This window comes from Zingiber officinale, chromosome 2A (assembly GCF_018446385.1).
Source record: "Zingiber officinale cultivar Zhangliang chromosome 2A, Zo_v1.1, whole genome shotgun sequence".
Classification (NCBI taxonomy): Eukaryota; Viridiplantae; Streptophyta; class Magnoliopsida; order Zingiberales; family Zingiberaceae; genus Zingiber; species Zingiber officinale.
Genome location: NC_055988.1, coordinates 26,963,160 through 27,035,248, shown reverse-complemented (window position 1 = coordinate 27,035,248; position 72,089 = coordinate 26,963,160). Strand labels below are relative to the sequence as shown.

Sequence of the window (72,089 nt, the reverse complement as noted above, 5' to 3'; positions counted from 1 at the left end):
CAGCCGAGAGAAGAAGAGGCACGACCGTGTGGAATCACACGGTTGTGTAGCATTGGTCGAGAGGAGAAGGTGCTGACCGTGTGATTCCACATGGTCATGTCACCTCGGTCGAGCCGAAAAAGGGCACGACCGTGTGATTTCACACGGCTATGTCACCTTTGGCCGAGAGGAGGAAGGGCATGGTCGTGTTCTTCCACATGGTCGTGTCACCTTGGCCGAGGGGAGACAGTGCCAGGCCATGCGAACTCGCACAGCCGTGCCACGGGCCGTGCGGAGGACCCCCTTTTTCCACCGAAAAAGCTTGTTCTCCTCTTTTTCACTTTCACTTGCCTTTCAAAATTCTACCAAGCCGTCAAATTTATTCTACACCCGTAGTGCCAGTACCTTAGGTAAAGCGGAGAGAAGAAACAAAACCAAAGTTCTACATGGTCCCCAAAATAACAAATTCTCTGATCTCTTTCCATTGTTCCACCACACACACACCCCCAAGCACTGCTCCTGCTACCTCCTCCTACTCGAGCTTTTCTTTACCTTTATCTGTAGTATAAGGAAATGAAATCTATAAGCGGATGCTTAGTATGCATCATCTACTCACAAAATAATACATTAAAAGAAGACATACTTTTTAAACTGCTTGAAGAGAAATGCAACATTGTAAACATGCTTTTACCAGTAGTTCATACTAAAATCGTACTGCGGAAATATGCACATGACATGTATTTTCAAACTAGGTTATCATGCAAACCATCAACATGAAAACCATGCAAATAACGAACTAAAACAGTCATCTTGGAATATTATTGAGTTTATCAGTACTGTACTACATAACTCAATTCTCAACTTAAGAAGCTTCCACTAAGATGAACCATGAAGTTTAAAACTTTATATTACATAATAGTGAAAATAATAATCACTTGCTTGGGCTCGGCATTGTACCATTTTGCGTGCGTCTTTAATAAGATCTGAGGTAGCTAATCCCGAACCCATTAAGGTAGTACTAGGTCGTCTAGGAGCCTAGGGGTGATCTAGGAGCCCACCCAAGGACCTTGTGTCCAGTACTAATTGATTTAAAATCATAATTATTCTTTCATGTATATAATTATGGTAGGTATTATTGAAAGTATGACATAAATATATTAAATTTAACGTGAGACTCTTATTTATTTTCATGATAAGTCGACCCAACGGAAGATTTATCAATTAAATAAATAGGAATAACGAAACCACACTTATGTTACATTCTTATGTTAAAATTAATAATTGACCTAACCAAAAATTATTATTTTAATTATTGAATGGAATTTATTATAGTATGAATTTATCTCCTGACTAATGGTGGGGTGAATTCAACTATAATTATGCTAAAGTTTTTACGGAGAAAATGTATATGCATTTATTACAGTCGGCCCAATAGAAGGTTGTAATATTTTTCTATTTCTCGATAGAAAACTTATATTTAATTTTCTATCATACCTTAGCACTAACACACAATTTAATCGTAGTTTTAAATAAATTATGCTCAATGGTGATTTGAATTTAATTTTATGATTAAGTCAAAAATCTAATGAAGAAAATTTATGTGCATTCATTACAGCCAGCCCAATGGAAGGTTATAATATTTGCTATTTTCTCGATGGATAACGTATGTCATTATCCTCCATCATAATTTTTGGCACTAATGTAATGCTTAATTATAATCTGAATTTATTTTCTATCCAACTGTGATATAAATTCAATTCTAGAATTACATTAAAGTGTAACAGAGAAATTTTATGTGCATTTATTGTAATCAGCCCAACGGAAGCTTATGATATTTTGCTAATTTCTCAAAAGAAAAAAAAACTTATGCAATTACTTTTCATACTTTAATGCTAATGCATAAAGGAGAAAAGCTTAAATATATTTTTTGTAGTCAGCCCAACGGAAGGTTGCATGAATATATCCTTTCTCAGTGGAAATACTAATGTGTTTGTTTTCCCATTAATGTATACTTCTTCAATCGCTTATGTATTATGATTATGATTATATTTTACATTATTGTTAATGAGCATGATTTGACTCTGTGAATGCAGCTTCAATTAAGAGCCAAATCGTGTCTATTGAAACTTTGACGGGGTAGCGATTTTAAGAAATGGAATGAATAGATTCGCCTCGTCCTGGGCATTATGGACCTTGATTATTCCTTACATGTTGATAAACCTTTCAAACACTAGCACTCAAGATGAAAAATCTGCTTATGAAAAGTGGGAAAGGTCCAACCGTTTGTCACTTATGATAATGAAAGATTCCATATCATCGGATATTCGAGAAGGCGTGCCTGATTCTAAAAATGTTAAGGACATCCTTGATTCCATTGAGGAGCAGTTTTAGAGTTCCTCTAAAGCACTTGTTACCACACTGATCATCAAAATGGTAACTTCTAAGTACAACGACCTTGGTGGTGTTTGTGGGCATATCCTAAGAATGAATGATATGGCTTCTCAGCTTAAGGGCATGCATGGACATGGAGATCTCTGAGGGCTTTCTCGTTCATTTCATTATGACATCTCTTCCTTCTCAGTTTGGTCCTTTCAAGATCAACTATAATACTCAGAAGGAGAAATGGAAAATGAGCAAACTGATCAGTGTGTGTGATCAGGAAGAAGAAAGACTTAAGGCTGAGACACCTGATAGTGCCCACTTTACCACTCAACGACAGGGCAAGAAACGGAAATTGTATGGAAAGGACAAAAGACGTGAAGAAAAATAATGACGGAAATAAGGAAAAGTCTTCAGCCTCCAAGACTCGCAAATGTAACTTTTGTCGCCAGCCTACTCATTTTCGGAAGGATTGTCCAAAATTCAAGGAGTGGTTAGCTAATAAGGATAAAATGTCTAGTTATGTTTGTTATGAATCATTTCTTACAAATGTTCCTACTAATACATGGTGGATTGATAGTGGTGCTTCTATACATATTACTTGTTCATTGCAGGGATTCCGTTTCACGAGGAAGCTAAATAAAGGAGAATGCAACATTTTGGTTGGAAATGAAAATAAAGTTTTAGTTGAAGGCGTAGGAACTCTCCCTTTGGTTTTGGAGAGTGGTTTCAAACTGGATTTATTTGATACTGTTTATGTTCCCACTATTACAAAAAACTTTATTTTAGTTTCTCGACTTATCGCTCATGGTTATTTTGTCTTGTTCGAGAATAAAGCTTTTACCATTTCGTCAAATAACAAAATTGTTGGTTCTAGTATTTTAGAGAGAGATCTCTTTAAATTATGTTTAAATGCTTCTTCTGCGAGTATATTGAAATCCATGCATGAAAATTATATAGCCCAAATCAGCAACAAAATAAAATTAATGGATGAGAATTCTTCAATACTATGGCATGAACGTTTGGGCCATATATCTCGGGACAGAATGCAACGTCTCATTAAAGATGGAATACTTCATTCATTATATTTCACTAATTTTGATACATGTATTAAGTGTATTCAAGGAAATTTTACACAAAAGAATAAACATGGCGCCACCAGAAGTAATATACTATTTGAACTGATTCATACTAATATTAGTGGTCCTTATACTCTTGGTATTCATGGGCATCTCTATTTAATCACCTTATTGACGACCATTCTCGTTATGGATATATTTATCTCTTTCGTGAAAAATTTGAAGCACTCCAAGTTTTTAAGAATTATAAATCTGAAGTTGAAAATCAACTTGATCGAAAGATTAAAGTGGTTCGATCTGATAGAGGAGGAGAATATTATAGAAGATTCACCGACTCAGGTCATAATCTTGGACCTTTTGCCTTATTTATGAAAGAATGTGGCATTATTACTCAGGTTTCTATGTCGGGCACGCCTCAGCAAAATGGCGTCGCTGAGAGACGTAATTGTACCCTTATGGATATGGTACGATATATGATGTGCCAAACTTCTTTACCTGAGTATCTTTGGGTTGAGGCTCTTAAGACAGCTATGCATATACTAAATCGTGTTCCTACTAAAGATACACCTAAAACACCTTATGAAATATGGGCATAAAGGAAACCAAATATTGGGTATATGCGTGTATGTGGATGTCAAGCAGAGGCTAAAATTTACAACCCAAATGTACGAAAGCTTGATCCTAAGACAATAAGTTGTTATTTCATCGGTTACCCAGAACGTTCAAAGTGTTATCGATTTTATTATCCATCACATACCACAAGATAATCGAAACTAGACATGTAATATTTTTGGAAGATGTTGATAATTGTGGTGATAACACGTCTCGCAAAATATTCTTGAAGAGGAACATGAAATTTTAAATGTTCCCATTATTTCAAGAGATTTGATTATCCCTGATTCTATGGGAAATCATCAAATAATGAGATGATGCCTAATGTTTCAGACCACATTGATGAACCTTCTCCTATTATTGTTCATGACCCACCTTTACGAAGGTCAGAACGAGTGAGAAAGCCAACTACTCTTGATGACTTTATCTATTTCGATGGCTATGATAATTCTATTGGGAATGATCTCACATCATTTAATGATGTAATGACAGACGACCAAACACCTCAGTGGCTTGAAGCCACGAACGAGGAGTTGACATCAATGAAATTAAATAATGTGTGGGACCTTGTAGACTTACCTCAAGGATTCAAACCGATAAGTTGTAAGTGGGTTTTTAAAACCAAACTGAATCCTTAAGGAAATGTCGAACGGTACAAGGCCCGTTTGGTTGCTAAAGGGTTTACGCAAAAAGAAGGTATTGATTATAATGAAACCTTCTCACTCGTGTCTAAAAGGATTCGTTCCGTATAATTATGGCCCTTGTAGCTCATTTTGACTTAGAGCTACATCAAATGGTGTAGGATTGAAAGCGCTAGAGGGGAGGGGGAGAGTGAATAGCGCTCATGGCTTTCACGTTTGTTTTGGAAAACTTTCGAGTAATACGCAACAGAAATAAAATAACAATGCAAACACACGAACACCAAGAGTTTTACTTAGTTCGGAGCATGTGGCGACTCCTACTCCAAGGCTCACACTCGTTGAGTATTTACTTTGGGCAATCAATATCAGTTCAGAAAATTACAATTTTGAATTACAATATTAAAGCAATAAAGAAAATGATACCGACAACTTAGACAGTAAAATTGAAGCTTCTGGTCGTCGGGGTTGAGTTATAGCTTTGTCGGATCGATCTTTGAGTAGTACACATAAGAAGGATTGCCAGATTGTGTTATGTTATGGCTGCTGCTTGAGACAAGCTTATATAGCTCGTTGAGGGTGCCTCCAATGTCCATGGGAGGCGCCTCAACTCCGCCAGATCCGCAATGTGGATAAGCTCTGCTTCACCTACAATCTATCCACCTGAGGGCGCCTCCAACCTCCATGGAGGGTACCCTCCATCCAGCATCCAGGGTGCCTCCAAGCTCCATGGAGGGCGGCCTCGCGCCTACTGCGCGGAGGTCTTTGACTAGTGCACCCGAGGTGCCTCCAATCTCCATGGAGGGTGCCTCGAGTACTGTTCATCCCAGGCAAAAGTGTCCAATTCGCTTCCTGCAAAATATGTTAGTCCAAGAAACTAACCATACCATGCAAAACCAAGTTAACACAATAAAGACATGAATAAAGTATTTGATAGTTTTCAGACTATCTAGTTTTGACTTCGGATTTCACCTCTAGAAACCCTAGGTTAAACCGGCGCCTACTGTTCCCTCACCAGGGAATGCGTCCTCACCTACTCCACTCAGGAGAGTTTACATGTTGCTAGACTGGTACTCCAGACCGACTAGACTTTTGCTCAGCGCCCGAGGCTCCAGGACTTTTTGCTAGACGCCTACTCCACAACCCGTCCAGTCTTCCACTTGGTTCGTGACACTAGGACTTTCCACCTAGAGTCCCCGACTCTAGGACTTTTGCCCGAAGCGCTCGACCTTTTCACCTACCTAACTGTAGCTAGGATTTTTGCCTAAGTACACTTAGGACTTTCCTGCAAACTCATTCAAACATGTTAGATCACAAATAACCTTAACTTTGAACCCTTTGTCATTATCAAAACTCAGGTTCGAACGTCGGATTCTTCCCGAGCCAACAAATGGATGTCAAAACTACATTCCTTAATGGTGACTTGCATGAAGATATTTATATGACACAACCAGAAGAATTTATGGTTGAGGGCAAGGAACAAATGGTATGCAAACTTAAGAAATCCATTTATGGTCTTAAGAAGTCATCTCGACAGTGGTATTTGAAGTTTCTAGAGGTGATCATCAAATTTGGTTTCAAGGAGAATGTTATCGACCAATGCATTTTTATGCGAATCTGTGGGAGCAAATTTATAATTCCCGTACTGTATGTGGATGATATTTTATTTGCCTGTAATGATTTAGTCATGTTACGAGAGACAAAAAATTTTCTATCAAGTAAATTTGATATGAAAGATCTCGATGAAGCCTCTTATGTTATAGGAATTGAAATTCATTGGGATAGATCTCGTGGTATGTTGGGTCTATCTCAAAGAGCCTATATTGAAAAGATTCTAAAAAGATTCAACATGCATAATTGTTCTTCCACAGTTGCATCGGTCTATAAAGGCGACAGGTTCAGTTTATCACAGTGTTCTAGGACCCCATTAGTGTTTAATGAGATGGAGCAATTTCATTATGCATCTACTATAGGAAGTTTAATGTATGCTCAAGTGTGTACGCATCTAGATGTCGCATAATTGTTAGCATACTTGGTCGATACCAAATTAATCCAGGAATGTATCATTGGAAGAATGCTAAGAAAGTTATGCGATACTTACAGGATATAAAAGATTTCATGCTCATTTATAGGAGATCAGATTTTCTCGAGGCCAATGGATATTCTGATTCTGACTACGCATGATGCCTCAATACTAGAAAAACTACATCTGGATATGTTTTTATGTTATCTGGACCTCCTGTTTCATGGAAAAGTACAAAGCAGACTATTACAACTTCTTCTACAATGGAAGCGAAATTTGTAGCCTGTTATGAAGCGTCGTGCCATGCTATATGGATTAAAAGTTTTATCATGGGGCTTCAAGTGGTGAATTATATGTCCAGACCACTAAAAATATTTTGCGACAACCAAGCTGTAGTATTCTTTTTTAAGAACAACAAGTTAAGTAGTGCTTCCAAGCATATTGACATTTAGTACCTTGTTGTAAAGGAAAGGATCCAAAACAAGTTAATATCCATTGAGCACATTAGTACTAGTGCTATGGTGGCGGTCCCATTGACAAAAGCCTTGCCTCCTAAGATGTTTCGCGAGCATGTGCATAACTTGGGACTTTTTGTAACCTTTAATTTTGAGAGTACATTTATTTGATTTGGATATTGATTTGTGATCATATTTGTAATGTTTTGGATCCTATTTATGATCATGTGATTTATTGCCTTTATTTGCACATTAACATTAAGCATTATAAATAAATCACTGATGGACCACTTATGTTTATTGAACCATAACATCGACACTCTAAAATTATGAGTTAGGAATGAATCTGTTACATATGATTTTAGATCTTGGCCTATATCCGATCAAACATTTAGATGATGTGGATTATTAAGGATATAATGTTGTCGGTATATTAAACCTATTTTGAAGCTAATTATGTCCTTTGGCCAAGTGGGAGAATGTTGGATTCAACGGGGTCCAATCCATGATATTGGCCTACAAATTATAATTATTGGGTTATTCCTTAATAATTTATTTAATTAGCCCAATTACTAAAGCCTTGATGAACGGACTAATGATTGTGTTTCTTATTGGGTCGATCCCACCTCTTGCTCTACCTGTTAAGAATTAGTATTAGAGTTTGTTGTTATTATAAATAGACACTTATGTCTAGCCTATTTGAATGTATTTTTTACATACTCTTACACACGACGGCTTACGGCAGCCCTAAGAAGTACACATGTGAATCCATCTCCCCTCGTAGAGCGTAAGAGGTGAAGATCGAGTTTTCAATTATGTCGGCACTCAACGTAGGTAATTCTTATTCTTTGAATTCGTTCATATACTTGATAAGATCCGCTCAACGGTAGAAATCTTGATTATGAGATCAAGCTTATGTCATGTTCTACCATCTTAAAATATATCTTACATTTATAGGATGGAGTTTATGCTATAAACCCTCCATTATAAACTACACCCTACTACAAGGGTGGGCCTTATAACTTTTTCAATAAACCCATCCCAAAATCTTAGAACTATTTTATACCTTTTAAAAAAAGCTACAAAGAGGATTTGTGCTCTCCCTCTTGACACACTCATCAGGACAGCAGGTCAGCAAGTCCTTACTACCCTATTTAATATTTTTTAAATTTTTTGTTTATTTATATTTTTGTTAAATATTTTTTTATTTTTATTGAATTATTATTTTCACATAAATAAATGTATAAAATTTAAAATACTAATATAATTATAAATATTAAATTAAAATATTAATTAATATTATATATAGTAAATGAAATTATAAATAAAGATAAGTGAAAAATATAAATAAAAGTAAGTAAATTGATAGTAGGATAATGAAAAATTTATTGGAAATGTTTATGATAGTAGAGAGAGCTTTTTAAAAGGAATGAGATTTTTAATTTTTGACGTGACAGTGATGTAGTGGAGGTAATAAACCTTTGTAAGTGATTTATGACTACGGATGCCCTTAGTAACCTTGGCCCTTTTGCCCTTAATTCAATTATGCTGCATCTGCATCAAACCTAGATGCCCCAGAGCTCACCCTCGTTATGATGCAATGAAAGGGTATTGTCATCCAGGTATCTGCAGTTTGATCCCCAACTACAACATATTTTATAGAAAATTTTCCTCCAAATATGACACAATCACTAGATGTTGGACTTCTGGGATATCCATCATGAACACTTCTTGATTTATCCTGACAGTAATAAAAAACTCCATAAGTCAAATTAGTTATCTAAATTTGATGTTATCTAAATTTGATGTTATCTAGTTGATCATTATTTTTTCCATGCCCCGGTTGGTAGGTCAGCAACAACAATTGTCGTGGCTCAGGAATGAAATTAAAACTCAGTACAAAAATAACTGGATTGGGGATATGAACTAACGAATTGGCCTGATAACTTGTCAAGTCCACAAGTCAAGTGAGAGTCAATTGGACCGTTTATTTAAACAAATCAAATGAGCTAAATAAATTGGAAAACCAATTGAGCCGATAAATTGCCAACATCCACAAATATAATCAAGCTAAATAAAAAAAATCAAACTCTAAATGTAGTTTTAAATTTACTTGTAAATCGAATTAGTGGCAATACGGTCTACATCCAAGATTAATTGAATAAAATTTAAATATCTGGATTATAAAAGAATAAATAACAATAATAATAATTAAATTTTTATTAGATCGGATATATTTCATTTTATGCTATGATATCATTTAAATTTTATTTTATTTCATCATAAATTGAATAAAATAAATTAATAAATCAAATAATTATATTATTAATTATATTAAAAATAAAAAAAAAATAATAATATTTTTCATTCAATTATCTTTCTATTTTTTCATTCTCTACTTGTCAAAATTTTAGATTCTAATATGTATGTTAGGCAAACAACGAACACACAGTTGGTATTAATGGAAGAAAATTAAAGTTGAATATAGGCAATCAGTTGCGAAGAGTAAAGAATAGATTTACCTAGAATAGCATTACTATCTTTCCTTTGTGACCTTTATCAATGCATATGGACATCTTAAAAGAAGGTAAAATCTTCCTGACTTGATTCCCAGTAAGTTTTTCTTGTATCCTTGAATCTATCCTCCACTAATAATTAATATAATCGTGTTAAATTATTTTCTAAGATGGATGACTCGCCAATCGAACAAGTGCGACTGATAGTTCCTTCGACGGACGATCCAACGTTGCAAGTGTTAACATTCCGCATATGGATTCTTGGTGTTCCACTCTGCATCTTGCAGTCGGTGTTACTTCGAATCTCTTCTTTCAGGCAGCAGTTCATCAACATATCGTCCGTTTGTATCGATATCTTCTTGTATGTTGGATGTAGTTTGTTAGCTAGAGTTTTGCCAAATAAAGTTGTGAGAATCCCGGGCACAAGATGGAGGTTTTCGCTGAATCCGTGCTCCTTCAATATCAAAGAACATATCGCCATGTCCATATTTGTTAATTCGGTAGGCAGTCCAGGCTTTTCCAATATCAGTGTAGCCAAGATCTTTTACCACAAAGAAATTCATATTTTACCCGCTTTGCTCTTGGTTATATCAACTCAGGTACCAAATTTATTATAAGAAGTAATCATATACAAGAAAGAAGAAAAGTGACTATAAATTTAACATTCAATTTATACAGTTCTTGGGTTTCGGATTTGCCGGTTTATTTCTAAAATTTTTTGTGGATTCAACGTATATGTGGTGGCCCAGTGTACTTGCCAATATCTCGTTTTACAGGTATGTTAAAGTTGTTTTTCCTAATGAATTATTAAGCATAGGATGAAATGAAAATGATATGTAATTTTTATCTGTATTTCTCAGAGCATTACATGAGCAGGATAAGAGGCCTAAGGGAGGGTTATCACGTTATCAATTCTTTTTTATTGTCTTTGCTGTGATTTTCACTTACAGCATCATCCCTGCTTATTTCTTCCAGTCCATTGCTGCTCTCTCCTTTGTGTGTTGGATATGGAAGGACTCAATCACTGCACAACAAATTGGCTCAGGGATGAATGGACTTGGCATTGGATCAATTTCGCTTGATTGGATGACTATAACAAGTTTTTTAGGAAGCCCTTTGGTTCTCCCTTCATTTGTGATATTCAATAGTTTGATTGGATTTATCGTGATCACATACATTATTATACCCTTCTCTTATTGGAGTAATGCATATGAAGCAAGAAAGTTTCCGCTGTTTTCGACCAATATCTATGATTCTCATGGGCACAAATACAATGTCTCAAGAATTATAGATTCTAACACTCTCACGTTTAATCAAGAAGCCTATGATAAGTACTCCAAGATATACTTCACTACTTCTCTGCTTTATTGTTACGCATTTAGTCTAGCTCAATACACATCCTCTATTTCTCAGATGACTCTTTTTTATGGGAGGTACGTATTCATTTTGTCACATTCTAATCGATGTATTCACAGTCGAGTTGATCGTTGTAGTAATCTCTCTGCAGATCATTGTGGCAAAAATTTAAGAAAGCATATAAAGACGATGATGAGCTAGATGTGCATGGGAGGCTAATGAAGCAAAATTATGAATCTATTCCTCAGTGGTGGTTTTACTCCATATTGTTGTCTATGATCGGCATGGCAATTCTGGTATGTGAAGGTTTTGGAGGTCAAATTCAGCTTCGTTACTGGGAAGTTTTGTTGGCATGCGCTTTGGTTTTTCTGTTCCTTCCATTGGAATGTATACTCGAAGCAATTGCTGGTTCGGTGCGCACTAATCTATATAATTAATGAAGTTGTTGATTATTGAATATACATTTTAACTAACTAGTAACTTTATGTGTGGCCTATAGGGATTCACATTAGATTTGCTGTTGGAAGCCATCATTGGATACTTGAATCCAGGCAAACCTCTAGCCAACATGGCTTTCAAATTATATGGATCAGAGGCTCACCTAGTGGCAGCCTCTGCTATATCTAGCTTCAAAGCATCACACTATATGAAGATTCCTCCAAAAATCTTATTTCACCTTATGGTAAAATCATTCCCTTTCTTCTATTACTGGCTGGTCATTTTCTTCATCTTTAGTTATATATATATAATAATTTTTTTTTAAAAAAATGATGACTGTAGATTTTAGGCACCACGATTTCATGCTTCACTGATTTTGGCATAGCATGGTGGATGCTCCGATCAATAGACAATATTTGTCAACCAGACTTACTTCCAATGGGAAGTCCTTGGACATGTCCCAGTGAAAAAGTATTGTACCTCTCTGGGGTAACATGGGGGCTTGTTGGACCTAGCAAGACGTTTTATCCCGATGGCATGTACTCAGTAGTCTTCATCTTTGCTCTAATAGGACTCGTTGCACCAATTCCCATTTGGTTATTATCACACAAGTATCCTGAAAAGAAATGGATTGGACTCATTAACTTTCCAATTATATTCAGTGCCGCTCTTGTTCTACCTTTCGGCGGAATGTTGGGTTATTGGAGCTGGTTTATTATTGGTTTCCTCTTCAACTATTTCATCTATCATAAACATAGAGAATGGTGGACTAGATATAATTATCTATTATCTGTTGGACTTGATGCGGGCTGTGCATTTTTTGTTCTTCTGCTTAGTGTCTCTCTTCAGTTTCAGAATATATATGGAGCGAACTGGTGGGGATTAGAATTAAGTGATCATTGTTCATTGGCAAATTGTCCCACAATATCTGGTGTGATTATCGAAGGTTGTCCCATAATTCAGTGACCAGTTTTATAATAGATAAAATTATTTATTAATTATTATCTGTTGTATTTAGTGTGAGCTTTGTATTTTTTTTATTCTACTCTTGTCAATATTAGAATTAGATGTCCATCAGTAAATTGTCTTATTATAATATGGGATGCTATTAATGAAGGTTATCTCATAATCCATGACTATATTTATTATTAATTCAAATATTGTCGGTGTCTTAATTGAATAAGAGAGATAATTTTTAATTTTATTACTTTGTTTTGATTTGATAATTATCTATCCATTTTTATCTAAAATCACAATGAAATTGCACATATATGACTAGTTAAACATGATACACATATGAACTGCACCATATACTAGACAAATTGAATTAATTGCACCACTTCATTTGATGACCTTATTTTAAAAATATCTACTCAAAGAAAATTAAAATTTTAGAAAAAAAATAAATAACAATTTACCAAAACAACGTAGATGATTATACGTTTTTCCTGATCACGTATGTAATTTTAAAAATGTCCAAACATGTAGTCTCTCTTTTCTTTTTTATTCGTTTCTCTCTTCCATTTTACTTCTTTCTCTTTATTTTTAATGTTTATCCAAAAAAAATTTTAACAACTCTTTTTTGGTTTATTGTATTCCTGATTTCGAAAAATCAACAACACAATATTATTGTAGAAAATCAACAACAACATTATGTAACTGGTTTTTTGGAATCAGCAACTTGCTGATTTTTAAAGGTGTTGTTGATTTTCAGAAATTAGCAACAACATTATTGTTAACTTAAACTTTGCTAATTGTTGCGAATTGTTGTCTTTTTCTGCTACGTTATTTCTTGAGTTTTCCAAAAAAGTGCAAAAGCGACGAGCATTATTCACTCCCCTCTAACACTTATTTCAATCTTATATTATGATATCTCAAAATTTACTTAGCATACATGTTGTAGAAGCTACGAAACTATAACTGTTACAAGTACAAGTTCAACTTTAAGAGGTGATAACTTTTGAGTAAGATTGAACTATGATACACACAATTTATAAAATTGAATATCTTTGAACGAGCTTCGATATAATATATTATGTGTCCTATAGTTCAATCTGAATCAAACTTTATGGTCTCTCAAAGTTATAATTGATAGTTGTAGCAGCTACAATTTCATAGATGCTACTATTGTTGCAGTTTGCACTAACGGTCTAACTCAGCTTTGATGAATGACAAGTGAGTTAAGTTAGGTGTTTTGTGATCTAATTGTTTTACCGAGTGTGCATGAATTGACGAGTTTGAAGGGCTGTACACCAGGCTGAAATCTAGCTAGGTCCATAGGACCGTATAGTTGGTGCGAAGTTTAGATGGTCAACGGGCCGACCGGATATCTAGCAGAAAATCCAATTGGGGTTGAGGGACCGGACTGTTGGCGTAGTGGGGCCGGCAAGAGGAGGGTGAATTGCCTGCAAAAATTAAAGATACCCTCCTCAAGACTTTCAACTCAAAACAAATAGCAATAAAATAATAAAACCAAAAAGAATCAGAGAAGACTAGAAGTTGACTTGGTTACAACCAAGATGGTTGTTAATCCAAGACGATGAAAAGCGCACTAACGATCTCCTTCTCTGAAAACAGAGAAGCCTTTTACACACTAAAAGCTCAGTACTATTGGTAGAAACGAATACAGAGTTGATTGCTTGAGTTAATGAAAAGATCTAGACCAAGGTTTTATTTATAGCCTTGGTCGGGGCGCCTTGAAGGGTTTCGAGCGCTCCGGGGGAAATAAAATTTTATCCCCCAATGTTCAGATTGAGTTTTTACTCGATCTGGTCAAAATCCAACTCCGGGCTCCCCGGGATTGATCTGGGCGACCGGACATGAAGGTCAATTCAGGTTTGACTTTTGGTCCGGGCCTTCTGCTCCGTTTCAGCTTGCCTTGGTCCGGGTCTTTTCCGCTCCGGCTTCGTTTGCTTGGGTGATCTCCGCTATCTGGAATAGGGCTCACTCGAACCATCTTCCGGTCTTTTCCTCGAACAGACTTTTATCCCGGCTTCTCGTCCCTCGAACGCCGCACACGTTCTTTTCGTCCACCGAAGTACTCTTCTGCAGCTCTGTCGTTATTCGGACGCACCGATCCCATCGGCTCCCTTCCCGTGTCGTCCTTCTCGCTAACTGCGTCTTCCGCTCGACTTCCTGTACTCCTAAGTTCCTGCACACTTAGACACAGGAATCAAATAACAAGCAGGATCTAACCTAAGTTGGTTGATCACATCAAAACAACCACGGGGTTCAATAATCTTCCCCTTTTTGATGTGCATCAACCCAAGTTCAAGTTAGGGTATAAAAACAAATAGTAATTTGAAAGAAATTACTAACTAACAGTTTAAGCATAAAGATTGCAAAAAGAAACTTGCAATACCAAAAAAAATTTAATTTAATTTGTCAATTTTCCTAACTCCCCCTTAACCTGTATACCTACCTCTCCCACAACAAAAAGAATGGGGTAAAAAAGTATAAGGTAAGGGTTTTTTTTTTTTGAAAAATTTCAAGTAAAGCGTAAAACTTAAAAAAAAATCAGTTATTTGAAATTTTTTCAGTGATGATTTTGAAATATAGATATGTTTGAGAAATTTTTTAAAAAAAATTCTGAGTACAAAATCAGTTATTTTCAAAAAGATTTCTAGGAATTTCCTTAAGATTTCACAAAAATTCTAAGTTAATCCAAGATTAAAAAAAATTCTAATTTTTAGAGGACTTTTTAACTTAGGTAAAAATAGTTTTAAAGATTTTTCAAAAAATTTTAAGTTATCAAAAAATTCACAGGAGAATTTCTCTAAGTATAGATTTTTTTTTAAAAAAAAATTAACTTAAACAAAAATATTTAAAAAAAAATGTTTGAAGAACTTTTACAAGCATTATTTAATTTTGCTTTTCAAGAAAGTTAATTAAATATTTCATTTCTATATTTGGCTTCCAGGCAGTGGCGAGACACTAGGCCTTCTTGCTTATTGGAGCAACAACCACTTTCTAGTCAAATCCACATAAGAAAATTTACTGTTTAATTTTCTTCTCTGAAAGCCTTATTCCAGATAGGACTATCAATATGATTATTCCTATAATCATAGTGAGTTTAGTCACATCCTCTCCTAGTCCTGGTTATAGAAGTAACTGGTTTAGGGTGAAGATCCATTACAGGGTCACGTTATTCAGCCAAGATGCCTTGATTTTGTAGTATTTCAAGTAATTCTTTCATCCTTTCATTTAGCTGTATGTTCTCCATTGTTAACTCCTTGATTCGGTTTAAATGAATAATACAGTTAGGGCATTCACTATCACTTAGGCACCTAGCTTTTATATCATGTAACGATGATGTCTCTAATGGATGTGAAGTATCATCAAGATAAGGGTGGTTCTCAACTAGTGTATTTTTAGAAAGGATAGAGACTAGTTCAATAATAATCTATCAAATTAGAAAAAAATATATTTAGAAATGGCAAATGAAAGCAAGTTAGGTGATAATCTTCGATATTTACTGTAAAACCCTTAGCAGTGTATTGATGTGTTATCAAATAAATTTAAGTTAGTTCCTTTTTATTTTAATATGTGAATCTAATTATACATATACTTCAGAGAACACATATGTATCTAATGGCTAAGGAGTATTGGAGATGGACAAGCCTTGGCAGAATATGTAAGCATACGAGAAGGAGTTGACAGATGATGTGCGTAGATTTTATATACTTTTATGCATGTTTTGACGCACATTTACATATTTTGAGCATGCTTGATCTATGCATTTTTGTACTTCCAGTTTCACTTTTGGCATATTTACTCTTTTTTGTTCGGAGATCTGTTTTTGTGCATTTTTTGTACACAGGAGTCGAATTCGGTGAAGATTCTGCATTCTTGGACAAAATGTATGAGCTAAGCAAGCGAGAAGGCACCTGGCCGTGTACTAGACACGACCCTGCATTGGTAGGGAGCTCTGGCCGTGTGGAGTTCAGAGGTCGTGTGGCAGCAACAGCAAAGGAAGAAGGCCTGGCCGTGTGAACCTCACATAGCCGTGCCAAGTTTTGAAGCAAATCAGAGTTCAATCCTTACATGGCCGTGTGGATCTACATGGCCGTGTAAGGTTTCCAGAGACCAAGAAGGCCCTGGTCGTGTGCATCACATGGCCATGCAGGGTTCCCAGCGCTTAAAAGCGTTCTGGCCATATGCACCATACAGTCGTGCCAGGTTTCCAGAAGCTGGGGTGGTCCAGGCCGTGTGGATCTACACGGTCGTGCTTGGAGGTTTTGATGGGAGTTGTCCACGGCCGTGTACCACACACGGCCGTGTATAGATGGCAAAGAGGGGAAAGGCAGAGGTCGTGTGAACCTCACACGGCCATGCCTCGGGGCCGTGTAGCGCCCAAAAGTCTCCCTCTATTTAAAGCCTTCTTGGAGATTTGAAAGGGGATCTTCTCCCCTTTGGGAGAAAGCAAGATTTGGTGGATTCCTCCCATTCTTGGGAGGATTTTTGGGCAATCTAAAGGGAGATCTTGGCGAATTCGACTTCGGAAGCGAGGATTGGATCCGAAGATGGAGCTATATTGTATATAAGTTTTCTTTCTTTCCTCTTCTTGAATTGGGATTGAAGAATGCTTGTAATCTTCTTATCTTTTTGTTTTCTTCCTTCATTTTATGGAGTAGATCTTGTTGTTCTAGGATGGAGGGAGTATTTGTGAGATAAATTGATGTAAACTCTTGTGGATTTGCCATTTCTTTGTTTCTATGATGTTGCCTAGTTTGTATCGATTGGATCTTGAATGATTAATTATGATTAGAGCTTAATTCTCATTCTTGATTGATTGTTTGGATATCTTATAGACTTTGTAGAGATTAACTCTCACTCGATTTTCCGAGGGATCCACGTGACAGGTGCAAGCCCGTGTAAGGACGTTTGAGAGATAACCTTGAAGGGGAAATGAGAATATTCAAGAGTGTAGGATAGATTTTATGATTCAATCCTTGTATCTTTATGGGTTAAGAAGCTATGAATTTCTATGTTGGTATCCGAGGGAAGCATAGTAATAGGTGCAATCTTGTGTAAGGACAACGTAGGTTCATATCTAATTGATCACATTTAGGTACATTTTTAGTCTTAAGTCGGCTATCTATTACAAGAGAGAACCGACAACCTTCTACAAATATTAGACAATTGAGGAATAAGAATTGGTAAACCATATACATTCAAGAGATCTTACAAAGAAACCAAAACTCCTAGAACCTCCCTTTATCATAACTCAAACCCCCAAACTCTTGTTTGCTAATCTTTCATTTTAGATTTGTTTTTCATCCTTAGCATTTGAAACCAATTGACTAGTTGTTTAGCTAATTCGCTTTGAGATATTTCTAGTGCTTATTCCAGTCCATGTGGATACGATAATCTTTTATATTACTTGCGACATTTCCGTACACTTGCGGAGAGCGAACAACAGACTCAGTACATCCGAGGTACGAGGAGCTATGAAAGAGTACTTTGGTCGAGTGAGAAGGACGCACGAGAATAAGTCGAAAGAGCTCGATGCATCTAAGGTACAAGAAGCTGAAAGAAAGATTGCTCAAGGTGACTGAGATGAAGTTTGGACAACTACATGTCTGAGCTATCGAAGTATCACTCAGGTGATCAAAGAAGTCATAATTAGTGAATGATCAAGTACAAAGGTTGACCATATTCTAGACAACTGGAAGCAATCTAGGAGACTGAAAGCTAACCATTGAGTCATCAAAATTCATTATCGAAATGGATCAGAATGACCACATCAACAACTCTAGGTGACTAAAAGGAGTTGAGTCATCTAGAGCTATTATAGAGATGTTGTCGAAGTAGATAAAACTCGAGCAAAGATTTAGTCGACCGGAAGGCTTTCGGATGACCAAAAGATGCCACATTAGCACAACAGTCAGATCGAGATGGAGTTTATAAAAGGGACTGAAGCTCGAAGAAGAACACAACACACTCTCAAATTCATTTTGTACTTTAGTTCTTTTATTTCTCTTGTTTTTAACCATTTAAGAGGCTTCTCTAACTCCGAGTTGTTTCTGAAGAAAAAGAAGATAGTGGAACTTTCATAGTTCTTAGACTAACAACTCGAGGGTTATAACTAAGTAAACATTTTGTGTCTTTATCTGTTTATATTTGCATTTTATACTTAATGAGTATGTGTCCTTGCTAAGTTGATAGCAAGAGAAATTCAAGTTTTAATTTGTAGGTTGCTATTCACCCCTCCCCTCTAGTGTTCCGAATTGCTTTCGTAGCACCAACACTTATCTCTTCAAGTGAGACTTAGTCCAATAAGGTTATCACCTTACTAATATGTGAAGGAGTAGACCTCCACTTAATTATTCATGCACCTTCAATATTATATGATTTATAGATTGGGACATGCTCCAAAAATCATATTGCTTTATAATACGGAGTGTTACATACATATTAATGTTCATATAAAAAAAAAATCAAATTTATCATTAAAAAGAGATTTATAGCCAAAAGACCAGCCAATCCCTTTAGATAGAGAACTGAGATGATCATTTGATATATCTTATTTTATGAAAAAAGCTTCTCGATGGTAGGTAATTAGGAAGTAATAAATTGATAGATGACTTCAACCCAATTGAATTGACATACATCTTCAAAATCATCTATAATATCTACAAGACCAAATGAAACCTTATATATATTAGAATAAAATAACATACAAACAAATATATACACAATGTACAATTTATAAAATACTAAAACATCATCTTCTACTTCAACTCTATGGGAATACATTTTAAGCAACTCCTCAATACTTAATCTAGTAGGTTCTTTTTTATTAGAGAAGTGAGCAAAAAAAAATTCACTCGATATATTAGTTAAGTTCATAGGAATGAAAGTGCCTTTGTCTGCAAGACCGAGCAACAGAGAAATATCTCTTCTAGTGAAAGCAACTAGACACCTAAAAATCTAAAATGATTCATTTTTTATAATGTGCTAACCAAACTAAAAAAACATGAGATTTCTTTGACTTTCAAACCTGGAAGATATATTTGAAAATCTAAAGGTTCGAGATGTTGAATTTAAACTTTAAAATATATTCATCAATAGACTATGAATTTGATAAAAAAAAAAGGCAAAAGAGGATTGTTTAATTATCGCTTTGTGTCGATAAATGAATAGACCCATGATACTTTCCTTTCATTGTTGGAGCATCAAAAAAATCCATTAACGTGACCTAAAATATTGGTCCATTGGAGTTTCTGGCCAACATCAACTAATGCCTATAATTTTTTAAAATTTGAATTATTAACATGAAACAAATAAATGTGCAGATGCACAAACAATAGTTATAAGATTTTGACATTGATATAACACTATGTCCTCTGACTTCTCTGTCTTTAGCAATATGTTGGTGCTAGTTTTCATATTGCAGCACCACAGTGATATTGATTTTCATAAATAGAGTCATGTTCGTTTCCCTGATTTCTCTATTTTTTAAAATTAGGTGGTACTGATTTTTGAATAACAACACCACAATGGTGCATATTTTTTTTTTTAAAAAAAATCAAGCATCATAGTAATGCTGATTTTTTAGAAATAGAACCATGTTGGTTGGCCTGACTTCTCTATTTTTTAAAATTGGATAGTACTGATTTTTGAACAACACCACCACAACAGTGTTGTTTTTTAAAAATCTAGCACCAAAGTAGTACTGGTTTCAGAAATCCATCACCACATTGTTGGTTTTAGAAATCCAGCACCATAGTGGTATTGATTATTGAGATTCAAAATCATCTTGTTCAGAATGCCAAAGAATCAAAATTGCTCTTTGGGTATTGTGATGTTATTTAAAATCCAACACTATGATGGTACTAGTTTTTTAACAACACCATCACAATGGTGTTTGTTTATGAAATCCAGCTCCACACTAGTGATAGTTCTTGAAATTCAGGATGGTGATGTTGTTTGAAATCTAACATCATCCTGATGCTAGTTTTAAAATCTAATAAATTTTGATTAAACTTATTGATGGATGTACATACCCTAACCAGAGTGGTTGTTGGAAACTACAGCACAGAACCCTAAACCCTAAGTATGTGAATCTGTGAAAGATAAATTCTAAACATGTGCAGGAGATGAGGACTACATTAAAAACTGAATACATACCTTTGGAGATAATCGAGATAGAGAAGTTTAAACATCTTCTTGTATTATTCTAAAACAGAAGTAAAGTTTAAAATAGGAAAAGAGGAAGATGATCAGTGTTGGTGTCAGGACACGGGATGATAAAAAAAACTAAATCTTAAACTTAAATGGGAGAAGAAAAGATTATCAATAGGTGAGTTTCAATGAAAATCCTAGTGTACTCGTCGTGAGCTAAGAGGAGAATAAGATGACATGTATGTAAGATTTAACTTATGAGGTTTAGACGAAGAGAGATAGATTACTTTGGACATATTAAGATATTTGTTTTTCCCAAGGAGAGAGGAAAAATATATACTTTTTCCGAACAAAGATGTCAAAATTACATGCATTCGAACTAATGAAACGTTGCCCTTTTTATTAATGGTTAAATGCTCGGATACCTTACCAAATACAAATGAAAGCAGCTATTGATTGAAGGGGTAAAATGGAAATAAGGTGGGTCTATCGAAAAGAATAAAATCTATGCGTGTCTTTTGCTCAATCAGAATATTCCCCGTAGCATGAATGGTTAGGCCACCCAGGGAAATTTTCGATTTTTTTTTAATGTTAATCTTCGGTATGTAGACCGTCAACCCTTTGAATTTAAAAAAAGGGGAAAAACTACGCCGAGTAGGAATGCATTTGGAAGATTCAAATCGTTAAATAATTAATAATGTAAAAAGGGAGGAAAAAAAAAGCTGAGATATTTATTGTCACGAGGTAAGGCATCGAACATCACGTGGAAATTAGCAAATTAGTACATTTAGGATTTAGGGAAGTGACCGTTTTCCACGATTTTGCACCGACCAATCACGCCTTTTCTCTTCACGCCTATAAATATGGGTCAGTCGAAATAAATGGAAGAGGGGAATTGAGAAAAAGGAGAGAAACAGCGTGATGCCGGAGAAGGAGAAGGAGAAGGAGAAGGAGATGGGAGAGGTGATGGAGGTGGCCTCCAGCGTTCACTTCAGCGGCCTCCGCCTCGACTCTCTCCTCCTGTCTTCGTCCGCCCCTTCATCGCCTTCGTCCGTCAAGGGATCCCTCCTCCGATCTACCGGGTATTCTGCCTTCGCGCCAACCGACGACGCGGATGCAGCTTCCCCGAGGCAGCCCTTTGTCATCGGTAACGGACGCAAATGCTAATACAAGTCGGGTGTTAGATAGATCGCTGAAATCCTTCTTCGATGAATCGTTTGGAGTTCGCCTCTTTGTGTAGGGGTTTGCGGAGGTACGGCTTCGGGGAAAACCACGGTCTGCGAGATGATCATACTGCAGCTTCGCGATCATCGTGTTGTTCTAGTGAATCAGGTAAATAAGATGATCGTTTGCCGTCTTTTTTTGATTTATGTTTCTTCTTCGGTGAAATCCAAAGAATGCTCTTTCTTTCTCACGTTGGCTCATTCTTTTGTGGGCGTGTGGAGAGAGAGATGATAAAGGAATTCTTCTGAAGTTGCATTATATGAAAATACGTGGCATTCCTGAAACGGCGTCTTGAGAACCGCAATGACAAAATGATTTGATTCTGAAAGTGTTTAATGGAACTTGCGCTATCCATTTCCTGACAAATTTTACTCCAAAAAGAACAAAAATTTCAATTCCCAGATGAATTTCCATGTTTCAGCGGTCTACAATATATGGTTTCACACTAAAACAAATTGTTAAGAGATTTCTCTAGGCTAGAAGATGCTACTAAAACTGACCCAGCATTTGTGCTGTACACAAATTTTCTTATACGTACAGTGAATTAATTATTAGATAATGTGCGAGGTTGTATTGCAATCTAGTGTGAACACATCTTTCACATTTTCTTTCTTTGAGTTTGTATGAACTTTGTTATGCTGAAAATCAAATTTGTCTCTTGTGCACCATGGATCCTCATGTATTATAAGATACATGTTCTGGCAATGTATTTCTGAACTTCTAGATTTTAATCATTGCCTTCCTTATCAGCTAATATGCTTCTGACAGGATTCATTTTATCGCGGGCTAACTGCTGAAGAATCTAAGCATGCCCAGGACTACAATTTTGATCATCCTGGTAATCATTCTATTATCCTGTGTTACTCATCACTTATTAATTGCATTGAACTTTACAGATAGCACTAAGCATAGGTATTGTTTCTACTTACTGCAATTTACAATTTCTTCAGAGTGGGTTCTAATACCTTTTTATGTGATTCTGTTTAGATGCCTTTGATACTGAAAAACTTCTAGAGTGCATGAAAAAACTAAAGAGTGGCTATTCTGTTAATGTTCCCATTTATGATTTTAAGAACCACCGGCGTTGCTCTGAAGACTTCAGGAAGGTACCTACATATTACATTAGAATGATAGTTGTTGCTACACAGGTATTAGGCTTGTTCCTAAATAAAGTGTTCAAAATTCTATGTTGCTTTACCATCATAAATAATTCCAATTGCCCATATACTAGATGTGTTATATGATGGATTGACTCCTACCACTTCCTTCCACTTTTGTAAACCTTTTCAAGCCCAAAATGTGTATTCCTTATGTGCTTGAAACCTGAATTGTTATTTGGTTTAATTTGACTTGAAACTTTGGCATCAATCTAACTCCTTTATCGTGCTTTTTCTGTAAATATATTTCAAGATTATGCATAAATTCCAACTCAAACTCTTAGCATATTATCATTTAAATGACTGTGTAATGATTTAATAGCTATTTGTTAATTTTAACATCTATTGTTTCTATATGTTCATTGGCTAGAAATATCTGGCATATTCAGGCTTGATCATTGTTTCCTAGGTAAATGCATCAGATGTCATTATTTTGGAGGGTATCCTTGTTTTTCATGATTCTCAAGTCCGTGACATGATGGACATGAAGATATTTGTTGACACAGGTATATTGTTTGTTTTTTTTTCATATTTAATTTATGCATGATGGTTGCTGCCAAATATAAGAACTTTCAGTTTTCTGATTTTTAAATTTGTTGTTATGGATCTGCAACAATTAAAAGCTTTATTTAATTCTTTAAAAGTCTCGAGCCTTAATTCATGGATCCTTCTGGTACAAATTACCTTTATCCCCTTCTTATTGAAAGTTTTATTTTATTTTATCTTTTGTGCTGCTTCTTAGTAGAATTGAAAGCATATACAATAACTATGCTTACCCATTGGGAATATGTTTATTAGAAGTTGAGGTGTCTTAATCTATGTAACTTTTTGATCATGGCTGAGTGTAGTATTCTTGCATTTATGAGAGACTTGTTCATCATAGATGAGTGTAGTATTCTTGCATTTAAGAGAGAAGGAAGCAAAAATTTAGGAACAAAGGCAATTCCTAGATATTCTAATAAAACAGTTATCTTCAACTTATAACCTTTCGTTTGTATTTCTAGTGGTTTTAAACAATCAGACATCTTTAGTTTGACTTTGAACTTCTCAAATTTTTTTAATGCTAGACAGCTACAGAAAGGATTTAAACACTGTTAACCCCTCTTTTTTGTAGAGAATTCTTTATGAGAGTCCTAGAAGCTTTGGAAGAATATCCAGACAAGTCTACATGTAATTCTCCTTGGCTAGCCTAACTAGTCAGTAGACACTATTGGGCTAAGCAGTCTTATTCGGCAGGCACAAGGATCTATATCTTTCCTGTTGTGCCTAGAAGAATTTTTTCAGAAATCTTTGTATACCTTGAACTAAGGTCCTAGCTTTTCAGGATTGGAGATCCTCTGTTATTAGTTGTTATGTGGAGTTGTTGAAAGGCACTAACTGTAGAGTTTATTGTTACTTTAATGTCTAGTGCTTATAGTTCAATGAATATCAATGTCCAAAAAAATAGGAGAACTTTGATGTGGATGTGTAACTTAACTGCGATTATTTTATTTTGACATCTAAGTTTTCTCTCTCACATCCTCAATGCCACAATTAGATGCTGATACAAGGCTTGCTAGAAGAATAAGGCGTGATACTGTTGAGAGAGGCAGAGATGTGAACTCAGTTCTTGAGCAGGTTCTTCTTATTATATGTGATTTACTTTCTTTTACCGAGGAATATACATTTTATTTGGTTACTTCTTATTGTGACACCCATATTTTCCATATTGTAATAGCATGTGAGGTTTAATACAGCTGTTGTGAGCTTTTTCCTGTAGCATGATATATCTGACGGGTTCAGTATAAATATCTCAAACACTGCAGTACACTGAAATATTTATGTCTGATTTTTACCAGTATATGACTAGCCAAACACAGTGATTCAAGGGGTTGGCTGTCTTTTTCAAGGATCAGATGTTCAAATTCATTGTTTGTTGGATATTGTTTTTGTTTATGCTAAATAGAATACTTAATATTCTGGTGAGATATTTCTACTTTATGTTGTTTCACATAATTCATGATGGTGAGATACTAGTACTACTCAACTAGTATTAAATTGTGATAATAGTTTCTGTTAATTACATGTGGAATTCAAAATATCACTCTAGACAGTGAGTTTCTATGCTTATTTCAGCTAACCTTGTGTGAGGTCTTTGCTATCAGGTTAATTTTGCTCTGAAAACTTTAAAGATTTTAACTTGTGTCTATGAGCTTATTTTAATATAGTTTTGAATATTGCAAATAGTTCTGAAGAATATTCTTTTTTTTTTTCCCTTCCTATATCAAGAGTTAAGTAAAGCTATCTGCATTTTTTCTTGGTTCCTTGTTAAAACATTAACATAGTTTCAGATGAAGAAATATGACTGTTTTTCTTGATTAGATCATCCTTTTAAACTCTTATGTTATTTAAAATATCTGTAACACTACTATTTCAGTAAAAAAAAATCATTCCCCCTGATTGCAAATATGTAGTAGTATGATATAAAATTACCTACAAGTGCAAAAGTGCTAAGAATTAATAATATAGTATTGAAATTAGGTTATATTCAACTTTGATTATGTGAATTTTATTTTATCTGAATTAATTTTTAAGTTATCTTTGGGTTACTTTAAGTTTTATATTAAATCAAATATTCTGTAAGCATTTCTATAAACTAATATGTTGTTGTTATTGGAAAAAATTATTCTGATGATATATCTTAATCAGTAGAATATTTTTTCTAGTAAAAGATTTGGTCATTAATTTATAATTTAAAAATCTTCTAAGACATCATTTGTGTGAATACCTGAAAGTATTAATTTTCTTAATCGTTTGAAAAATTAATGATAATTTTGGAACTTAGAATTTAGCACAATTTTTTTACAAGTTCAAAATTCATATAAAATAGACATGAGGAATAATATTACATATGACTTAATTTCTGAAACAGAAGTGATTAATAACTTGATGTGTTTGGTATCAATTTTAGGGAAAGAGGCATGGTTACTAAATTTGCACTTGGTTATGATAGCAACAGTTGGCGCCACATAAATGAAATCAAAGTAGTACTATAACATAGTTCTTGACTTTCACTCATTTCTTATTAAATTAATAATTATAATCATTGATGAATGTTATTAAAATATTTGTAACTTCATATTGCCATATTGCACGATTTCTTATTTCATTTTCATAGTTTGCAATCTAAGCTTGAAATACAAACTTGAATTGAAATCTGACAATTGGAATATGTTTATTGTGTCCATCAAAACCATTATCTCGAGGTAATAAACTCTCGGAGCTTTACTACTAGAACCAGAACCTGCAAAATCAAAGTATTTAATTATGTGTATTTGTTCATGGTTTTAGTGCTATTGTGAGCCTTTTCTACTCTGGCTTAAAATGATGCAGACTTTGCTTTATTAATCAGCTTATGATCTAATATAATGCAATATTTGCATATGCTCATTGGTTTGCAGTACCGGAAGTTTGTTAAGCCTTCGTTTGATGATTTTGTTCTACCATCAAAGAAATATGCTGATGTCATTATACCACGTGGAGGTGATAATGCTGTTGCAATAGATCTCATTGTACAGCACATCCGAACAAAGCTTGGTCTACATGATTTGTGCAAAATCTATTCTAAAGTATTTGTTATTCAGTCAACATTCCAGGTGACACTCTCAAAGATTGCATAAATTTTATATAAGCTAAATGCACTCCATTTTACATCCTGCTATGTTTAAGAAAATTGATCGCCCAGTGTTTTCAATACTCATGTCAACAGATACGAGGAATGCATACACTTATTCGTGATAAGGACATAGAAACACCTGATTTTGTCTTCTACTCAGATCGGCTAATAAGACTGGTATCTTGTTAGGGACATAGAATCACCTTTATAGCTATGGATCATCAGAGCTGTAATGACAATTTTTTCTAAATTAACAGTAATAACTTCTCTTTGTTCTGACACAAAATAGTATTCCAGGTTGTCGAGCATGGTCTTGGTCATTTGCCATTTACTGAGAAGCAAGTGATCACACCAACAGGTGCCTTGTTGTCTTGTATATGTTGCTTGTGTTGAATAAAAATAATATGTTATTTGCCAATGAAAATTGAGTTCAGTCCTAGTGGGATAGAATCATTAGTGGGATAGAATCATTAGATTAAATCAATGCCGCCTGATATGCCGCATAACAAGATGCCTAAAAAGGGGATTTGTAGTAAAATGGATACGGTTTCATTAACTCATAGGAACTTAGAAAGTTTCATTTATAGGATGAAGCAGCATATTCCTATATTTGAGTTTAGAAGACTTACATTTTATCCACTCCTATATTATTTTTCCATATGTTGTTCATATTTGTTTTCATCTTGCTACTGTGCGCTTCACCTCATGTTTCTTTCTTTATTTATTTTTTATCCTAATTGTATTTAACAAAATTTTGGATTGAATGCTGTTGATTGCTACAATGAATCCAAATGGGGAAACCTCTTTTGGTTGTACAAAATTTATTAGTGTATCAAAGACCCTTATGTTTCATCAGTCCATACCTCATCCTTGGCCAGAGAGGTTTCTTGTTCTTGGTTTGCAGCTGCAAGTTACTCTGCAGTGGCAGATAATTGGAGAATGTTCAGATTGCTAAAGGTGGTCCTTACAAATGTATAGTAGTAATGCCGTCTTAGTTATCAACATCGTGATTGCATGAATAGGCTAAAACATGCATTAAGTTGGGCTGCAGATTAAACTAAAAAGTTTCAAGATATGTTGATACATGAAAATCAGCTATATATTATGCAGTTTAGTTGGGCTTATCTTGAACTTTCTATGTCTGGGGTCCTACATCTGTTACTGGCTGATGATGACAGCTTTGTCACTGGGTATAGGAAATCCTAGATCATGCCTTATGGTTTAGATCAACTATAAAACTATGATGATAACCTATGAGGGGTTTAGTTGAAGGGTTAGGATTCTTTCCTATTGATAAATCTGCAAGATATGTAAAATGGCACATGTATGTAGTTATGCAAACAGCACATTGACAAATCCAGAGTTGAAATTTTGGATGGCTATTTTGTTCTTGATTTAAAATTTGTTTGAACTCTCAATTTTGGTCTTTTTGTTTTTTGGGCTAGGATCCGTGTACACAGGAGTTAACTTCAGCAAGAAACTTTGTGGAGTGTCTATTGTGCGAAGGTGAGACTTGATTCAGGTATTGCTTATTTTTTAAGAATGCATATTACTTGCATTACTTCAGCAAAGGACTAGCATTTCTTAATTTAATTACCAAAAGACCAATCTTTTTAATAATCAGTTTTTCATGTTCCCATGTCAGTTTGTCATCCATTATCATTATGGCTGACAGAGCATCTCTTGTTCATGCCTTACCTACCTAATTGTTTTGGCTCCTTTTGCCTGAATCATAATTGTTCTTATATAAGCTGAAATTTAAGGAAGTGCAGGGTGTAGTTTTGACAAATATGATATTCAGAATGAACACCTCTGTGTATTGAGCTTCAACTTTCTTCGTTGGTTGCAGTGGTGAAAGCATGGAGAATGCACTGCGGGCATGTTGCAAAGGAGTAAAGATTGGTAAAATTCTCATCCATCGTGATGGAGACAATGGAAAACAGGTAGGAATTCTGAGATTTGATCCTTACTCTACTTGGCTTTACTTAAACGTATATGTATTTCTGTTAATGTTGTAGGATGTGTTGATATGTTAACTCGTGCGTCTTATTTGGTTCTTTTTCTTTCAGCTAATATATGAGAAGCTTCCAAAGGACATTCATGACCGTCATGTGCTACTTTTAGATCCTGTTCTTGCTACAGGTCGGTATAGTGTGTTCCTGTACACCTCACCTTCGCTCTAGAAAAACCAAAAATGACTGAACTTGAACGATGTATTTTGTTCGAGGAATTATTAGGCATGTGATTACCATTGACTAGTAGTTAGGAAGTATAATTAACACATTTGCTCCTCTTTCTGGGGTTTGACTGTTCAATCTCTCAGACCGTTTATTTGTCCCTGATGCAACTTAAATTCTCAGGTAATTCAGCAAGCCAAGCCATAGAACTCCTCATACAGAAAGGAGTTCCCGAGAAACAAATAATTTTCCTCAACCTGATATCGGTGAGAACTTCATTTTGTGTTCTTGCAGGGTTAGATTTTGATCTTAATGGATTCTGTCTATGCAGGCACCTGAGGGAATTCACTGCATCTGCAAACGATTTCCTTCGTTGAAGATCGTCACCTCTGAGATTGATGCTTCTCTAAACGAAGATTATCGAGTTATTCCAGGGTTAGGCGAGTTTGGCGATCGCTATTTTGGCACTGACAGATGAATAGATCCACATACGATTCTTTTTGCTTCATTTTGATAGAAGTGCATAATTTATTTATTATTTTTTCTATGAGCAATTCATTTTTCAATGTAGACAATGCTACAACAGACAGTTACATATTCCTGTTTTTTGAAATCTATTCTTATTTGTGTTTTATATGATTACAGAGAAATTTTAATGTGCATTTATTTTATTTTTAAAATTAGTTAGATTCTATTTAACTCTGTCTTGTGCTAATCAACTCAATCTTGTCTTGAACTGTTAGATTCTATCACTGGTTACATTTATAGTTGTTAATTACTTGGGTTAATCTAATTAATGCTTTACTAAGTTGGATAAAAATGAAAGGAGTGCTCTTTTGTTTTTTTTTATTCAACTTGAGTTGCACAAGCTGATTGGGCGGATTGACCTGTTACGTAAGTTGGTTTGGTCCAGTTAGATGGACTTGTCAATTTGGTTGACTTGAGCATGTTGGTTGGTCTCTTTACACAAGTTTATTGGCTTATCTGTCTAGTTGGGTTAGTCAGATGAGACAGTCTAGGCCACTCCATCAATTCAATCAATTTGGGCTAGCCAAGTGTGTCAATTATGCTAGATAGGTTGATCCATGAATAACATAAGGTACATGCATAACTTGTGTGGCGGTCCCTTTGGCGGAAAGAAACATGATATCTTTCGAACTAATTCATATTCACATTTGTTATCTAAGAAATGTAGAGAAATAATGGTTTTTTTAATCTATGTATTTAGCTATTCGAACCGATTAATCTTAGAGATGATTGATCTGGACTTATAAAAATTTTCTATCGGCTACTAAGGTAAACACTCACAGAGATTTATTCAAATAGTCAACCTTCTTAGACTTATCATTTCACTATAAAAAAATTCTTATAATACATCATAACTTAAATTTATATCTTAGATATTTATTTAACTATGCAGAGGGACTAATCGTCTGCCATAGCCAGGGGCAAATAGTGGTTCTAATCGACTAGATGTGTATTAGTCAATTGGGGAGTTGATTGGATGTGATTTATTGGCAAATAGAAGGCCCGTATATTAGGGTTTTAATTGTAGTCAATGGATGAATCTTAATTTCACTCTACTTGTCAACCAATTAGACAGGGTCCAACAATTCAATTGGTGAGTCTATTAAATAAAAAGCTAGTGACATCAAATAGCTATTCGTGCATTATACAGTTAGTTAAAAGATAACAGGTTTATTATAATAGGATAAGAATTAAATTTTAGTGGATACATGACCATCGAAAAAACTCCTCTTACTTTATCTATTTGACAGTCGACTACAAATTAATTTCATGATTTACCTCCCTTTATATAACATGAGAACGAGTTATGAGGACACCTGAGATGAGAATAATCATCTTTGCTACAATACGACAGAAATTCAATTCGCACCATTGAGTGATGGCGTCAAGGTTTTTCACTTGCTTTCTTTTCGTGGCGTGGATGACTCTACAAAGAATAACATGGGTCAAAAGGGTTTGCCAGTGTTGGATAGGGTGGACCCATTAGAGGGTGGCGCAAATTAAAATTGTGATCTTCTTGTGCTATTTACTTAGCAAGGACACACACATTAATTAAGCAGAAATAAATAACATAAAAAATTAAATGAGACAAGAAGAGTTACTTGATTTTCAACTAGGAAGATTACTAATCTAAGGTAAAATCAAGCGCACTAAAGACTCCTTTGACAATGTCAAGGCAGAGAAGTCCCTTACACAAATTGAAAGCACGATTAGAAAGAATGCAATTAGAAATGACAGTACATAGTATGTTATAAAGGTTTTGAACTCAAGAGTGTGTTGTAAATATTCCAAGCTCAAGAGCTCTATTTATAGATTAATAGTAAAAAATGACTATTGTACTGACGTGGCAATTAGAGGTGCCTCGAATCAATCTGAGGCACCTCAATTCCATATAAGACGCATCGGGTCTAATAGAGGTGCCTCAGTTTTGCTTAGGTTTTACCCTCTTCTCCAACGTTTGGTCGATCTGGCGACTCTAGAGGTGCCTCGGTTCATCGGAGACGCCTTGGGTGTGTTGACATGGAATTTCGCTCTTATCCACATCGCAACGTCTCCTTGACATCAGAAGTGCCTTCTATTGATCGAATGTGCTTGGTTACTGTTCATCCTGTTGGCGCAGCGGAGGCCGGCAAGAGGGGGAGAATTACTTGAAATCAGAGTTAGATATATCTCTTACTTTTGCTTAGCAAGGATGCACAATTAAATTAAGCAAATATAAACAATTAACATTAAAGAAAAACAACTTAAAAAGAGTAGGAAAAAATGGCCAGAGATTACTTGGTTACAACTTAGGTGATTATTTAATTCAAGGCGTTGACAAGCTCACTAAAAACTCCTTCGTTGAAGGTGAAGAAACCTTTTACATATTTTGACAGCTCAGAAAAAACTAGGAAAATTAATATAGAAGTTGTTCTTCAAGTTGTGTTCCATTCCTAACTCCAGGGGCTTTTTATAACCACTTGGGATGATGTTACTGTTGGTTTTCGTCGCTCGGAGGTGTCTCTAAGGAGGTCCAAGGCGCCTCTAGGAAGATAAGCATTATCCACTGAAGATAAAACTTTATCTTCTTCCAATGGTAGCCTAACGACCATTGAAGGAGCTTCCAACAAGCTTGAGGACGCCTTTTATGAAGGCTTAAGAGTGCCTCCAAAAAGGTTGGAGGCTCCTTCTATACAAAAGGAGCGAGGGCACCTCCAATCTTGTTGGAGTTGCCTTCCACAAGGCAGATCAACCTCCAAATTGATCTTCTTTGCATGGGTGATGCTATGATTATCCAGAGTTGAGGTCACCCAAACCCAACTCTGATCTTCTTCTCGAACAGACTTCCTCCTCCATTTCTTATCCATCGGATATGTTGCGCATGTCCTTATCATCCGTCGGTGTACTCTTCCGCAGCTTCTCGTCCCTTGGACGCACCAAGCCCGTCAACTCGCTTCCCGTGCCATCCTTCTAGTCTACTGCATCTTCCGCTCAACTTCTTAAGTTCCTAAGTTCTTGCACACTTATACACAAGGATTAACTTAACCAGATTGATCACATTAAAATCAACCTGGGTACTTATAATCTCCCTTTTTTGATGTGCATCAATTCAAGTTAAGTTAGGATTAAACCAACATAAAATAATTTAACTAATTAAATGAAAATTGAAATAGAAAAATTTACAATTAAGTACAAGGATAAATTGGGAAAAAATTATCCTACCTCCCCCTTAACTTAACTTAATCCAATCTTTCTTCCTTATCACATCAAAAAATTAGAAAAAACTTGTAAGCAATTCGAGCCGCAAAAACCATTTTTTGCGTTGCGGAAACCCCGAAGCTAGCCACGGATCCGTGTGAAGATAAATAAAAATTCATGTACATGTTTGTCTACACTAGATCTATCTTAGATCTACATGAAAGAAGTGTTACCCTTGTAACGATGTCCTTCGCTTATCCCGCTCGTCCAAATGGTTGTCGGATCTCGTAGAGTGTCAAGTGTACACTCCTCTACACGTATCCACACGGACAAAAGGTGGAGAAAAACCACTTAGAGTGTGCTAGCACCCTTGAGAGGTTTCGGCAGTGGAGGAGAGGGAGAGAAGAAGAAGAGAGGAGGAAGAAGAAGCCTTGAATTCACACCCTTGAATTCCCTTAATGTGGCCGACCACTCTTGAGAGGTTTTAAACCTCCATGTAATACTAAGAGTCATGACTCTTGGTCTCCCTCATGAGGTGGCACACAATGATGTAGCCTTGATGGTGTAGAACATCATCATTGGCCGACCCATGCCAAGTCACAATGAAGTGGCATTTCGTCAAGTCAAACTTGACCCTTCATCTTCCCTCTCAAGTCAAGTCAAACTTGACCTCTTATCTCCTATGGTTGATCAAATCTAACCTTTGATTCAAATCAATTTAATTTAATGAATCTCTATTCATTGAATTAAATTGACTCAATGAATCATAGTCTAAATTAGACTCATTCGACACATGAATCAAATTGAATCCAACTCAATTAGTCTAATTTGGATTACTCTTAATCCAATTTGGTTCATCATATGAACATAATCCTCTTAGTCCATCATATGAACCTAATCTCCATCTAACTGTCCTTTGTGTGTGACCCTATAGGTTCTTGTAACGTTGGTAATGCTCCTAAATCCATTTAAAAACATAAGTAATGAGCGGTATCTAGCAACACATCATTACTACCCAAGTTACAAGAATATTGAGATCCAACATCACCATTGTGACTACTAATTGTGACTCTCACAATATGTGACAATGTCCTTCAATCCTTGACATCTAGATTGATCAATTGAGGCATAGACCGTGTCATCCTCTAATCAATCTATGTCTTGAACTCCAAGTAGACTCACTCTAATCAAATAAGCTCAATATCTCATATTGACTTATTTGGGCATGACCATGTACTTAGTGGTCTCACTCTATCAAGAATCATGATATCACCCTTGTCATATAGGAGGGATAGATCTCATCTACATCACTCACATCCCTCCGTATAATTTGTTACATACCCAGTAATCGCCTTTATAGTCCACTCATTTACGGGTGGCGTTTGACGAAGCCAAAGTATGCAACTCCTTATATAGGGAACCATGGTGACTTCAGGTCCAAGGACTGATAGTCATACTAATAGTTGTTGATACAGTCTGACCTGGCTGTTGTTTTGATGTTGACACTGATTTAAGTTTGCATCAGATATTAATTAAACTCAGAATGGCTACTGATCGAGGTTGATCAGTTGGGAGGGAAAGTCCTGGTGAGTGAAGCCAGGCAAGGGAAATCCAGATGGGTCAAGCTTGACCAGACATCTGGTGGAAAGTCCAAGCAGGGAGCTTGGCACGGGAAAAGTCCAAGTATGGTGACTTGGCACGGAATGGTCAGAGAGGGCTCGGTAGCTCGTTCTCTGGACCGGACGAAGTCGGAGAGGGCTCGGTAGCTCGTTCTCCGGATTAGGTCGGAGAGGGCTCGGTAGCTTGTTCTCTGGACCGGACGAAGTCGGAGAGGGCTCGGTAGCTCATTCTCCGGACTAGGTCAGAGAGGGCTCGGTAGCTCGTTCTTTGGACCGGACGAAGTCAGAGAGAGCTCGGTAGCTCATTCTCAGGACCAATCCTAGTATCACATAGGCGTTGGATCGGTCAACAGACCGATCCAGTGAGATTTTGATTGCCTGATCGGTGCACAGACCGATCTGATGAAACTAGGTTTGCTGATCGGTCTGGTGACCGATCAGGAAACACTCAGTAGCCTACTGAGTGTAATCTGATCAGTCTGTAGACCGATCAGGAGATGATGTCGCGAGAAGGAAAAAGGCAGGGGATCGGTCTGTGGACCGATCCATATGCACTCTGATCGGTCTGTAGGACCGATCAGGCCATATCCTGATCGGTCTTGGGACCGATCAGGTGACGATCTTAGGAGTGCGAGGAACCGCACTCATTAAGCCCTGATCAGTCTGCAGACCGATCAGGCCATACCCTGATCGATCTTCACGACCGATCAGACATCAATTCAAAGGTGTTGATCGGTCCGCTGACCGATCCACCACACTGTCTGCACACACTGTCAGGTTCTGCTGGTTTCTGATTCGTTTGAACTAATCAACTTCTGCTATGAGCTTTATGTGGTGCAGGTTGCAGGTTCCATTCCAGTGCTTAATTTCAAATTAAGCCTCATCAAAGGAATAAGACAGAGCTTACTTTCTTCTGTGTATCACTGCGATGAGGGAAGATTGAGCATCAACGGATACTAATGCTAACAGACTGCAATCTCTGTTCGCGATCAGCTTGACTCCTGTGGGTTGGTTGGAGCTCAGAAGACACCAGCAAGACCAAGGATGGTATTGGTGTGAGTTCAGAGAACTAGCTGAGGAGGAAGAGTGATTGGCGATGCTTGTGTTTACAGCAGAGATTCGACGCAGAGTTTCTGCAGCAAAAGAGCAGAGGCATAAGAAGAGAGACGAGGAAGCAAGGAATAGAGCTCTCGGTTGATTGTGTGAAATAAGCTGTGCTGTGCTTTGTGCTTGAAGAGAGGTTGTATTCTTGTGTTCCTGCTTGTACTTATTCTTCGCTGATTGTGGCTGTGAGTTTCCTTTGATCATTTCACTTGAGCCACTACTGTAAGTCTTGTGCTTAATTTCTTACTGCTGTTAAAGACTTTGTGGAGAGGTTACTCCACCGAGAAGGAGAATCCTTTAACCGGATAGCTTCCGGGGTGTGATCTACCGGAAGATCAAGGGATCGTCCACCTTACGGACACGCCGAGGAATAGGGGCAAGTTATTCCCGAACCTCGTAAATCTCTGAGTTAGTGTGCTGTGTTCTCTCTTTGTTTTGGTTTTCTAATTCCGCTGTGCTAACAAAGTTCTTGAAGAAATTTGTGTTTAGTATTTTTCAAAGAGGCTATTCACCCCCCCCCCCCCCCCCCCTCTAGCCATCTAAGATCCTAACAATAGTCACATGAGAAAGTATATGACACTCATATAACGATCCATGATACTTTCTCATGGCGGGTCATTCAGTATACATTCTCCAATGTATACCCATGTGTTAACTTGATATCTAATATCCATGACTTGTGAGATCAAGTAATCGAGTTGACCTACATGCTAGTCTCATCGCATTAACATTGTCCCTGAATGTTAATACTTGACTAGGAATGATTATGAGTAGTGTTCTCTATATTATCTCATTATCAATTCAACCAATCGATTGATATAGATAAGAACCTTCTACTCAAGGACGCTATTATACTTAGTTATTTGACATAAATACAAGTAAGTATAATAACCATAAACAAATGCCTTATAGATATATATAGGAATATGATACATCGAGTCTATCCAACAATCATCACATGATCGGCTCTAGGGCTCTCACTAACAATCTCCCACTAGCACTAGTGCCAATTAGGGTAGGCTCTAACACCCAATGACCTAGTGTGACCATCATGCTTTCTCTGTGCCAAAACCTTGGTCAAGGGATCAGCGACGTTAGCCTCTGTGGGTACTCTGCAAATCTTCACATCTCCTCTATCGATGATCTTTCGAATGAGATAGAAGCACCGTAGTATGTGTTTGGTCCACTGGTGTGAGCGAGGTTCCTTAGCCTGCGTAATTGCTCCATTGTTGTCACAATAGAGCTCTATAGGATATGCTATGCTAGGAACCACCCCAAGCTCAATAATGAACTTGCGAATCCAAATTGCCTCCTTTGTTGCTTCTGATGCAGCAATATACTGTGTCTTGCTTCGAACTCTTCCAGCTCACAGCACCACCATTCAAGCAAAACACGAACCCAGACTGTGATCTATAATCATCCTGGTCAGTTTGAAAGCTGGCATCACTGTAACCCTTTACAACTAGCTCGCCATCCCAGACTGCGATCTATAAACATCCTGGTCAGTTTGGAAGCTGACATCATTGTAACCCTTTACAGCTAGCTCGCCATCGCCTCCAAATATCAAGAAATATTCTTTAGTCCTTCTCAAGTATTTAAGAATATTCTTGACTGCTATCCAGTGACGTTCACCTAGATCTGACTGGTATTTGCTCATCATGCTCAAAGCATACAAAACATCAGGACGAGTACATAGCATGGCGTACATGATAGATCCTATGGCTGAAGCATAAGAGATCTTATCCATACAGTCTCTCTCCTCTCTAGAAGAGAGATTTTGAGTCTTCAAAAGACTCACACCATGTGACATCGGCAGAAATCCTTTCTTGGAATTCTGCATGGCAAACCGTAGTAATACCGTGTCAATATATATACTTTAACTTAGGCCAGACAATCTCTTAGATCTATCTCTATAGATCTTTATGCCTAGAATACAGGTTGCTTCACCCAATTCCTTCATTGAGAAACAATTCTCCAGCCAAGTCTTTACAGACTGCAGCAAAGGGATGTCATTTCCAATGAGTAGTATGTCATCCACATACAATACAAGGAAGACAACTGTGTTCCCAACAACCTTCTTGTAGACACAGAGTTCATCTTCATTCTTGATGAAACCAAACTGTTTGGTCGCATCATCGAATCGAAGATTCCAGCTCCGAGAAGCTTGCTTTAGTCCATAAATGGACTTATGCAGCTTGCATACTCTGCCAGTATGCAGTAGATCTACAAAACCCTCAGGTTGTGTCATGTACACATCCTTGAGCAAGTTTCCATTCAGAAACGTAGTTTTGACATCCATCTGTCAGATCTCATAATCATGGTATGCTGCAATAGCAAGCATGATCCGAATGGACTTAAACATCGCTACTGGAAAAAAAGTTTCATCATAGTCAATACCATGAATTTGCTTGAAACCTTTAGCTACCAAACGACCCTTATAGGTAATAAGTCCATCCATGTCAGTCTTTCTCTTAAAAACCCACTTACACCCAATGGGTTTAACGCCTTCAGGTGGATCAACCAAAGTCCATACTTGGTTGGTGTACATGGATTCCATCTCGGATCTGATGGCCTCTAGCCATTTCTCAGAATCTAGTCTCATCACAGTTTCCTGATAGGAGGTAGGCTCATTCTCAATGAGCATAACGTCGTCATGGTCAGACAAGAGAAAAGAGTATCTCTCAGGCTGACGACGTATCCTGTCAGACCTGCGAAGAGGTAGGTTTACTTGAACTGGTTGTTGTTGCTCAACTCCTTGTGCAACAATCTTATCACCCACAACATTTTGCGGTTCTAGTTCAACTTCCATCAAGGCTTCAGTGTTATGGTCCATATCTTGAACTTCTTCAAGATCGAACATACTCCCACTAGTTTTTCTAGAAACAAAGTCCTTTTCTAGAAATACCCCAGTCTTAGCCCCAAACATTTTGTGGTGACTAGGAATGTAGAAGTAATATCCCTTCATTTCCTTGGGATATCCTATACAATAGTACTTATCGGATTTGGGTCCTAGTTTGTCCGAGACTTGACGTCGAACGTAAGCCTCACAACCCCAAATCCTCATAAAAGATATCTGGGCATCTCTCCCAGTCCATATCCTATATGGTATCTTTATCATAGCTTTGGATGGAACACGGTTAACTGTAAAGGCTGCTGTGTCTAGAGCATATCCCCAAAAAGATATAGGAAGATCTGTGTGACTCACCATAGATCGTACCATATCTAATAGGGTACGATTCCTCTTTTCGGATACACCATTTCACTGTGGTGTTTCAGGAGGAGTGAGTTGGGATAGAATCCCACACTCAGCTAGATAGTCACGAAACTCATGGCTAAGGTATTCACCACCTCGATCTGATCGAAGTATTTTAATACTCTTGCCTAGCTGGTTTTGTACTTCATTCTTGAATTCTTTGAATTTTTCAAAGGATTGTGACTTATATGTTATCAGATACACATAACAATATCTACTGAAGTTATCAGTAAATGTAATGAAGTACCTATAACCACCTCTGGCAGTGACATTGAAAGAGTCGCATATATCACTATGTATAAGTCCTAACAAGTCAGTTGCTCTTTCGCTGTATCCACTAAAGGGAGTCTTGGTCATCTTGCCCAATAGGCATGACTCGCATGTCTTATATGATTCAAAATCAAATGAGTCCAGCAAACCATCTTTATGGAGCCGGGATAAGCGATTCTCATTTATATGACCTAAGCGACAATACTAGAGATAGGTTCGGTTCATTTTATTCGACTTGAACCTTTTGGTACTTATGTTATAGATGGGGTTCTCTAAGTCTAGAATATAGAGTATGTTCATCAGAGGTGCACTACTGTAACGACCCACCTTCTACTGACTGAGCTGTAAGGCCGGGGTTACATTATGCTAAACTACTCTGTAACTATTAATGTTGCATGATGTGCGGAAAACTGAAACTAATTAAAATCTCACTCTGCTAGTCACTATTAAAAATCTGTAACTTATGTTCGAAATACCTTTTCTTTGTGGTACATATACTAAAGAATGGAATATAAACTCTCCCTATGGTCAAGGAACTGAAATCAGAGATTTCCAGCCAAAGTCAGGCTTTCCCAATCGATTGAGTTAGGACTCAATCGATTGAAAAGTCTTCAATCGATTCAGGGATCAATTCAACGTGCTTCTGTGCACGGAAGAAACTTCTGGATCGATTGGTTGGTCGATCCAGCATAGTCAATCGATCCAATGGTCGATTCAGTAGCGTTCTGTACGCGGGGAGTTCTCCCAATCGATCGGCTGATCGATTGAGAAACCTCACTCGATCAGCTAATCGATTCAGCAGCTCTCTGTACGCGGAAGTTGCGTTTCAATCGATCGGCTGATCGATCAAGGACTTCTTAATCGATCAGCTGATCGACTCAGCTGCTCTCTGTTCGTGGGGAATTACCTCCCAATCGATCGGCTGATCGATTGAGGACTCCTCAATCGATCGGCTGATCGATTGGGTTTCTGATTTCACTGAAATCCCACACGAACTCATACAGAACTTTCAGAATTCAACTAAAACATAAAATAATACCACTAGGCATGTTATTACTCATACCTTGCTAACTAATATCAGGACAATTAGCAGTCTAAGCATGACATAATACATAGTTTCACAATTCATGATACTTAGCATCCTAAAAATGCAGAAAAGCAACAACATAAGGAAGAACTAAGTTTTTAAATTTGCTAGTTCCCAAAAATCTTTATTCCAGGTTCCTTCTCACACACATCTTAACGCATTGCCCTCCAGCCTCCGCTAATCCATCTTCCCTTTACCTTTATCTGCAGTATAAGGAAAAAGGAAACTATAAGCTTGAGAGCTTAGTAAGAACCATCTACCTCACAAAACATGCATTCGATGAAATCATGCTTTTAAAAGATGCTATGCTGATATACATGATGAGAATCATACTAAAATATTAAAACATGGCATATTGACACATAAGTCATGGCAATCAACTACTAAACATAAATTGTTTGTTGTATCAACAAGAAAACTAAACTGATACATAAGCTAAGCTAAAACTTATGTTAGTATGAGGCTGTATTCACATAACTAATTTGTGAAGTTTTGAAAGCTATTTTCATAATAGATAAAAATAATAATCATACTGTTGTTGGGACCGACATCTGTACTTGCTATGCGCGCATCCCTAGCTAGACCCGAGGTAGCTAGTCCCAAATCCAGTAGGGTTTACTGGTGCACCTTGCACTAACAAATCTAACTTATAATTTTAATCAGAAATTAATTTAAATTTAATTCATAATTAATATTAAACATAAACTTAATTACTTAAACCTAAATTTAAAATTAATAATAAACTTAAACAAACTTAAACTTATTTAACCTAATAACTCTAACTTAAATAATTAAGTTTACTCAATAATTATAACTTAAATCCAATTTCAATTAACTCAAACTTAATTGAAAATTCAGTGAAAATAATTCTTGAGATAAATCTAATTAGCACCAAACAAATTTAATTAAATTACATTGTTAGAAATTTAATTGTTAAAAATGATAACATGTATGTTTGGACTATAAGGAACAATTAATCTTGCATAAATATTGCATTTTATACGATTTAATTGTTTAATTAAGCTTGATATTTTCTTTCAAGATTCATGGTTCGAAAATTTTATTCTTACCTTCAAATGTTTTGAAAAAAGAAATATGTTTTAGAAAAACTCCATTTAAAACTAGTATCTTCAGGTACACCAAATATTTTGAGTACTTAGAAAATAATTTTGAAATATTCTATCATTCTAAATGTTTTCAAGACACTAAAATTTGAAAATATCTGTTAAAGTGTGCTTTTCAATAATCATCTTTTGGAAAAGTTTTTCAAAATGCCTATTTTTGAATTTAAAGTAGATTATTTTCAAAAATATTAAATATGTTTGAAAAATGAGTATGTTAAGGGGGAGAAATTTCAAAGTTAAAGTAAAATATTTTCAAAAATTATTTTTTAAAAAAATATGTAGATTTTCAAAAGATACTTTCAAAATCTGAGGGAGAGTTTTAATTTAGGGGGAGCATGTTTGAAAATTCTTTCCTTTGAAAGTATCATGTTTGAAAATTCTATACTTTGCAAATTCTATACTTTCAAAAATTCCATTGAAAATCTATTTTTAAATTCAAATATATTTGAAAATTTCCTTGAAACCCTAGTTTTCAAGTTTCAAAATAATTTGACAATTTTTTTGGGAAAATTCATAACTTCACATATTTTTGAAAGTCCATTTAAAAAACTTGCCTTTTAAACTTCAAAATGTTTTGTACTTGACAAATAATTTTTAACAAAACCATTATATGTATTTGAAATTTTCTAAGTGTTATTTAAAAATAGTTCCACATACTTCTAATTGCATGGAAATATTTTTTCCTAACTACTTGATAATGTATTTTCACTCCCAGTTGGTTTTTGATGTATGTAAAAGGGAGAGAGAATAGGTTAAAATTTTCAAAAAAAAAAAATAAGCATTTTCAAAAATTTCAAGGATATTAACTTCAAGGGGAGAGGTTAAGTTAAGGGGGAGCTTTTGTAAAAATTTTTGAAAATTGTTTACTTAATGTTTTATATTTTTTTATCTTCTTAGCTTTGAATCAGGTCACCATAAATCAAAAAAAAAAGAGATTGTTAGTGTTCGGAGCACTAGATAATCAAATTTGATCTTGTTATCGGCAAAGATTTAAAGTTAAGACTTATTGTTATTCTAATGAGCTTGACTAAGTGTGCAAAAAAGTCTTAGTTGAGTTTACGCAAAGAATTCTTGGTCGGGTGGATTAGACAAAGAAGTCCTACTCGAGTGGATTGGACAAAGAAATCCTAGTCGAATGGATTGGGCAAAGAAGTCCGGGTAGAGTGGACTGGGCAAAGAAGTCCTGATCAAATGGGCTGGGCAAAAGACTTGGCAAATTCAGGATATCAAGCAGAAGTCCTAGGGGTTAAGGACACTAGGCGAGAATCCTTATGGATCGAGGACACCAGGCAGAAGTCTAGACGGATTGAGTACTAGACATCTAGTGGGAAGTCCCGAAGGTCAAGATCGGTTGCTAAGTAAAAGTTCAAACAAGGCTGGAAGACCAGATGTTTGGCGAACAGACAATCTCTCTTAAGAGGAGTAGGTGACGATGCATTCTCTTAAAGGGAACAATAGGTGTCGGTCTGACCTAAAGTTTTAGGAAATCCAAAAGTCAGGATCAGACAATCCTGAGACTATCAAATTATTTTATGTTTACTTTCATATTATGTTTGTGTGATAACTCTATACTATAGAGACATACATAGATCTTTGAATTCTACACGTGTAGCCACCAACAAAACCTGATTCAGAATCTCAAGTCAAAATATATAGCCTTCAGAAGATTGATGTGTCAAACTAGTGAATTGTGTTGGTGCGGTTAGCACTAACGATTTAACCCAGGTTTTGATGAATGACAAATCAGGTTAAGTTAGTTTGTTGTTGTCTGACACTTTGATCAAGTTGCAGGAGAAGTTCAGACAGGTCGACGGGCTGACCGGATGTCTAGCACGAAGTCCAGCTAGGTCGACGGGCTGACCGGATAGCTGGCGAGAAGTCCAAGCGGGTCGACGGGCTGACCGGACGCTTGGCGAGAAGTCCAGCTAGGTCGACGGGCTGACCGGATAGCTGGCGAGAAGTCCAGACGGGTCGAAGGGCTGATCGGACGTCTGGTAGGTAAGTAAGGTAAGTCACTGGAGGGGAGTGACTTCGAGGACGCATTCCCGAGAAGGGAACATTAGGCGTTGATCCGGCTTAAATCCATTTCGGATATCTAAGTCGAGATCGTGACTAGATTCCGGTCTCGGAAAGACGGAATCTAAGTCATACTTTGCTTATCTATAAAACTGTGCTAACAATCTTTTTTACAGGATAAATTTGCCTCCGGACTAACGTTTGTCTTGCAGGAAAACAGGGTCCAGGCGCCCGGGAGGGAAATTTCATCCTGATCGCGCGTCGCCACGTGGAGCTCGCTGGTTGGACTTGCCACGTCTCACCAGGGCGCCTGGAAGGAATCCAGGGCGCCCCGAGCTTCATATAAAAGAAGGGTCAGAGGGGAGCTTCAGTACAACAACGAAAAAAGAAAAGTCTTCCACTGCTCTACGCTTCTGCGACGCCAACAAAGCTCCGACACTACGCTCCTTTCTTTTCCTTTCTTGTCGGTATTTGTTGTCATTTTTCATTAGCATTCACTGTACGGTTCTTTTGTAATCATCATTTCGAATTGCTAGTGAATTGCCCAACGAAAGTACTCACGGAGTATGGGCCTTCGAGTAGGAGTCGTCACAGGCTCCGAACGAAGTAAAAAACAACTGTGTTCATTTACTTTTCCGCTGCGTATTTTTACTCGACTTTTCGAATCGATATTCACCCCCCCCTCTATCGAACGATCACGGTCCTACAAGTGGTATCAGAGCGAGTACCGCTCTGAATTGGTGCAACCACCAATCGAGCAAGGGGGGTTCTTTTTAAAAGAAAAATAGATATTGTTTGTCTTTAAAATAAAACCTTACGCCTTTCGTTTTTTCCCTCCAAAACTATTTTTGAAAAATACATCGCCATCTCTTCACCATTGCTTAGTATTGACAAAATATTACAGTTTCAAAATTTTGAAATAATATTTTTTATTAATATTTTAATAATATTTTATTACTTTTTTCCAAAATAGTCAAATATTATTTTTTTTCAGCACTGCTAATCCAAGACCAAGTCTTGGGATTTTTTGTTTGTTTCTCTGTGTGCAAGAATAATGACTCTTCTAGAAGGACGGAACCCTCACGAACCACCACCATACGATCATGAAGACTTCAACTACTGGAAGCGATTAATGGAATGCTTCTTAGGAAGCGTAGACATCGATTATATGTTAATTTTGAGGAAACCTTCTCAAAACTCGGAACTAAACAAAAAGGTAAGTAACATTATTTGTAATGTTTTACCTAACAATATCTTATGCAGATTAGAAAAGTACAAGAATGCATATGAGCTGTGGACCCAGTTGATCAAGCTTCACGAGACGCCGATGGAGCTAGAAGATCAAGTTAAAATCAAATATGGACTCGAGTCAAATCCAACGGAGAAGCCTACTGAATTAGGGGTTGCGCTCAAAGTTAGTAATATTTACCAAAATACCCCTGCTAATAGTAGTTCAAATAATCAGCATGATGATAAGTATGAAATTAGTCCAAGTATGGTGCATGATAACCTAGATTTAAATGATTTAAATTCAAAATCACAAAATAATCTAGACTCTGATCAAGTCAATCAAGACTCTGATCAATTTGTCATCAACCTTGACTTGGTCAAACAGAACAATGACCAAATCAATTCAAATAATTTAATTAATTCAGAAAATTTAAAATTAGGTGAGCATTTAGACATAATTAAGTCAAACATTAAAATAAATTTGAATTTAAATGCTAAAAATGAGAAAATGGATAAAATCAATAAATACCTTGATAAAATATTTAATAATCAAGATAAAATCAGTCTAGAAAATGCTATCCGAAACCAAGATAATTTAATTAATAAAAAATTAAACTTTAAAGATAAAACTAATCTAATAAATTCAATTAACCATATCAATTTAAAAGGCAAAGAAAATATAAGGATAAAATCAAACAATAAAATCAAAACTGAATTTAACAAACTTAAAATTAAATGTTAAAAATAACATATTAAACAAAAATAATCTGGAAATTTCAAAATTAACAATTAATAAAAAGCTAAAAGATAAACCGTTAAGAAAATATAATTCAAACAGTTTAGTTAATTCAAATTTAAAAATAAATAAAAACTTAAACTTTAAAAATAAGTTATTAAAGAAAGATAATTCAATTAACCCAATAAAATTGAAATGGAAAGAAAATTCAAATATTAAATACACTCTCTTAAAGAAAGATAATTTGACTAATTTAATTAATTCAAAATTAAAAATCTTAAATTAAAGGCCAATAATTCAGGGGGAGGCTCCAGAATAGCAGGCACCTACAAAACTAACTTACCCGACAGGGTAACCTAAACAAACTAACCCGGCAGGGTAATTAGGATTAGTTAAAAAAAAAGACCAAGTTTAACTTGAATCATGGTACTGGTGAAATTTTTGGATGATAGTACGTTAGGGAAGCTTGGGCATTGCATGTCTAGAAAGATATGGTTTCGATCTGGTGCATTTGGCCAAGTGAACTGACCGAAGCTACCCTTAAATGAATCCTAACAAGTTAGACCAAGGTTTAGTACTAAGCTCCATGGATAGGACTATTTGGAAAACCTCGAAAGGTTGGTTACTTCTAATGACGTCCATGTGACTCACCAAGCTTAGAAGTTTATCCGAAGAATGCCTGTTTGTAGAGACCAAAGCTAAACCTGAATCTAACACAAGTTAAGCCAAGACTCCATAATTAAAATCCAATTCATCTCACAAAATTATAGGATTCCCTGATCGAAAACTTAGATCGGGTGAGTTGACTAAGCATCAAAATCAAATTAAATTACGAATTAAATTAATTAAATTAAATTTCGAATTAAATAAATTAAATTAATTAAATTAAATTTCGAATTAAATAAATTAAATTACGAATTAAACGAATTTCGAATTAAATTAAATTCCAAATTAAAATTCGAATTGAATCAGTTAAGTTAAATTTTGAACTATTCAAATTTCGAATTAAATAACTTACGATTAATTTAAAATTTTTATTTTAAAAAGTAAATTTAAAAAAAAACTATTTTAAAAATTTATTAACTTTAATTTAATTATTAAATTTAAAAACTATTTTGAAAATTTATTAACCTTAAAAAATTATTTTAAAAATTATTAAATTTAAAAACTATTTTAAAAATTTATTAACTTTAAAAATTATTTTAAAAATTATTAAATTTAAAAATTATTTTAAAAATTTTATTAACCTTAAAAATTTATTTTAAAAATTATTAAATTTAAAAACTAATTTAAAAATTTATTAACTTTAAAAATTATTTTAAAAATTAAATTTAAAAACTATTTTTAAAAACTCTTTTAAAAATTATTTAAAAAAAAATTCTTTTAAAAATTATTTTAAAACATTTTAAAAATTATTTTAAAAAAAACACTTTTAAAAATCATTTTAAAAACTTTAAAAATTATTTTAAAAATTCTTTTGAAACCTTTTAAAAAACTATTTTTAAAAACTCTTTAAAAAATTATTTTTTTAAAAAAAAATTCTTTATTATTTTAAAACATTTTAAAAATTATTTTAAAAAAACACTTTTAAAAATCATTTTAAAAACTTTAAAAATTCTTTTAAAACCTTTTAAAAAAAAATTATTTTAAAAATCCTTTAAAAAACTATTTTAAAAATTATTTTAAAACATTTTAAAAATTATTTTAAAACTTATTTAAAAAACTATTTTAAAAATTCTTTAAAAAATTATTTTAAAAACTCTCTTAAAAAACTTTAAAAATTCCTTTAAAAATTATTTTAAAACATTTTAAAAGTTATTTTAAAACTTATTTAAAAAAAACTATTTTAAAAATTCTTTAAAAAATTATTTTAAAAACTCTCTTAAAAAACTTTAAAAATTCCTTTAAAAATTATTTTTAAACTTATTTAAAAAACTATTTTAAAAATTCTTTAAAAAATTATTTTAAAAACTCTCTTAAAAAACTTTAAAAATTATTTTAAAACATTTTAAAAATTATTTTAAAACTTATTTAAAAAAATTATTTTAAAAATTCTTTAAAAATAATTTTAACAAAAACTCTCTTAAAAAACTTTAAAAATTATTTAAAAATTATTTTAAAACTTATTTAAAAAACTATTTTAAAAATTCTTTAAAAAATTATTTTAAAAATCCTTTTAAAAACTATTTAAAAATTGTTTAAATTTTTTTTTAAAAAAACCTATTTTAAAAATTATTTTAAGAATCTTTTTTTTTTTAAAAAAAAACTCTTTAAAAAAAAATCCTTTTAAAAACTCTTTTAAAAATCTTTTAAAAACTATTCAAAACTTCTTTTAAACAATTGTAAAATTTTTCTTAAAAATACGTGTTAGAAATCCCTTAAAACTAATAATAATAATAATTCTTTTAAATCCATTTAAAACTTAGACACCTAACTTAAAAACTTAAATTCCGTTAACTTTAACTTTAAATTTAATTATGTAATTAATAAGTAGAACTTAACTATCAAAGTTTAACTTCATTTGAGAACTAAAATTGACTTGAATTAAACCTCACTTAACTGTGTCTAATAATTTTAACTTCATGCTAACTTCAAACTAAATTAATCCCACTTAAAAGGAAGGAAATAAAAAAAAATTCTACCTTAAGTGTTATTTTTTAATCTTCTCTTTAAAATCTTTCTAGAAAATTCTACCTCAATTTTTTTTTTTAAAAAAAAATATATCTACTTTGAATATTTTTAGCAAATATTTTCAAAGTTTATGTCAGGTTCAGGGGGAGGAATTAATTAAAAATTTCCCTTTATAAAAAACATTTTAAATTCTGTTTAAAAAATATTTTCTTAAAAATTTTTTAACCTACTTTTGAAAACCAACTCTTATAAAACTAAGTTGTTTTTAAGAATTGGGTTTTACTTTTTATTGAAAATTGATTTTGAAAATTAGATTTAACTTAGTTTTGAAAATTATGGAAATTAGATGTTTCAAAACTTTAGTTTACAAACTAAGCTTCTCAAAATCATTTTCCTTAATTTTGAAAATCAAAAGCTTAAAAATCAATCTTCAAAATCAACTTGCTTAAAATTGTGAAAAATTTTTAAATCAACTCAAAATTGTTTGTTTTAAATCACAAACTTTTTATCCTTTTTACTTAGTCTTTGAAAACTGAACTTTTCAAGTATTTTAAACCATGGTTTTGAAACTAGTACTTTTGAACTTTAAAAATTTGATTTTGGAAAAAGAATTTTACAAAATTATTTTGAAGACTCCTTCATTTAAAAAAAAATTATTTTACTTTATCAAAATTAGTTTTACCAAACTCCTTTGAAAACTAAAAGTAAAGTTCAAAATCACTTTTCTTAATATTGGCAAACTAAAATTTGATTTGCAAAACCTTAGTGTTGAAAATTGTGGAAGTTAGATTTTTCAAAACTTAAGTTTACAAACTTAAATCATTTTCAAAACTTAAGTTTTAAATTGAGTCGTTTACAAACTTAGTGTCGAAAAATAAATCAGTTTTGGAAAAATAAATTTTTCAAACTTAATTTTGGAATTTTGGTTTTGAAAACTTATGTTTGAAAAGCGTTTCAAAGCTGAAACTTGTTTTGAAAATTTAAAACTTGATCTTGAAATTTAGAACTGATGCACTTATGTTTGAAAATTAGACTATCTAAACTTAGCTATTTTTCTAAAAAGCTAAAAGCTAATGCTTTAAACAAGTTTTCAAAAGTTTAAACTCCCCCAGATTTACTTGACATTATTTATTATTTTGTCTGAAGTCTATATTTATGCTTACTTGACAATAGTTCTTTTGATGAATGACAAAGGGGGAGGGTTAGGTGGTTAAGTTAGCTAAACCAAACTGAAAATACAAACTAACTTAAAAAAATCACATAAATGCATGTTGTTTCTTGCATATGTTTTCACTAACTTAACCAGGTTGTCATTCCATCAAAAAGGGGGAGATTGTTGGTGCGGTTAGCACTAACGATTTAACCCAGGTTTTGATGAATGACAAATCAGGTTAAGTTAGTTTGTTGTTGTCTGACACTTTTATCAAGTATGCAGGAGAAGTCCAGACAGGTCGACGGGCTGACCAGATGTCTGGCACGAAGTCCAGCTAGGTCGACGGGCTGACCGGATCGCTGGCAAGAAGTCCAAGCGGGTCGACGGGCTGACCGGACGCTTGACGAGAAGTCCAGCTAGGTCGACGGGCTGACCGGATAGCTGGCGAGAAGTCCAGACGGGTCGAAGGGCTGACCGGACGTCTGGTAGGTAAGTAAGGTAAGTCACTGGAGGGGAGTGACTTCGAGGACGCGTTCCCGAGAAGGAAACATTAGGCGTCGATCCGGCTTAGATCCATTTCGGATATCTAAGTCGAGATCGTGACTAGATTCCGGTCTCGGAAAGACGGAATCTAAGTCATACTTTGCTTATCTATAAAACTGTGCTAACAATCTTTTTTACAGGGTAAATTTGCATCCGGACTAACGTTTGTCTTGCAGGACGGATTCTGTAGGAAAACAGGGTCCAGGCGCCCGGAAGGAATCCGGGCGCCTGGAGGTCCAGGCGCTCGGAAGGGATCCAGGCGTCCGGGAGGGAAATTTCATCCTGATCGCGCGTCGCCACGTGGAGCTCGCTGGTTGGACTTGCCACGTCTCACCAGGGCACCTGGAAGGAATCCAGGGCGCCCCGAGCTTCATATAAAAGAAGGGTCAGAGGGGAGCTTCAGTACAACAACGAAAAAAGAAAAGTCTTCCACTGCTCTACGCTTCTGCGACGCCAACAAAGCTCCGACACTACGCTCCTTTCTTTTCCTTTCTTGTCGGTATTTGTTGTCATTTTTCATTAGCATTCACTGTACGGTTCTTTTGTAATCATCATTTCGAATTGCTAGTGAATTGCCCAACGAAAGTACTCACGGAGTACGGGCCTTCGAGTAGGAGTCGTCACAGGCTCCGAACGAAGTAAAAACAACTGTGTTCATTTACTTTTCCGCTGCGTATTTTTACTCGACTTTTCAAATCGATATTCACCCCCCCCCCCTCTATCGAACGATCACGGTCCTACAAATTGGAGGCACCTTGGAAGGCTTAGAGGTGTGTCTCAGAATGCTTGGAGGAACTCTATAACATCTGGGGGACCCTAGATTAGAAAAATTATCAAGTTGATAATGAAAAATTGCATCAGATCGGATAAGTTTCATTAGAGGTGCTCTAGATCGATATTAGCCACCCTGGATGTCTTATATAAGCAATATTCGACTAGAGCAAAGATACAATAATTTCCTATGCTTATTTCAAGTTCTACATGCTTCAGAAATATTGTTATGACACTGAAATGGAACTCCAACATCGACACTCTACTTTGGATCTTATCTTCATGTTGGTACAATTTTTTATTTGCATTCATCTTTTTCATACGTCTTTATAAGAACGGTAAACTTGTTATCGCTCCTAATCTTTTATAAATGATCAATTGATATTGGATTACCCATCAAAAGTGATCAACGATGCAGGCCTTGGACTAGTAGCTTAGGTTGTGAACCAAGTAAAAAAGAAATGGATCTTTCTATGCTTGTCTTTATTTTATTTCACTGCATCCTTTTCAAAGATCATGAAAAACCAAAATGCACTATTCACCCTCCCCCCTCTAACATTTCTTCGATCCTACAATTGCTTCTCTACTTCATGTCTGTATTTTCTAAACTTTTCAAAGGTCTCAGACTTGTATCTTAAGAGATACACATACCCAAATCACGAGTGATCATCGATGAAGGCAATGAATTAGTTATAATCTCCTTGTGTATGAGTTAACATGGATCCACATACATCAGTATGTATAAGGCCCAATACATCATTCTCTCATTCATTTGTTCTCTTAAAAGGTAACTTAGTCATCTTACCTTTCAAGCATGAAGCATATGTATCAAATGAATTCAATTCAAAAGAAATAGCAAAGGAACATAATAATAATTATTCAATTCCAAAACTAGTCCACTGAGAAGTTTTAATAAATAAATTCCTATGGCTATTGTCATAACTTTTTCTCCATTGTCAACTCGTAAATTTGCATCTCCCTTCACCAATCTTTTGTTGGTCCCTTTGGAGGCCGACAAGAGGGGAGGGGTGAATTGCCCTGCAAAAATAAATCTAACCTTTCTCAGATATATCGAGTAATTAACAAACACTTGTAATAATAAAGAGACGAGACTAATTAAAAGAGATTAGACACAGAGGGTTTACTTGGTTTGCAATCAGGGGATTGCTAATCCAAGGAAAAGAAGGCGCAGTATCTGATGATCTCCTCTGGGCGGAGTAGCCTCTTACAGCGTTGAGAGCACAGACAGAAAAGTAAAACACTAAAAAACTGATTACAAGTTGAATGAATAAGCTGTGCAGATCAGTGCTATATTTATAGCACTGGTTGGGGCGCCCCGAAGGGATTTCGGGCACCCTGAGGGGATAAAACTTTATCCCCAACGTTCAGATCGAGTTTGACTCGATTTGGTCAACATCTTCGGTCTGGGCACCCGGAACCCTTCCTGGTGCCCCGGGCTGTTCCGGGCACCCGGAATGGTTCCGGGCGCCCGGAGGCCTAAAGTCAACAGGAATTGACTTTTTTCCTTCTTCGGTTCAGCTCGTCTCGGTCCAGGTCTTTTCGCTCCGGCTCTGCTAGCTTGGGTGATCTCGGCCATCCGGAATAGGGCTCACCCGAACCCAAGTTCTGGCCTTTTCCTCGAGTAGCCTTTCTTCCCGATTTCTCGTCCCTTGAACGTCGCGTACGTTCTTCTCGTCGATCGGTGTACTCTTCCATGGTCACCTCATCCCTCGGACGTACTAAGCCCGTCGGCTCTCTCCCCGTGCCGTCCTTCTCGTTAGCCGCGTCTTCCGCTCGACTTCTTATGTTCCTAAGCTCCTGCACATTTAGACACAAGAGTTAGACAAAACAGGACCTAACTTAACTTGTTTGATCACATCAAAACACCTTGGGGTTCCAACATCTTTTACTATTCCTTAGCCCTATATGTCATTATATATGTGTGAGGCACACCTAGTATCCCATATCCAAGTGTTTGAAGAAATAGTGTGGCATTCAATAACGAAAATACCTTCTTGAGGTGGGTCATTAGATGCCCTCTTCTTCTTCACAAACTAAGATAAATCTTGTAATTTCATCTCCAATATCTCATCTTACCACAGTGGTGGCATAAGCCCTTTGGAGGAGGATATACTTTCTTGGCCTTCTTCTCAACCTTGAGAATAATTCTGAAGTTTCAAAACCAATCCAAGAAGTTTGGCCCTGTTGATTTGTTTGATTCCAAAATTGAGTGCAAATTCATAGAAGTCATGCTTATTCTAACAATCTAGAAATACAAAATTGAGCATATAAGAGAGATAAAATTAAATATGACATGTAAACAATTCGCATTCATAAAGAAAAGATCCTACTTGATTATTTAAATTCAAAAGTCCTTACTTTGAATTTGGGAGACGGTAGGTTGTCTCCAAGTGGGTTGATATCCACTATAGATAATAATAATCTTTGAGTGAGTTCAACAAGTCATTCTTAGTTCTAGTAGTAGGTATAAATATACCAATTATATATCACATATATATAACTATCACCTTATGCTATCAACTATTGATATTTGCATAACTCATCAAGTTGTTAACTCATTAATATATATACATCATATACATATTACCCAACTTCACCTTTGTCCACATTAACCTTAGAGTGAGTCCAACAAATTATTGCTTCAAGTTAAAGCCAACTCATTAATCACAAGATCATATCTTAATGGTCTGAACATATCTAATATCAAGTTAGGCTTAGAGAGAGTCCAACAATCTTAACAAAAAATTGAACTCTAGTTTTTGTCATATTAATGGAAGGTGTAAGCTTTAATATTAAATAAGGGATTGATGTTATAAGGTCTCATCTATTCCATATAAGGTATAATCATGGCATGGTATAAAGATGGTATGGTATAAACATGGTATGGTATAAACATGACATAATATAAACATGGCATGATATAAATATGGCATAATAAAAATATTATATCTGAGATATGTCCTAAGGTAATTACTTTATGATTTTACTATTTATTGGATAAATAAAAAATCACTATTTGAGTGTACATATTTAATGTATGTGATTGGAACTTAAACTCACTTACCAAATGTCCATAAACGACTCATAGCATGAGAGGACTTGTGATTGGATCACAACTGGTGAGCATCTCTACATGTATAATTATAAATGTATTAAAAAAATTTCTAGTCAATGAACTAATGTATTTGGACATCATTGATTATGTTAGACTAGCATGGGTTATACTTCTTGGTCTAATCAAGCAGTTATTCCTCACTGGCTGGAGATATTGGGATATTGAAAATTAAACATGAATGCTAGTTATGGTAACTAGGTTATTGGAGTGACCTACTATAAGACTTCATATGATTCTCTACATATATGGATATGTCAATGAAGCTCTTACTGTAGCTTAAGTACAAGTTCCTTCGACTTGAGATATTTAAGTCACCATGGTTAAGGAGACTTATACTTTGACATCCTAAGCAAGCATCTCCTTGGAGGTGTAGTCCTGATATGATTAAGTATAAGTCAAAGTGTCTGAAGGTGTTTAGATAATTAATAAATGATTTACCACTACTTACTAGGAGACGTATATCCTATGGCTACTTATCAAGATTGTTACTCAAAGTTTTTTTGCCAAAGCATCACATGTTAAGATTATTGTACTCTTGGATATATGTGCAAGTAATTTGAATCTACTGGACAAGTAAGTATTACTTAGGCTAAGTGTGATATAGTAAGCCTAGTGGGGATAGATACATAGATCATATTCTGAACCAACTAAGTATAAGATGAGTGAAAGGAATGAGGCACAACTCACTATAGCTGCTGAAAGGTTCAGAAGTGGTTCTAGAATCAACTGTTTGATTTTTTGATCAATTGGGAGTTATGATGTACTACTATGTGTCACTCATGATGAATTTATAATTAATAGTTAATTAGGATGACCAATATAATTAGGAACCTATTAGATCACACACATCATGAGTTTATCTGAAGGACTTAAAACAAGTTTGAGAATTAAATTCTCATATCGAGAGAAATTGATCTTGGTTGGACCAAACAAAGGGCAAATATGGAAGATAATTTGTCAAAATAAAAGCATAGATGGGCCACATTTTTTAAAGATGAGTTAGACCCTCTTTGGTTTAATTATAAACTAAATTGGTTTGGTTTTAATTAATAGATGTTTGGTTATTGAACTATGTGGTTGATTTTGAACAAACTTGGTTTGGTCTTGAACCAAACTTAAGTCTATTAATTTGGACTTTGGGTTTGTGGTAACGGGTATTGGACTTGCTCCTCTAACTCATTAGGAGATTTATATATTGATATAGAGAGGAGAGAAAAATTAATTCAATTCAATTAAACCTAATCGTTAGGTTTTGAATTGCTCCTCTTCTCCTCCTTGTTGTCGTCGACCACCAAGGAGAGGCCCTCTCCTTGATTTTTTGCCTCCCAACGACTCTGGTCGATCACCACCTACACGTGGACGCCGACATCCATCATCAAACTAACGGACAACAGTTGTACGCTGCTATCCACCGTCAATAGCTAGCCACTTCGGAAGGGGTTGTTCTATTGCCATCGGCACTGCCCAAGCATCACCGACCATCCGACCTCCCTTGGTCAGCCCTCTACCGGTATATGGACCCTCTCCGACCGCTAAACAGTGGAAATCGACCTACTGTGCCACCGAAACAGTAGCCCCTAAGGGTTTTTCTCCTTGCTTGATTCGTGTCGACGAATCGAACTTGATCTTTCTCTTGAATTGTGTTATCCTCGATCATTGGCTAGTACAGAAGACAAAGATAAAACTCGTGACTTCCAAATTCATTTTAGCAATCACTCAACATGGATACAAATAGAGGTTAGGCTCTCAAGTGTCGCTTAGTTGATGGTCTTTCCACTCCGGATCATTCGTCGGATATACCTAATATAACTTTAATTCCATAAAATTTTATATCGTGATCCTATTTTCATGAAATGTATCCTTGTATGTATAGTGTGAGTATTGTAATAAATTAGATTTATTATTATTTTTAATGTTTGCTGCACATGATTACGAAATATATTTTAGCATGCACTCACGTTAGGCTCCCCAACAATAAAAAGGGTATATTACAGACATGGGATGAACATGACATAATTGTCCTTGATTAACATATTTCCATCATTAAGGATTTGATTTTCAAAATCCAAAAATTCCTTAATTAGATTAAGAAATAATTTCAAAAATTCCAAATTAGGATTTAGAAAAAAAAATCCAAATTTGGAAGTTCCTAATCGGAGTAGGAAACAAATTAAATTTTTTTGACAAATTAGAAAATAATTTCTAAAATTAGAATTTTCTAATAAAGTAGAAAATAATTTTAAAATTAAAATTTTCTAACAAATTAGGAAACAATTTTCAAAATTGAAATTTCCTAATCGTACACAAAACATGCGGCTAGCACCATTGGTGCTACTAGGCACAACTTTGGTATTTTACAAAAAAAATTATGATAAGCAAACAATATCTATGATGCATGTCAAAAACACAAGAGGCTATGATACCACTTGTTGGAGTTTATGCAAAAAAAAATTACATATGTTTAAAAAAAAAAAAAACAAGCAGCGGAAGTGAAAATGATTTGGTTAAAAGATTATGTGCATCCCAAAAAATGATAAGACCATACATGTGGAAGACATAATCATAGATCAACACAAGTTTAGGAGCAATACCTTTCTTATGATGTTTAAAGGAAAAGGCATCAACTAGCAAGCTTCATAAGACTTGCCTCTATTAGCATCCATGCTGAGTTGTCTTTAAGACGACTTTGCAAGCCACAAGTTGTCTCTCAACTTAGTACTAGCCAAATCAAGGAGACTGCACAAGAAAGGAGAAGGGGTCGATAACACCAACCAAGAGAGAATTGATGTAGGAGAGAATCCAAAGTATTTAGATTTACATCTTTTAGACTTTTTTAATTAGTAATCCATTAATTAAGTTTAGTTTGTTTTTTCTTAATTATATTTAATTTGGTCATAAATCTTAGAGAGATAAGTATTGTTAGTTAATTTATCCTAAATCATAGGGAATATGTCTTATTATTAATTTATCCTAAATCATATGAAATAAGTCTTGTTAGTTAATTTATCATAAATCTTAGGGAATAAGTCTAGTTAGTTATTTTTTCTATTTAGATTTTTGAAGGTTTTGAGAGCTATATAAACCTATATTTGAATGATGTCTAGGACAAGTTATTTTGCTATTGAATCAATTGGGTTCGTTTAAGCCACGTTATGGCTACATCTCTTTTTCTTTGTTCTCTTGATTTCATAATAGGTTTAAGCCTAATTTAGTCTATTCCTTTTTATGTATTATTTCTCTCTTATTTTCTTGTTAAACCTTCTACTACATATTCTGCTCAACGTCAGTTGATATTAGAGCTCATTAAGATCCAATGGGGAATCATCATGGACGTGATCGTGGTCACAACAGGCAAGTTCTGAATGAGGAAGCCCAACACCATGATTGTAATATCCAGGATGTAATGATGATTGAAGATTTATAGAAGCAAGTTGTGGAGTTATCCCAGTGTATAACGGCACAAGTTCTTGAAGATAGTGAGGTACATGGTCGAGGTAGTGATAAACATGTTCCGGCTGAGGAAGTCTCACATCATGATCGTAGTGCCCGAGATCTTAAAGGTCGTAAGTTATTTTATTTTAATTTGAATAAAATTTTTCTTGAGAAAGATATATACGACAACATTGAAATAGTCAGTGATCCAATTTATGACCAAGACAAGACCGAGTTAACTAGCAAGTTAATTTATAATGATGAAGAAGTAGATGAAGTTGATAGAGATTTTTAAATTGAGGAAGAAGAAAACAAATTCATGGTTTTGACATGGATGGTACTGTTGTTTGTAATACCAAAGAAAAATGCACCACTAAAACCTATTTATAGTTTTTTCAAAAACATGATACAAATGATCAATGTGACGCAATAGGTTCTAAGGACGTCGCTAACGGTATAAAAGAGATCGATATGAATATTAAAGAAGTCAAACCAATATCTATTGTCTCATCCAAATTGGATTCTTTCAACAATGGTTCTTCTTCATCAAAGGTAATGGGGCATCGACAAATTAACAAAGTTGAAGAGCTATGGTTCTGCGGAAGCAATCAAATCTAAGATGGACCTTCCACGTAGTCATTGGCGATGGAGACAATATCACCTCCGATTATGAAGCAAAGCTACCCCTATGTGTCGTTGTTGAAACAGTTCTACGAGGGTAGATCTTTTGTTGTGTCCTTCAATGGCTCCTTCCTCATTTGCTCCTACGGTGATGAAGTAAAACTTGTGAGCTCATCTGATTCCTCTACCTTAAGGAGTATTTTAGAGTCTAGTACTTCCTTCACCTTGAGCCTTGATGATAGGTTGCTTTTCACTACTACCGACAACCATAAAATTCAAGTTTGGGAGGTCTCCTCCCGCAAGTGCATCCATTCATGGAAGTGATATGATGGTTCAGTAAAGAGCATGGCATGCCATTCTTCTAGTGAATTTCCAAATAGAGCAACCAGAATGGTTTATGTTTGGGATGTAGACAGTGGATTCTGCCCATATTTCTTTAGAGGACATCGGGGTATTGTGACATTCATCAAATTCCAACTGAACTAGTTACTGTTGTTCTCCGGTAGTTATGCTGCTACTTTTCGAGTTTGGAACTTGCAATCTAAGAAGTGTGTTGTAGTGTTGGAAAAGCACTTCTCACCAATTACCTCATTGGCAATATATGATGATGGCTTGATTTTGCTAAGTGCTTGAAGAGCTAAGGTCATGAATCGATGGGACCTACAAGATTATATCTTTAAGATGGACAAGAGTAGTGTCCATGATGTCATGCTCATCGGCAGATCGATGAGGATTTTCATAGTTCAGTAGCTTGTAATAGATTTTGTTGATTGGGTACCTGATGATCTTTCTCCTAGGCTATCACCTGACACTGCTTTAAAATCGAGGATGAGTTCTCTTCAACTCTAGGTGACAGATGGAGGAAATCCAAAGTATTCATATTTACATCTTTAGTATTTTTTAATTAGTAATCCATTAATTAAGTTTAGTTTATTTTTTCTTAATTATATTTAATTTGGTCATAAGTCTTAGGAAACTAAGTCTTGTTAGTTATTTATCCTAAATATTAAGGAAATAAGTCTTGTTAAATAATTTATCCTAAATCTTAGGGAATAGGTCAAGTTTGTTATTTTTCTGTTTAAATTTTTTTTGAGGGTTTTGAGAGCTATATAAACTTATGCTTGGATGATGTTTAGAACAAGTTATTTTGATATTAAATCAATTGGTTTTGTTTAAACCACGTTATGGTTACATCTCTTTTTCTTTGTACTCTTGATTTCATAATAGGTTTAAGCCTAATTTAGGTTATTCCTTTTTTTGTGTTACTCCTCTCTTATTTTCTTATTAATCCCTCTAAAACTTCACGCCCCAGAATAATATACATATTCTGCTCGATGTCAGAATCAGTGGCACCTAAGGAGAATCGACATCACAAAGAAGAGGCTAGCGGCACTAGGAGATTGGCCGACCAATTATTGGGCGGCACAAGGGTGGATGGTGTAAGGAGCCAGCCAACAATCTTGGACAACGACACAAGGATGAGCAGTGACTATGGGCTGGGTGGCGGCACAAGCATGAGGAAAACAAAAAAAAACAAAACCATTTTTCCTCTTGCTCCATAAAGAGGTCTTTTAGACATCTTTATTAAGGTTTAAGGTTCAAGCCCAAGTCCATATCACATGTGTTGTTCCAATTTGCCTACAAGAAGTATGAACATAAAATCCAAACCCATGTCACATGAGTAGGCCCAACTCGCCTACAAGAGGCGTGGCCCATTAGTGCTTCTATCATAGCAAATACTTTCTATATTTGTCCTTCACCTGGTCCAACCAAACTTCATTACTCTCTTTTTCATAATCTTATTCTCTAACTTATTTTTAGGTCTTTAAGACATCCTCGTAGTACATATGATCTAATAGATTTCCAATTATATTGGTCGCTCATAATTAACCATTAATTATGAATTAATTATGAGTGACACCTAGTAGTACATATGTTGGGACCTTGATACCCGGTTGGAGGGGGTGAATAGCCAATCATCCACTTTGATCGCTTCCTAAACTTGTTAACGTAGTGAAAATACAAACAAACAAATAGAAAGCTAACCTAAAGACAATAAAAACAAGAAGAATAAACCAACACGTTCGTTTACGTGGTTCGGAGATAGCTTACTCCTACTCCACAACTATCCATAAGATGGGCGATCCCAATTTGTCGGTAGATGAATCCCCAAAAAGCTCCGGCTAACTCAAGCTTCTTATCTATGGAGAAACCTCATCATAAACACTTGAACACATACTCATGATCAACAAGAGAGCTTTGAAGACTCTAATAGGGGTTAACCACTCCCCTATTGTCATCACCCAAGCGAGCGACCCCAAGCTCCATTATATAGTGCTTGGGAAAAACAACCAAGCTGTTTCTACCGTTACCAGTCGACTGGTCACACCACTAGTCGACTGGTACTCTATGGAATTCAATCGTTACAACCCTAAGAGCTCGATACCAGTCGATTAGTTCCAGGACCAATCGACTGGTCCACTTTGGTTAAAAGAATAGAAATATTTTGTTCTCTCCCCAGTCGACTGGTACATACACCAGTTAACTAGTAAACCCAAAACATAGAGTTTACCCTGAGTATATTCTCTCAGAACTTGTCCTCGCCCACACAACCTTGACCTTACCTTCTAGCCTCCTCCATTAGTCTTGTGTTCCTCAATTCTTCTCCATCCTTCACGCTTTACCTTCAAGAGCTTCCTTCGGCCTTGTCCTTGTTATTGGGTCTTCCATTGCCAAGAGACTCCTCACCTTCGGGACTTTATCCTTTTCTAAGAGCTCCTTGCTCTAAGACCTCAACTTTGCCAAGTCACACTTGAACTTACGTTACCAAAACTACATACTTGGACTTACACCACCAAGACTCCACGTGGACTTTCACCTTTGTCAAGATCCCACTTGGACTTTTCCTTTGCTAAGATCACACTTGGACTTTTCTTGTTGTATTTGTATCCTGCACGCTCATATGCACATATTAAATACAACAATAATTGTAACTTAAACCTTTATCCAAATATCAAAACCTAGGATCACACAGATTGCTCCAACAACATCATGATTCCCAATTGATCGAAAAGTCATAGTTAATTTCAGGACATATTCTGAACCATTTAGCAACTACAGTTATCAGTGATTTTATTCCTTTCACTTATCTTGTACCTACTTGGTTCAGGACATGATCTATGTATTAGTCCCTATTAGGCTGACAATATCAAACCTAGCCCAAGTTCTAGTTCCTCATTCTATGGATTTAAATTACTCAAAAATATATGTCCAAGAAGACCTTCTTCTTGACATGTTTGCTTTGGCTAAAGGTTGATAAGTAAAATTTTTAACAAAAAGTCATAGGGTATACATCTCCTTATAGGAGTGGTGAATCCTCTTTTGGCTATTAAAATACCTTCGTGCATATTGACTTATATCTAATCATCCCAGATCTACACCTCCTAAAAGATGTTATGCTAAGATGCCAAAGTATAAGTCTTCATGACCAAGGCAACTTGAATACCTCAAGTCTAAGGAAACTTGCACTTGAGCTGCAATGAGATCTTCATTGACATTTAAAGAACCACATAAAGTCTCATGGAAGATCACATCCGATGAACTAGTTACCCTTAATTAATATTCGTATGTTAACTCTCAATATCCCTATGTTTCCGGCTAGTGAAGATAAGTTGCTTGGATAAACAAATAAGTATAACATGTGCTAGTCTCACAGAATTGACGATATCCAATTTCATCAATATATCGACTAGAAAAGATTTCAATATGTATATAATTACACATGATGAGATACCCACTAATTGTATTCTAATTACAATTTCTCTCATGTTATGCATTGTATTGTAGAAACTTCATTAATTGAGTTTAAGATCGAATAACATACATATAGAATGCACATCCAAATAGTAAATTTTATTTGTCAAATAAATAAGATAATATTTAAGACGTTTGTCTTTAGAACATCTCTAAAATATAACACCTTCTATGGTACAAGACATGAGTGATATGACCCTCTGATACGACGATGTGATATTTTTCCTATCAGAGTATAATGTCCCATCAATCAAAACCTAGAGGAGAGATATACCATTTTATTCGTTTAGTAGTAATATAAAAGAAGTCCGCTCTTGCGAGCAAATATACGTGCACGCACACATACGCACAAACCACCAGCATTTTCTCATTTATTGTTCTTTTTCTCTACCTTTCTTGTCGAAAACTGACTTGAGCGTCGGAGTGGTTGAGCCAGGATACCCTCTCACCTCTATTCTAACTCTCTCTCACTCTTAGGCTTTCTAGGCGTTTCGGTCAGTCCAGCCTTCCCTTTGTGTTCGACGACTTCATCAACGTAGATAATAGCTATCCAGTAGCTCATTAATTCATTGACAACATCAGGTAGGAACTATAGTGAAACTTAAATTGGTTGATAACTTTAGTTATGAGCATTAGTTCTCCAACTTCAATAGGACCTAAAAACAAGTTTGTTCATTGCCCATAAAAATATGATTCCCTGAAAGCGCAATGACTAGCAAAGCCATAATTAAGGTGGTTTTACAATTAAGTTCCATACAAAAATATGGCAAGAACATCCCTCTTCTTTAGTATATTCCACCGAGCCCTTCAAAGACTTGTGAGAATCTTATTCCAACTTTTTTCCATATGAAATCGATTCAAAACTTCCACATGAAACAAGATGAAGATGAAGATGAAGATGATGATGATCACAAAGTCTCTTCTTCACTGTTTACCCTGTGAACAGAAGGAAAGCAGACAAGCGCACGGGATCCACTTGCTCTTTTGTTCCGGAGAAGTAGAAGTAGGAGGAAGACTGGCAGATTTTGGTGCCGCCGCCATTGGAGGCTGCTTCTGCTGTGACTTGGATGGTCGGAATGGATGTACGGATTCCACCTTCACTGAGCCGGTTCTTCCCTCGCCTGCCAATCTGTTTTAGACAACAATGGGCGGTCGATCGGAATTAGTGTTTAAATTTCAGATTAATTATTCGAAGTAATTAATGCGCAAGCGAGCGAGCGGCGGAGATGATCGGCGGCATACATCGGGAATGCAAACGACTGGTAGCTGACGGCGCTGCAGTCCGACGACCGGTGCTGTTGTTCCTCCAAGTTTGCCTGCACCAACTCCTTGATGCTCTTGGCGTTATCCGTCTCCGTGCCTGCTACATCACGAAGCGCTTGAGGATGAGGGTGGTGGTGGTGGTGGTGGTGGTGGTCCTCGGCCGGGAGGTTGAGCTCGCCGGACTTTTCCATCAATGTGACATGGTCCCTGGTGAAGCTTGAGTTCCCGCCGTGGATGCTGAATAGCGACTCGTTCGAGGCCGCGCTCCACTCCATCGGAGACGAGGGCCCGGCGAAGATGGAGGAGGGAATCCGGTTCGGATCAGCCGCTTCCGGCGACCTCCACATCATCTGAATAGGAGGATAGCTCAAACTGCCGTCCGCTGCTCCGACTCTGCCGCCATCGTTAACGTGGCCCAAGAAAGGATTCATGATCTCTTGATCCAACTGGAAGAAGTCATCCTCGTCTTCGTCACCGTCGTCGCCGTCGGAACTCAAGACGGATTCTCGTCTCTTCACTTGCTTTTCTTCCTCCTTTCGCTCGCTTTTTGGATGATCTCCCTTTTCAGGATCCATCAAAAGTCCGCCCCCTCGAATCTCTGTTCTTTATATATGCACTTCGGCTTCGGGCATCTCTGCTCATATATCTATATATATGCAGAATCGATCGAAATGTTTCAGCGAAAATTGGCATGGAAAAACAAAGAAAAAAGGAAGAATTAAAGCACTCGCCATGATCGTATCAAAAAGACGACGCCATCCATTGGCAAGCTCAACCTATGGGCTTCTCTTCTTCCGAAGATAAATGAATTAGTGTCATACATATATATAGAATGATATAATTTGATCATTAACTTTGAATTTCATGACGAACAGAAACACATACATGAAGATCTGGAAGGAGAAGCTCGAACAAGGAATTTCACAAAAAAACAATTTATATTGCAATGCTGATTCTATTTCGTTTTTGTTCCTTGTCCAGTGAAGGGAGGGTAAGAGAGAGAGAGATGGAAGAAAAATGGAGGCAGAGGGCGCGCGATACTTCCGGGGCTCTGAGTTTGGGATTCGGTGCGAGGTAGGTAACAGAGGGCGTCTTGCAAGCCGGCGAGCGATGGAGGGTTGGAGAGAGTAGATTTTGAGAATGGTATTGGATGAGACACTTGGCGGCGAGTGGGACGGTTTGTAAGGTGATATTTACAATGGAGAGGTAGGCGTTCGGCTACGTTAATCTGTGCGCGGGCACCGGGACTCCACCAGATGGGCACCTAATTTAATTCAGTGAAATTAAAAATAGAAAATTTTGATTTATTTTGTGTTGAAGATGAGATAAGTTTAAAGGATATTTTTTCCTTTTTTTTTTAATACTTTTACATGGTAAAATTTGTTTATAATAAGATGTTGATTTTATACGAAGATAAACAAAAAAATCATCATGAAAAAAGTAATAATAAATAAAAATATATCTAAATTTTTTTAGTACATTTAATGATATAAAAGTGTCTACATTTTACAATTTGGAACAAACAGAATGTCATAATTTCTTTCAACACATGAATAATTTTAATTTCACAATAAGCTACTACTGAAATAGTTCATTCATGTCCCTATTGGATTAATTAATTATAAAAATAAATTTATAAGAATCCCTCACGTGAACTAAAATTAAGGGAAAAATTAAAAAGAATAATTTAATGAACTAATGTCTTGAATTATTCAACCATTAGCATAAATCAAGACAATCATACTTATACAATGGCATTCCTAGGCATTTAGTGATTCTTTATTGTATTAGAATTTTATAAATGCTTTCAATTTGAAGCGGCTCTCACTTTGCGACTTAGATGATTTCGTATAAGAAAAGCTTGTAACATCCCCATTGTACCTCTAGGTATGTGATATAAGAATATTAAAGCCTATACTCATCTCTACCCATTTGTAGATCGCATCTTATTGAGTTGGCTCTCTTGAACTATAATATTGAGCTCTGCAATCAATATAGTTCATATGTTGAGCTTAGTAGCATACTTGGCAAACCTTTAGTTACCCAGCACAATTTTCATTCAACTAGGAATGTCATCTAAGAAATTGAGAATTTTTTTTCTCTTTTTCTCCAATTTTGTGTAAAATTATAAACTCGGACTTCATAGTACACCCAGATATACATGTTTATTTCAAAAATTTCTAGGATACTCATCTAATAGTAAACACAACCACTCATGGATTTGAAGCCTATATCCAATTAGCATCATTATACCCCTCTAGTTCAATTGGATCTGTTATTTGTAGCTCATTATATATTGGAGTTACTTCAACAATCTCACTCGTATTTTGGTACTATATATGACTTCCCATATTAATACTATATCTACTCAACTTATTGACTTTGTAACATATATCAGAATAAGCATAACTCATTATATTTTCTAAGCACAATTTTAATTAACGAACTTGTGATAAAACTAGTCGTCAACTACATAGCATCCTCCAAACTCAACTTTTAAATATGATAATTTCCAATTAAGCTCATGCAGTACGTGCCTAGCACTCATCCAACTAAGCTGACCCAAACCGCCGAATATGATAATTTCCTTCTTCACCTGAATAATTTTAAACCTTAATTTTCTATCGACTTAAAAAATAATTTATCCATGTTACTATTTGATTAATAGGCTACCTAAACCGATTTACAACAAAAGCCATATGTGACAATCTTTTCGTGGAAAAATTAAATCGGCCCCTTGCTGCTGCAGGGGACATTAAAATCTTGTCTCATGCTAGGATTTTGTTGAGGATGAGTGTTCTGAATAGTGGCATGGCGCAAACCAGCTGACTCTTCTGCAGTAGCTTGTCCTGGTCTGTAATCAATGATAAGAGAGAGCAGGCACAGAACAAAACCAATGAAACAAGCTACTGGAGTACTGATGCCACATTATTCGAACCAGCGTCCAGCTTGCTGATCAATGAGACATTTATGGCTAAAGAGCTATTATTGTTCCAACTGAACCATGCAATTGCCCCAACTACAGCTTCGCAAAGTAAATGAGAACTTCATTCATGATCACTCACTAGAGCAAACGTTTTATAAAGATAGACAAACATCTCCCACGTGGAGGGGGATGAGGATGCGATTTCACATAGGGTTAATTGTTTTAGTGCGAAGGAGCTATATTTACATGATTAGAGAAGCAGTACTTACTTGCACTTCTAGCTCTGGTAAATGAAAACATAACAAACCTTGACGAGTGAAATTAATAATAAATCCAACGGAAGTAAGTAGATAATGGAACTAGTTGTTGAGACTTGACTTTGTTTGTGCTTCAAGATCCTACAAAGATTGAATTGCACATGGCAAAGATGTCGTCAGCCTGCAAACTTCTCGCTTAAATCAATTTACAAATATGAAATACTAGTAGCGATATTGAACTAGTTTTCTAGTTGTCAGTCTTTCTTACAAAGGATGCAGTTTAATTTTCATTGATAGATAACATGTTGCATAAATACTTGACTAGCTGTAATATGAGTATGAAGTACGGGGATTAACTGTTGGAGTTATCTTTCAAATGTCAAATTAATGGAGAAGGATCTAACCTATCATAGTTTTCAAATAAAACATCTCAATAACCTTGGAAATAATGGGATAAAATGATTATCACGGTAATTTATATTAAACAAAAAGAGATTCCTACTTACATTGCAGGATAAACCTATGAGTTTTTTGAATTAGATGATGATGCAGATTGACTGCCTTTTGTTTCCTTGACATTCTCTTTCATATCAGGACAATCTTCATTTTTTGGGTTCAAGGTACTTGAATCCATCTTCTGGACCTCCTCTTTTGTGTATATAAAAATCTTACGGACCATAGCACAAAATTCCCTGCAGAAAATTATACAACACCAGTTGTCAACATATCCACTTTATACATAGAAAATGGAAGATATATATACATAAGAAAAGAACATTAGGAATGTAGAAGCATGCTTACTGCCAAGGGTCATCTCCAACAAGCATCATATCATCCTCATTATCAGTAAATACAATCATCCAATTTTTATTTGGAGCCATCAATTCTCCTTTGAATTCAAATAGCTGATCTAACTCCTCGATCAATTGGTCATAACCATCAAACTTCGTTAAGTCAACAGATCTTCCAAGTGCAACACCCTGCTTATGAACCTGATATCAAAATGGAAACAGAATCATCTTCTCCAATAAAAAAGAGGTACATTCTATAGCATGACATTCTTGATCTACTAATGGACTGAGTGGAGATGGACACTACACATTAAGTCAAATCTGAAAATGTGATTTAAAATCATTGGATCTTGCACATACACCAAAATTCAAAAAGCAGAAGGAACTAGAAAAAAATTAATCAGTCAGAAGCGAAGAACTAAATGGATGTTACTGCAAAAGGGAGAAATCATTTGATTTTAATGGAAGTTATCAGTTCTAGCATAGGCAGCATAAAGACTGACACTCGGATGCATCATCTACCACTACCAATCAAACACCTGACACTATAATAGCTACTCTCAAGTTGGACACAAACACCTCCATTGCTAATGTGTGAAACATAATAGAAACAAGTAAGGTGGAGACCTAGATTTGTACTGGTGTTTGATACTAGTGGACAGATCAGCATTCATATTTAGGGTTTTTTACAAGAACCAAATACAAAACCAAGCATAATTGATAGTACAAGATCACTGAGGACTAAATCAAAAAGAAGCAATCAAAGAAACAAACACAGGAAAACATACTATAACACATAAAGAGAAAATTGAGCACAAAAAGAACAAAAACCAACAAAAAAAAAAACCTTGGTGCAGCTCCTGTTTGACACAACTTGAAGCTTCTTCTGTAAATCTGATGGTGGACAAGGATGAACACACTCCACATTCTCACTTTCAACTGTAGAGGAATCAATAGCCTTTGTTTCTTTGGACAACTCAGGAGGGTAATAAGTTCCTCGGGCATCCTTCTCAATTATTGGTGCAGTTGTTTGGCTATATAATAATGGCCCATATGAAGCATTTGTTCCTGGAATTCCTTGGTAAGATATTGTAGTGGTATTGTTGAGATCAAAACCAAATAATTTGCAGCTCTCCCTTTCTTTGGGTTGTGTGATCTCATCAGACAGTACAGTCAACGGATGAGGTTTTATCAACCTTGGCGAAGATATGATTTCACATTGAGAAGCCAATTGTAAATGCATTGACCTATTAGGTAGATTTTTCTGAGCCCAAATGCCTTGTGTTTGATAATAGTCCATCAATCTGCCATATTTGGCATTCTGAGTATCAAAATAAGGCAGCTCATTATCATGCATCTTCAAGTTTGACACTGTTTCAAAGGAATGATTGCAGGCCATCAAAGGAGATTGATCTGGATGCAAGGCTGGTTCTTCATTTTGGTGATGAAAAAAATTTATCAGTGAACTTCTGGCACTTGGACTTGGAGCAACTTGGGCAGAAAAGGGCCTATGTGAATCATCAAAATTCTGAAATCCTATATTTACATAATTATGCGTTGGCCTAGTTAATTCAGTAAGGTTATCTGAATCAATCCGTCTCTGGCAGGAAGCATTTTTTTTTAGTCCCTCATCAGGTGGAGGTTGTATCATGGACTTCTCTGCAAAGTTCAACACATTACCATCAATCAAATTGCCTCTAAACAGCATGATGTCTTGATCCTGAAAAACTCTGGAAGCTCCATGACCTTGGGAAAGTTCTGTGGTTGCTTCAGATGTATTACAGATATTTAACATCAGAATTGTTGTTAAAGAATTCAACATTAGAAAACTAACATTTTTACAAGTCATAACATATAGAATTTGAGATTTACATGAGATATTGTACCTTCTTTTGCCTGAACAAAAGAATCAGAAGAAGGTCCTAAAGCATTTGATCTACACTTTTTGGCCCTCGACATGGTTGGAGGGGTCACTGGAGGGGACACAGCAGGCTCTACTTTCCATGGAGAAACTCTCTCTGGGCGAGGAATGGATGTGCTCTCATCCCAGCGAACCTGACACGAATAAGAAAAAGGAGATGTGAGATAGGTACATCAATGAACTTGAACAAAAATAACACAAATAACAAACAAATACAAATACATTACCTTAAGACATCTCCATTTTGATTCAGGCCAAATGTTGGAATCAGCATCTCCTATTTCGACTATAGTACCCGTAAACCTACAATGTGTTGAAATCAGAAAAAAAATTTAAGTCCGACATAGTACCAGAAGTTATCTAGGAAAATCATTAGAGATGAGAAATATAATTCAAACGAAGTGATACCTCTGCTCAGGGGCCTCATCCCCTTCAAACCTCATCTTGAACCTCATTCCAATAGAATAATTGTTTTTAATAGATTCCATATATTGACTGTAGGGGATAATGAACTCAGATGGACTTGTCCTATTTCCATCAATTCAGTAGTTAGAATTAGAAGTTGATAAATGAGAAATTGTAACCAATGTACAATCATCAAGAAGCAAACCACATTGCATTCTATTTCCTTCTACTAAATAAGATTTTTTTTTCCCACACACTCACAATACAGTCCAATACATCCAATACCTTACCTTGGTTTATAGTAAACAGTAAACATTGTTCCAGTGGTAAGAGCATGCCATGCGGTTGCAAGGACACCAAGGTGCATGTTATGGCTTGATATGACAGACGATGGAACATTTGCCTGTTGTCTCATTGCACGTCTCACGCCCACACGTAATTCGCCATTTTCCCCTCTAAGCCATAAATTGATTTTCAGCAACAAATTAGTTATAGAACACAAATATAGGGGAGACGAAAGAAGATAAAAGCAAGACCTCAGGAAAATAAAAGCATCCCCAGCAACAAGCCTTTTTGAACTAACAAAGACACTCCAGCCACTTTGAAGCAAATGTCTCCTTGGTTGACCTATGATTGATGGAAACTAACTAATTAATCAGGATTTACTAGAATATAATGCATCAGGCTACCCTATAAGCAATGAAGGATCAATTTCAACAGTACTAAGTATCATCTCAAATTTAGTCATTGTAAACCAAGTACAAGAGAATAAGCAAGAAAAGTTTCTAATTACGTAGAAACTATCTAGTTCACAGAAAATCTTTAGAAACCTCTAATCTTACACTACTAGTCATCTGTAACAGATAATCAAAGATTCCTAGATCGCACACTGTCAAAATATTTAAGGGAAGCATCAGTATTTTATATAATACATATCTAGATTATCCTCATCACAAACTCTACCAATTAGTTAAACAAATAATTTGCTACAGTGAGAATCATTACCACGGAAGATGTGGCGGAAGCGCCACTCCGCCCCATGCAAGTCTTTTGCCACTAGTTCTTGCGTAGGAGGTTGTTGACGCATGTCCTGATGGACGAAATAATTAAGCCTAATATCAACCTTACTGCTAATAGAAAAAGAAGGTAAGCAGAGGTGAAGGTTGAAACCCTCACCAGGGGAGGTAGGCATTCATCTGCATGCCTCCTCAACACAGAGAAGCCTCCATGGGTACTAGTGTCAGATGCAGTCAACGTTTTGCAGAAGGAGTAAACATGAGGTTTTGGAGGTGGAGGCGACAAAGTCTCCTTCTCCACTGCATTCTCATCTTGCTAATAGATTAGCAAAGTAGCAAAATAGTTGAAATAGCTTCAATTGCAAAACAATACCAAAAAATAAACACAAATCTAAATCAAAGAGGCGGTAGGAAAGCCTTACACTTGGCTCGGGAAACAACATCACCTGAGCAAACACCTCATCTGTCTCTGGTTCGGCCTAATTTTAGAGTGCAACAACGAGAAAGAAAAACAGAATAATATCAACCCTTGAAAACATCAGTGCTTCCTAAAAGATGAGAGCTTCACAGTACCTTCAACTGGACATTAATCACGCGGCAAAGGATCTTAGACGACAGCTCATAAACTCGCATCTGCTTGTCGGCCACCTGATTAGTGGAAGCCTCCACCTAAAAGCAGAAAATTGATCTTAAATCAGTCATGCGGTTCCCAAACAGCCACAAGAAACCCTAAATTTTCGATCTTTAACAGAAGAAAACGAGCCCGAGCCTACCTGCTCAATATGCCCTTGGGGGAAGTAGAAAACCTTCTCCCCTTGCCGAGGAAGGGTAACCAGAGGGCCGGCGCAGGCGTGCCATAGCTCAGAATACAGCATGTCCTCAGATCCTTGGAAAAGAAACCACCATTAGCAGAATTAGAAGGTGGTGACAAGAAAGCGCACGAATTCGTCTTGGATCGGGCGAGCAGCGAGCGCACCTGTTCCAGCGGCGGAGTCGGAGGGGAATGCTTGCCCCGGTTCATTTCCGTAGCCAGCCTTCGTGAAGGCCTCGGCGGAAGAAGCCATATTAGGATCGCCGGCGGAGATCCGTCATAGGGATGAACTGGATCGGCTCGGAGAGGAGAGGGATAAAGGGAGGAAAGGATAGAGAGAGCGACGGGAAGCTTGATGTTGGGAGACAAAATGAAAGGGAAGATGCCCTACCACAAGAGGAAAGAAGGAAAGGGAGAGTAAAGAAGAGCTTGACGCCATCTCCAGCTGGGAATGGAAACATGGAAGTGGGGAGTGACTGGGGAGTCGTCGACCGCTGGTGACCGCACCGCACCCGTGCCAGGGGACCACGGACAACGCGGCGAGCTGGGCTAAAGCGAGAATGTCGAGTAGCGAACGGATAGCGAAGCCGCTTTGATAAACCCAACCTGTTTAAACTTGGAAAAGGTAAAACAGAAAAAGCCTCGGTTTAATTTTGATTTATATAGAATTTAAAATTTCCAAAAAAAATTATTTTATTGAGTTGGACGTGCATCATCTTTAGTTTAGTTTAAATTTGATTTAATTTAATTTTTAACTTATATTTATTTGTGTAGTTATGCATGGAGTTCAATGGTAGTTTTAAAGTGACAAAATAGTTTTTGAAAATAAATATAAATTAATTATTCATTTAAAGTAATAAAATAATTGAAAGTATATAATTATTTTTTACTTAAAATTTAAATTTTGATATATAATAAAGGCATTCAAAAGTAACAATTCTAAAATAGTCGTATAGTTTTGATTAAAATTATGACATCGATTTTTTTCTCCAAATTTAAGTTTTAATTAATAGAAGATACATTTTAGAAAGTCATTAAAGTTTAATCATTTTTAAAGTTATCAAACGACTTAAAAAGTACCATGTATTAGTTTTAATTAGTAGAGAATTTAGTAGAAAGATTAAAAGAATCAAGATTGAACTAGTAGTAATGTATGTGAATTGATGAGAGAATGAGTTGTGAGTTATGTAAAGGAGAAATAGAGATAGAAGTAGGCAGTATTTATATGAAAATTTTAAGATTTAAAAGAAAATAAGATGATTTGATATTTTAAATTTAACATGATTAAAATATCCCTAAATTATTATTTTTTTAATCTTTCGAGCTATTTTAATCCATCATTATTTTAAACCCCCATTTTACCATTGATGACCAATTTTATCTACGTCGAGCAAAGTGGAACAAGTTGAACACGCCACATAAACCATACTCAATTTATTCTCGTTGTTGGTACAAATATTATTAGATAATCAAACTTACTAATTTTAACTTAGGTGCTCTAAGTGTGCAAGTCCTTTAATAGAAAAAAAGAGTTTAGTGGATCAAAATATCCGACACTAGATAGAAGAGAAAGTCCTAATGAGTCAGAAGAATCGGGCATTAGGTAGAAGAGAAAGCTTAGTCGATCAAATAGATCAGACA

The 72,089-nt window shown here is 35.7% G+C and overlaps 3 protein-coding genes across 4 annotated transcripts; 1 reads left to right on the top strand and 2 right to left on the bottom strand.

Moving 5' to 3' along the window:
- The first annotated feature begins 21,488 nt into the window (after window positions 1-21,488).
- Window positions 21,489-29,476, top strand: LOC122040974 (uridine kinase-like protein 1, chloroplastic). Its single transcript, XM_042600472.1, has 14 exons — window positions 21,489-21,748; window positions 21,842-21,933; window positions 22,594-22,663; window positions 22,813-22,931; window positions 23,392-23,488; window positions 24,520-24,599; window positions 26,423-26,617; window positions 26,731-26,814; window positions 26,935-26,995; window positions 28,083-28,143; window positions 28,487-28,580; window positions 28,707-28,779; window positions 28,998-29,080; window positions 29,146-29,476. The coding sequence occupies exons 1-14, from the start codon at window positions 21,523-21,525 to the stop codon at window positions 29,290-29,292; spliced, it is 1,482 nt and encodes a 493-aa protein (XP_042456406.1). The 5' UTR covers window positions 21,489-21,522; the 3' UTR covers window positions 29,293-29,476.
- Window positions 29,477-61,801: 32,325 nt separating this feature from the next.
- LOC122040973 lies at window positions 61,802-63,739 on the bottom strand. Its single transcript, XM_042600471.1, has 2 exons — window positions 62,301-63,739; window positions 61,802-62,187 (listed from the first exon to the last, which is right to left on the bottom strand). The coding sequence occupies exons 1-2, from the start codon at window positions 62,894-62,896 to the stop codon at window positions 61,983-61,985; spliced, it is 801 nt and encodes a 266-aa protein (XP_042456405.1). The 5' UTR covers window positions 62,897-63,739; the 3' UTR covers window positions 61,802-61,982.
- Window positions 63,740-65,347: 1,608 nt separating this feature from the next.
- Window positions 65,348-70,865, bottom strand: LOC122040972 (auxin response factor 7-like). Of its 2 annotated transcripts, none has more exons than XM_042600470.1 (15): window positions 70,614-70,865; window positions 70,411-70,523; window positions 70,211-70,306; window positions 70,060-70,116; window positions 69,798-69,953; window positions 69,627-69,711; window positions 69,158-69,248; window positions 68,912-69,076; window positions 68,625-68,744; window positions 68,444-68,519; window positions 68,182-68,350; window positions 67,143-68,053; window positions 66,306-66,496; window positions 66,011-66,196; window positions 65,348-65,645 (listed from the first exon to the last, which is right to left on the bottom strand). In XM_042600470.1, exons 1-14 carry the CDS (start codon window positions 70,699-70,701, stop codon window positions 66,025-66,027), a joined length of 2,490 nt encoding a protein of 829 aa, XP_042456404.1. In that variant the 5' UTR covers window positions 70,702-70,865; the 3' UTR covers window positions 65,348-65,645; window positions 66,011-66,024. The 2 variants fall into 2 exon arrangements, with proteins under 2 accessions (XP_042456404.1, XP_042456403.1); XM_042600469.1 differs by having other exon boundaries at window positions 67,143-68,062; window positions 70,614-70,863.
- Between the last annotated feature and the right edge of the window lie 1,224 nt (window positions 70,866-72,089).

Excerpts from the sequence above, each read along its gene's own strand:
- LOC122040972 (XM_042600469.1), bottom strand. The coding sequence starts at position 70,701 with ATGGCTTCTTCCGCCGAGGCCTTCACGAAGGCTGGCTACGGAAATGAA. Across the intron at positions 70,307-70,410 it reads CCCAAGGGCATATTGAGCAG|GTGGAGGCTTCCACTAATCA; the intron begins GTAGGCTCGGGC and ends TTCTGCTTTTAG. Across the intron at positions 68,520-68,624 it reads GATGAGGCCCCTGAGCAGAG|GTTTACGGGTACTATAGTCG; the intron begins GTATCACTTCGT and ends AACACATTGTAG.
- LOC122040973 (XM_042600471.1), bottom strand. The coding sequence starts at position 62,896 with ATGGATCCTGAAAAGGGAGATCATCCAAAAAGCGAGCGAAAGGAGGAA. Across the intron at positions 62,188-62,300 it reads CAGTCGTTTGCATTCCCGAT|ATTGGCAGGCGAGGGAAGAA; the intron begins GTATGCCGCCGA and ends TGTCTAAAACAG.
- LOC122040974 (XM_042600472.1), top strand. The coding sequence starts at position 21,523 with ATGCCGGAGAAGGAGAAGGAGAAGGAGAAGGAGATGGGAGAGGTGATG. Across the intron at positions 22,932-23,391 it reads GCTCTGAAGACTTCAGGAAG|GTAAATGCATCAGATGTCAT; the intron begins GTACCTACATAT and ends ATTGTTTCCTAG. Across the intron at positions 24,600-26,422 it reads TGAACTCAGTTCTTGAGCAG|TACCGGAAGTTTGTTAAGCC; the intron begins GTTCTTCTTATT and ends ATTGGTTTGCAG.